This window comes from Ascochyta rabiei, chromosome 1 (assembly GCF_004011695.2).
Source record: "Ascochyta rabiei chromosome 1, complete sequence".
NCBI lineage: Eukaryota > Fungi > Ascomycota > Dothideomycetes > Pleosporales > Didymellaceae > Ascochyta > Ascochyta rabiei.
The window spans coordinates 2648319-2703357 of record NC_082405.1 but is presented as its reverse complement, the minus strand read 5'-3'; the positions used below and the strand labels follow the sequence as shown (position 1 = coordinate 2703357).

The window sequence follows — 55039 nt, the reverse complement described above, 5'->3', positions numbered from 1 at the left end:
GATGTGGATGTGGATGTGGATGTGGATGTGGATGTGGATGTGGATATGGGTGTGGATGTGGATGTGGCCGTGGGCGTGGGCGTGGGCGTGGGCGTGGACGAGGGCGTGAATGCGAACGTGGACGTGGCCGTGGACGGGCGGGCGGGCGGTGCAGTGTCGTTGGGTGGTTGCTATCGTAGGGTGCAGCGGTGCAGCGGTGCAGGTCGCGCTGGGAAGGAAGGCGGCCTAGTGCGGGAAGGCGCGCCTTGCTCGTCAACCGGAATCAGGAAGATCAAGCGCGCAGGGCCGCGGGTCTGGACGTGGTCGCGCCGAAGGACAGAAGCGACGGCGGTGTAGAGAGCTGGGCGCTGGAGACTGCGGAGATGGGCTCCACTGCGCGGGTCGAGCAGGCGAGCAGGCGAGCAGGCGAGCAGGCGTGCGGTGCGGTGCGGTGCGCGGTGCCGTCGTCGAGGGGATGAGCAGAACGATGCAGCGCGGCTACAAGCTCCGTCAAGCTAAGCCCCAGGTCAATGGCTACTATTAGATTGCCAGCCAGTCTGGCAGCCGTGCATCGACAGGCAATCGGCGGGAGAGCGGCACGAGCCAGCAAGAACGGCAGCAGCAGCAGCAGCAGCAGCAGCAGCAGTGGCAGCAATAGCAGTAATAGCAGTAATAGCAGCAGCAGCAGCAGCAGTAGCAGTAGTAAGCAGGAGCAGCAGTAGCAACAACACAAATCGAGGCAAAGCGTCTTTCTTGGGTGGACAGACAGGGCCAACGGAGAGCTGATGATGCGCCCCCCAAGCGTCGCTGTGCAGTCAATCAACGCCCGCCCGCCCCAGTGGCTTGCTTGCTTACTCTCGGGCTCGACGCGCGATTGGCAGACTGCGCTGAGCGCAAAAGACGACTCCGGCTTGTCTGCCCGCTGCAGAGCCACGCTCTCACGTTTCGTGCTCGTTGCTTGCAGAGACCAGAGGCCATGCCATGCACCCTGGTCCTCTGCGATAGGCGCGACGACTGTCAACATCCCACATGGCCCTCGACCGTCACCGTCACCGTCACCGCAGACCCTGCTGCACGCTGTCTGGCTGTCACGCCGGTTGTGTTGCAGAAACAGCCGGCTACGAGCTGACAGTGCGCGGTCAAACAGGACGAGGTATTCCATGCCAGTCTGCACATCACCTGCAGCCTAAAAAGGTGCGATCCATGTGACTTTGGCCGTCTTTGCAACGACCCGCCGCTGAAGCTTGTCTGCCAGGGACGGAGCCACGTGAGCCTCTGGCACGTCCCTGGCCCTGACCCCGGCTAGTGCCCGCCAGCATCTCAGATCGTCTTCTCGACGCTGCCAGCTGCCAGGGCGAGACGCTGCAAAGCTTCGACGCCCTCGCCCTCGTCTGTAGCGCTGCAGCGCTGCAGAGCAGCCACTCGTCCACTCGTCCACCTCCGTGCATGGCCTGCCGAGCTTAGCCCACGGTCTGGGCTGCATCTCCGCTTAGTCTATATGTCTAATTAAAGGGCCGCTACACCTTCGCCCAACGGGCCTCTCAAACACCATGCCTCCAATCGTGTTCCAAGCCTGCCTTTGCGCGAGAACACCGTCTTCCCACCTATCGGAGTGTGCGGCGCTCGACATCTGCGCGCCATTCAAACGTACCTACACTCCATGTCTCCGTGCTACCCACGCTGACGCGATACACCGCATGCACAGAGCACCCGTAAAACCTTCCAAGCCTGCAGATCTGTCATCCGTCTTGACCACCTCGTGCCTCCCCAGGCGACGCAGCCCCGCCACGCTGCACGCTTGTCCGTTGCAACCTTGCGCGACACAAGCCTCGCGACCGCAATGCCCCTGCAACACGTGACATGATGGACGGAGCTGGGTCTACAGGGAAACGCTGCACCCAGCCGCCTGGTTTGGGTGGTTGCGTGACGCTTGACGGTTCCCCTGACTTGCTGGTAGAGACCCGTGGTGGATGCGTGATTCTTGATGCTTCCCCTGACTTGCTGGTAGAGCCCCGTGGTGGATGCGCATGCTGCCTACCTCTGTGAACTCGGCTACGTGCAAGGCGAGTGGTTTGCAAACATGAGCAGTCGGAGAATAAGCTCTCGACACTCGTTGAGAGCCCATCGTAGCGTAGAGCTTGGCAGGTCCGGCTGCCCATTTCCAATCCTCTGTTCGTTTCGAGAAACAGTGCACCTTGGACTCGGTGTGGTAGCTCCTTTCTCTGTGATCTGCACATTACAGCCTACCTTGGACGAGCAAGACGCGTCAACAACAAGAAGTGGTTGTCCACATAAGGACCGTTGATGAGCATGAAAACCTCCCTCTGATTACGTAGCGAACCGAAGGCACAGGCGAGAGCCAGAACCAGCCCACCAGGAAGGTGGGGCGTGGGAGAACAAAGAGGAGCCTCGTGGCTTGTCAGTGGTGGAAGGAGAGATACATGATCAACAATACCAGTTGTGAGTTGGCAATGCAGTCCAAGAGGCATCAGCTGTGCGATTGCGCTGTCGCAGATTTGGGGGAGGGGAGGGGGATTCGGCTTTCATGGAATTTTCTCAAATTGCATGATGACGTCGCCGCCGATACCTGTCGGTGCACTGCTGCCAGGGCACAAGAGGCGATCAGAGGCCATGCACACCGCAGCCGCAGCCGCTCGATCCTCTGTCCTCCGCAAGTGTTTACTTCAAGTACGTCTTCGCCCCTGACCCGGCAGTGATCAGCATCCCCTAGGTACTTTCACTCGTCGAGCCTCGATCCCGGCCTGCACCGTCTCTGACAGTCTGTATCGCCCCCCTCCCCCCCCCCATCCCGGCCGCGCTATTCCTCCCTACCGAGCGTGTTTCTTGCTACGTCCAGCTTTGCGCCGCCGTGGGCAGTGCGAAAAACACATCTTCCATCTCTGCACCTGTCCTCTTCGCATTGCGCAGACGCTCGTAGTTGTGTAGAAGCGCAGTCGTAGTTCCGCGGAACCCTTGCCGATCCAGTAGACGAACGCAGCCCTGTCTTGGGTCTCGTCCGCGCTGCAAACCTGCTAAACGCTACACGCCAACCACACCACACAACCACCCGTCACCTCTCTACGAAATCACTCCTACGCGCGCCTGCCGCAGAACACACACGTCCGCAATTCACCATGGCTGAATTCGTGCGCGCCCAGATCTTCGGCACGACGTTCGAGATCACAAGCAGGTGCGGCGACTACCCCACATTACGTCTTTGCGCACAACTGACCGCGTGAAGATACACTGATCTGCAGCCTGTCGGCATGGGAGCCTTTGGTCTCGTCTGGTACGTCTGACGGTTGCCGGAAACTTCGATAATGGACTCATGGGACATGCAGCTCGGCCAAGGATCAGCTCACCAGCCAGGCCGTGGCGATCAAGAAGATCATGAAGCCCTTCAGCACTCCGGTCCTGTCGAAGCGCACTTACCGCGAGCTCAAGCTGCTCAAGCACCTGAGGCACGAGAATGTATACAAACCCCACAACAAGCGCACAGCAGCCGGATTCTGACGGCAGACCAGATTATCAGCTTGAGTGACATCTTCATCTCCCCGCTGGAGGACATGTACGTTCCACACCCAGCCCCTACGCCGGCACTCACTGACCCGTGCAGTTACTTTGTGACCGAGTTGCTCGGAACCGATCTTCACCGTTTGCTTACCTCCAGGCCACTGGAGAAGCAGTTCATCCAATACTTTCTCTACCAGATCTTGGTATGTGGCGGAACACATGGCACTGGAGAGGCGCAACTGATTTCACACAGCGTGGCCTGAAATATGTTCACTCCGCCGGTGTCGTCCACCGTGACTTGAAGCCCAGCAACATCCTCGTAAACGAGAACTGCGATTTGAAGATCTGCGACTTCGGCTTGGCCCGTATACAAGATCCTCAGATGACCGGATACGTCTCTACCCGCTACTACCGTGCACCGGAGATCATGCTTACATGGCAAAAATACGACGTCGAGGTCGATATCTGGAGTGCAGGCTGCATCTTCGCTGAAATGCTCGAGGGCAAGCCCCTGTTCCCCGGAAAGGACCACGTGAACCAGTTCTCCATCATCACAGAGCTTCTCGGAACGCCTCCGGATGATGTTATCCAAACCATCTGCAGTGAGAACGTATGACGAACCGCACGCACCCCCACAAAAACACATGCTAATGGTCATCAGACACTGCGATTCGTTCAGTCCCTGCCCAAGCGCGAACGCCAGCCCTTGGCCAACAAGTTCAGAAATGCCGAAGCAGAGGGTACGTCTCTCTCCACAACTTGCGACGAGTGTTTGCTAACAGGATGCAGCCATCGACCTGCTCGAGAACATGCTCGTGTTTGACCCAAGAAAACGTGTACGAGCGGAAGAGGCCCTCGCTCACCCATACCTTGCCCCCTACCACGACCCTACCGACGAGCCCAAGGCGGAGGAGAAGTTTGATTGGTCATTCAACGATGCTGACCTCCCGGTGGACACCTGGAAGATCATGATGTGAGTCTTGGTTGTGGCACCCTTGTTACCCAATCACTAACAGGAACAGGTACTCGGAGATTCTCGATTACCACAATGTTGATGCCACTGCACAGGAGGAGCAGAATGTCAGCTAAGATACCCAAGAGACATGATCACAGAACCAACGCCGTGCTTGTGCGGGCATGCCCCACTGCTTCACTCGGATCTGGTGTCGCGCCCTGCCTAGCACCGGCAGGCCTATAGTCTTTTCTCTATAATATTCTTCGTTTCATGGGCCACTGCAATTACAAGCGCGGTTGAAGAGGAAGTGACGTGTTGTTTCTTGGATGTTTGTTTGGTACTCTAGGCATGTTGATGAAAAGGGAGCTGATTGGTCATGGTGAAGTGGCGGGTAGCAGTAGACAGGCATTGTCTCTGGCTCCATGCTCATCCTCCTCTTATGTTCGATCCTAAAGAATAGAAGCACAATTTACGACTCAAAGCCCTTGTTCACACCCGGCGTGGCTGCACCACGACAAAAGTCCAAAGATCTGACCAGCTCGAGTCTGACCACGCCCCCAGTCCCAGCCTCCCATCACACCTCCGAAAGCGACTGCTTGCACGGATAAAATCCCTCGTGTTGCGGATGCGAACCACCGATGTGCGCTGAATGACATGATCTACGGCCCGTCACACCTCAAGCAGTTAGCTCCACAAGGCTGATGATCCATCGTCACCGCCAACACCACCGCCTCCCGCATCTTTCAAGGACGCGAGCCTGGCACATGGCTTTCCTGTTACGGTCCTATCGAACGTCGTAATACCTCAAGCGACAGCGATATGGCGACAACAGCTCCCTCGGTTGCGCTTACCCCGCTTGTCTGCATTATCGACTTCCATCACGCGAGGGGTCCAGAGGTTGAGGCTTGGATCGGCCTCGAGGATGGCGAGGATCCAGCTGTGGAGCATGACTGGCCACTGCTGCCTTTCATGGCTTTGAGTGACGGTGCGCATGCGTGAGTACCTATAGCACACCCTCCCGCATGAAATCTGCAATCCAAACCCTCTCGACTTCATCTTCACATGCTCCCCTTGGTCACCCAGACAGCGAGCTAACAGCAACAAGCTCTACAGAAGATTATTCCTATTTTACCCTCCGCCGTTCGGCGACGCCCTCCTATCCCGCGACGAGTCTGTTCGGTATATCATGCACGCGACAGCTACCAGCGAGCGAACTGATCGATCGACCCGCCGACGTCACAAGAAGCACAGTACAAAAGGCTGTGGTGGTGGTAACAGACAGCCCACAGCACTTTGGGGCGATCAAGGCTCAGCTTGGTGTTGTCACAGCAGCATGGTTTGCGCAGAGGTACATGATTGCAAGATCCAGAGAGCTTGTGCAAAAGGCACGCTTGACATCCACCGGCTGACGTCTACTTAGAGACTTCACAGACATCGATATACTACAAAGGTTCCACGAAAGTCTGCCACGACTGCTGGAAAACCAGGAGGGCCAGGCCGAACACTACTTCGGCATATCACTCCGCGAGTTCATACACGAGTTCAAATGGCAAACTCTTGTTCTGTTCAAGTGCGCTTTGCTTCAACCCAAGGTTCGTATAAGCCAATGTGTCATAGAAGAAGCGATTCTGGGGAGGACTCCAGCGAACACAGGGCTGACGGCCAACAGGTTCTCTTCTTTGGTTCTCATTGTGAACGACTGTGTATGATGCAATTTGCCCTGATTTCTTTGATACCCGGCCTCATGCGCCACCTCCAGGACTCCGCAGACCCCAAATTTAACTCGAGTGAAGGGAAGATTGTTATGCCCACAAGTCTCAAAACGTCTGAGCGTTCATCCTGTAAGCCTTTTCACACCTCCTATCACGCAGAGACTGACTGCAGACAGTACTTGCATATATGGGCCTTCCTCTTCAATTGTTCGGAACAGGCTCACTCTTCGGCCCCTACACACCGCTGCAACAGCTTGACATGCTCGCCGATGCAAACACAAAGTCGTACATTGTTGGCTCGACAAACTCGTTGTTGCTGCAACAGAAAGATCGCTACAGCGATATACTAATCAATCTCGACGACCATACTGTGAATATCACCTCGACCTCACTACGCCAAGCCTCCATTCTCTCAACACCGGACAGGAGATGGATAGACTTCTTGACTCAAACGGTCAACGACTCCTGGGATGAGTCAGATCCTGCTCGACCCAAGGATCATGGGTACACCGGCAGTGAAGAGTTCATCCGGATGCAGTTTGAAGAGTACCTACTCGCCATGCTCAGCTCGGTCAAATACAAGCTCTACGTGGAAAAGCATCCTAGCCATGAACCTCTCATGCCTGAGGTGCATGGTGATCCAGCTAGTGAATTCTCAAACGATTGGGTTCACGCATGGATGCAAACCGAGAACTTTCGGATATGGAGCAAATTCACAGATTCACATCTTTTCGACATCGTCGACCCCAAGCATCCTTGTTCAGGAGGCCTATCCATCGAGGACGTTCAAAGAAGACTAGCAGCGTACGTCACAACTTTCCCTTCTCCTCTCTCGCAACTAAGCGTCCCAGTCTCTTCAACGACACCACGCTTCAGGTCGTCACTATGGGTATCTGCGTGCTGATTCTAGCGTGGCGCATAGGCAAGTAGCAGAGCTACATCTCGACGAACGACTGGAGAAGTCGAGAGAAGTCATCGGGAAGAATGTTGCCGCAGGGCAAGCGAAGGTCTCGACAGCATACAACAAGCTGTGGGCTGACATGGAGGCCATGCGCAAAGCTCAGAAGGAGCGGCAAGAAGAACAAAGGGCTGCGGCTGAGCAGTTGCGGCTTGAACAAGAGAAGGAAGGCAAGCTTCCCCCAGAGGCAGGGAAATGTAAGCTGCTACACAGAGTTTATATACCCAACTTTGCATCTCTAACGTACCGTCAGGGAAATCCCAAGCACCAGACCTCACCAACGCCCGTGCTAGTGCTGGAGCCTACTTCTCTTCCTGGGGCTCATGGGCAAGCGAAAAGCGTAAAGGTTGGGGCAACAGAAGCACGTCCGCAACGCAAACACCCGTCGCTTCGCCGCCCCCCAGCGCTAGCCCGCTGCCTGGCGATCTAAAGAGAGCTGAGGAATTCAAAAGGGATAAGGGCGCAAGTCTGGACGGCTCCACCCTACACAGCTCAGGTGCGAGCTCAGGCCACAAGAGAATAGCAAGCTATGATGAGACCACGGATGGCGAGAAAAGAAACAGCAGTGGAGTATTCTTTGACGCCGAGATAGCGGAGAAGGAGAGGAATGCCTGGCGGACAGATTAAGTCCTGCGCATTGCCGACAGCGATCTATATGCATATATGGCACAACATGGACAGAGGAACAAGGGCACATACATTTCCTCACGTTACATGGCGCTCGAACTTGCTTTCATGGCTCATACATCTGGCCATCGATGAAATAGATCACGATACCAAATCCTCCATCACCACCACCACCACCACCACCACCACCACCACCACCACATCCTCGTGAACATTCGCCTTGTATACCACGACCAACAGCCCCAGCGACAGCAAAGCCAGCCATTCCCAATCCACCATAGTCAACCATCCGATGCCGCGATCTGATGCCGACTACACAAATCACCGAGATACAATACACATACAAGTTCTTGCTACTCCGTCCACCCATGGCACAACACCAACCAACACCACACCACACCACACCCCACCCCACCCTCGCTCGCTCTCTTCCTCTCTTCCTCTCTCTCCACCGCTCCGCCCCGCTCCGCTCAGCACGGTCCAACTCCACACGACCCCAAACCAGCCTTTCGGGCGCTTCTCGGGCATCTCCCGGGCGCGCGATTCGCCGCTCCACCGATACGACTGCGGATGCGGATACGACTGCAGAAGCGGAAGCGGAAGCGGAAGCGGATCCGCGGTGTGGGTGGGCGCGAGATGGGTTGTGAGATGCGGCGGGTGAGCGGGGGACGCTGTGTTCGGCAATGAAGGGGTGTGGGGGTGTGAGGATATCGTGGCATCACGCTATGGCGGTGTTGTGGGGCTGTGGGGTTGATTGTGGTGTGCTGTGGGTTGCAGCAGGGATGCATGTGTGTGTGTGTGTGTGTGTGTGTGTGTGTGTGTGTGTGGAGCGAGCAGGGCAGCAAGACGAGTGCGGTTTGGGAAGATGATGGCGCATTGTAGTCAGAGGGCTTGTATGTATGTTATGTTATGTGTTCTACTGCGAGCCCAGAAAGTCAACCGCCAACGCCGCCCCCATCGACCGTGATAGAGAGGGTTTTGTGCCACGTGTGGCTTTGAGAAAAAGGAAAGGTATCGTCAAGTCGTAACGCCCGTGTCCACTTGTCTGTTCCGCCAGAGGCTCCTCCGTGCGCTTGGCGGCAGTCAGTCAAATGGATGCTTGCTCCCTCCTCGTTCCTGCGGTTCGGTAGGCGTGTACCTCGTGCTGCGCACTTTGAGGCTCATATTGTGTGTGCGCGCCGTCTAGTGCCTGTTGGTCAAGAACCAGCTCTTCACGCCCCTCTCGCCCACCTCCCGGTAGCTGCTCGGAGGGAGCGGCGTATGCTTGGTGTTAAGCGCCAGAGGAGTGAAAAGCGCCTCGCTAACGCTTGGTGAGCGGGCATCCTTTGCGGGTAGAGAAGGTGGCGAGCCACCAACAGATTCTGTCGCGGTACTGCTGCCGACCGAGGAGACAGAGTGGTGTCGAGGCATGCTGTCGCTTCGGTTGGAAAGAAACCCGTGAGCAGGCTGCTCGGGCAGTTGAGCGACGGCAGTGCTGGAAAGGTCACCGTTGCCGAGGGTGCTGGAAGAGACATCGCTAGAACGCTTGATGGGCGTGTTGAGGGAGAGAAAGTTCTGGGGGAACGGGATGTGGTATGAGCCAGAAGTAGACATTGCGCCAGGTTGGTGGTGGTGATTGTTATGTGGTGGAGTATTGGAAGTTGAGGTGAGGCAAGTTGGTTTGCTTGAGTGGAAAAGCAAGGCGACCGGCGCTTTATGTATGGTGGGGGTTGTGGATTGTGAGTGCTAAGAGTTCCGCTGATCCCGTGGGTGTGCAGGGGGAAATGTGGGCTAGTGCGTGTAGTGCTGGGCTGTTGTGACTGGATGATCTTGCTGTAGTGATCTTGCAGGAGCAAATCTCCGGAGTCTTTATACTGCCTTGTGCACCTGGTTTGGATTGTGTAGCGAGACGGCAGTGGAGCAGCTAAGCCTGCATGAAAGGTCCAAGTCTCCTCAAACAATGTACAGGCTGGGGTTGCAGCGCGGAACGTCGCAGTTGCTTCCGCACTTGGGTTCTTGGCTGTGGTGCTCTCGAGTACTGTCGGTCCTAGTGGTCCGGGCCGCTGGAGGTCGTCCGGTGTAGATGGAGGGTTATGTGCAGAAGGTGGAGCGCGACAAGGCTTGGCAGAAATGTACTTGGTCGAATGCGCAAGCAGCTAGACGGGCTTGTGTATCGACTAGTGTATGAACAGGTACTTTGGAGCTCTTAGCTGTGGGTTCTTGTACAGTCTGAGGCACTGCTTGATTCGGTCCTTCTTGGCAGAGGTGTACGAGAGGCACGAATTGCGATGTTCGTGTTTTAGAGTGGCAGAGGCCCAAAGGTGGCGGCTGGTTCCAGAAGGGTTTGGGATGGCTGCTTGTGCTTCCAATGTTTGGAATCTCTTTGTGGAAGATCAGCCGCTTGGCGGGGGGTTTGACGCGGCAGAGTGGAGACTTTGTGATACACGATGGGGAATTGACAGGAACCTAGAGCTGGAGCAGAAACGGGAGTGGCGCGTTTTTGACAATGATTCAGGTTCGGCCTAAGGAAGTGGTGAAGATGCACAACAAGGTTTGGGGGGGGGAGTGCCGAGGCAGCCAATCACTCAAGCGAGATACTCGTCCGGCTTACATGTCCTATGTAGAAGATTGAGATGAAATGGATAACGAATCTTATGGTCCCCACCTTGTTGGCAGCTTTGTGATCACGCAGCCAGTTGGCACGCACTAGAAGCGTCGAAAGCGGGCCAAGGTTAGTACACTACCACGTTCGTCCAGCAAGGCATCTCGGTGGTCGTGGGATGTTTCGACGCAGGCGTCGCAATCAGGGAACGAGATAAAGCGCCGCAAGTCGCGCGACCTCTGCTGCGATAGGCTCCAACACGGTGCTAATCATGATGATCGTGGAGGCAGCACAAGCCTCCTTGCTTGTGAACCCCACGCAACTTGTTATGGCCGCACTCTCTAGCGAGCTATGCATAGCCCGCAGTGAAGGTGCGTGCGTCGTTGCGTGGGTGTATTGTTGCCCGTAGGCGCGGATCCGCTTGCGATTCGGTACAAACGAGGGCGTGTGAAAGAGTAAGCCGAAGATAGCCTCGTGCATAAGATGATGAAATTCACCATCGTGCCATGGCGTGATGGAACAGGAATGGACGGGCGGAGAGCTGAGGTTGCGCGAGGGCTCGGCGAAAAAGCGAGCCTCGGTCCCAGCTGCTCGCATCGAGCAGACGACTGTTTCATTGTAACAACGCTCCAATGTATGATAGACGACAGGCGACGACGGTCACATTTCGACTGACAAGCCATGGGGTGCGCACGTTGCTCCAGCAAGGCTCAAGTCACACCATTTTGGTTGCTTTCTCGCCCTGGGTTTTACGCCAAGTTTCATACACATGAACCTCCAGATTGGCGACAACACCACGAATGCTTGGCTACAAAATCAGCCTCGCCTTGTCTCAACCTCAGCCTGCATTCGTTTGAGTCGCCGCCCGTAGCGGCATTCGATTGACGATCACAGTGCGCTTACGAGGTTGATGCGTCTCAGAGGCAATGCTGAACTGGGATGGGGCTCTGGTCGACTACAAAAGTACCGAAAACACACACGAGGGAGGATGACTTGGTAATTGGTGATTCGTGTAATCGCCGTGTTCAGCCCCGCATGCTCTTCAGAGAGCTATTAGCCCTGGTACCGCTAGTTAATACGACTATCAGTGTCAAGATTCAAGCCGGTGCATGGCATTCACCAGAACTGCCCATGGGCAAGAAGCATGCCACCGAAGAGGCCTGGTGTGCGCTGATCAGAAGCCATTGTGCATTTCCATCTCACAGTGGGACTTCCGGAAGGCTAGTCTTCCACGAAACTATAGCCTAGAAGTGCACGGCAAGCACGGGCAAGGTGCATGTATGCAGTTGCTCTGTTGCTGGGGGCTTTGGCAGTGGTGTTCAGCTGCAAGAGAAGGAAGCCATGTGGGTCGGCCGGTTTTAGTTCAATTCGCGTCCGGTGAGCAGCTGTGGAACGAACATGTCCATGTTCGGCCATGCATCCCCGCACCACCTACAGTCAAGTCGGCCGACTTACAGTTCGTTCCTATCTGCTACTCAATCGTATCTGAAAGCACAGGGGTGACTCTATCGAGCCTTCCCCATGCTCGCCCACGTGCCGCCTTAGCGTCGTAGCCAACGCACGCTTGTCTAGACATCAGTGATCATCCTCGCCCATGACCCTTTCTTGGAACTTCAGGACGACTACTTCCGCGCCTCCTTCAAGTACTTCGCGCACTCAAGGTCAACAACGTGTTTGCTGTGGCAGGATTGATTGCGGCACGTGGTACAAGTTCTCTTCCATGAGAAGGTACCATGCATCAACACGCCGAAGCAGTATTGACCAGATCAACAATCCATACGTTTGTGACATTCTTGGCTGCCTACGAGAACAGCAGAAGGCCCTGCTGCAGCCATCGGTGATGCTGATGTACAGTTGTTCGCGCCTGTCGTGGTGCAGTGCCACACACAGAAGTCACTTTCAATCATTACGCCGTTTCGTAGCTTCAAGAATACAGTCACGGCCAGTGCTCCGACACTTCTCAATTGCGGTCATTCCCACGACTATGCCACGTTCTTGAAACCTCGTCTTGCTCTACACAGCCTCTCCTCGCTTTCCTACACCTTCTTCAACCCAGGTGAAGGCCACAGCGACCGACGACTTCCAGCGCAATGTCTGCTTCATCTCGGCATGTGTGCACCGACTTTCATTTCATCTTCACTTCATCGGATCCGCGCCTAACTGGCTTTTCGATGCCTGCGCGCCAAGCTCGCACACTCTTTTACACTGGATCGCAAACCGTCATCACCTCTTGTCTACACCACTACCACCCTCTTTTTTTTTTGACGAGGCTCGAGTTGGAACCGCATCGATACACCTACGACCAGATAACCGGCAATTCAAAACCGTTCCCGGCTTCGTTTGCGCATAAAAAGAAGATCCAAGATGCTGGACATCATAGCAGACGAGACATGGGTAAGACGTTCCTTAATTTCTTCTGCGCCTAAGACCTCGCCAGTCTGCGCCCTCGATTTCTCGTCGGTGGTCTGTCTGCTTGTTCACTCCCAAGGGTAATAGTTCACTGACACCACGGCACACAGCTGCTGCCGATTCTCCCAGATGAGATCGTGACCGAAATCGCAGCCGTCATCGACGAACCAGAAGACTTGGGCCACTTTCGTCGCGTCAACAAGCGCTTTAATGCAGCCACGAAGTATGTCCTGGGCAAGCGGATCGCCAACGACTTCACGGTCTACCCAAGGCATGCCAGCATGAAGGCTCTGCTCACGGCAGTCCGAGACGATGGAGTGGCGAAGTACATACGCAACATCACGCTACTGGCAGAGGGTCTGAAACAACATGAGTACGGCTACATCTGGGCTTGGGAGGACCTGCAGATCTGGGCCGAACTCACAATCACCGAGAACGACATCAAGACAATCCACGAAATCAACGCCGCTCACGCCAACGACGTCATTGAGAATTGCGACTTCATCATCACAGGCCATTATCGATCGATGCTCACCACGCTACTACGGCTTCTTCCAAACCTTGCGACTATCACTATTCGTAAGCTTCAGCCCGGCGAGCAAATTCCTGGCTGGTCTGGTACAAAGCTTTTCAAGGACCTTTCCTTCCACCACGATCGTCTTGATACGCGCAAGATCCTCTACGGCGATTGGCAGTATGATGTTACCCACCGCCGCATCACTCATTATAGAGACGAGTTCGGTGACCTCATCTGCGAGCCGGACGCTGGTCCTCAGGCCTCCTTCGTCGACGACTTGAAGGCTGCTATGAGTACCAGTGGTACTAAGGCGAGGCCAGTTTGGCATCCTGTGGTCTGATATGAGACTCTAGGGCTCACAGGTGCGTGCCTACGATCTCAGGTAGATCCGTTGTTGTGGAAGAGAAACCCAGACGTACCTCAGACACAATTTGAGGCGCAGTGTCGATTGCGAAGCATCCATGGAGTTGCATCGACTTGGAAATCAGCCTGGATCTTCATCAGAGGCATTTCTAACCATTTCTTCAACTTGACCATCCACTGACTTCTCAAAGTTGACATCTCCCCGTTGCCTTTGATTGTTTAGCGGGTTGAGGGAAGTTGCCCGTACATGGGTTGTATCTACAGACGATTGCAGGCACCTGCCTTCTTGACGGTCGTTACCTTGGACCGTAGTAATACATGAGAAAACCCCCAGCTTCCTTGTTTGTTTGAGCAGTCTTGATGTGGTGAAATGCGATGCTCCTCCACTCTTACAATAGGACCGATGCTCACAACATCAATGCTGCAAATATGTAGCTCATCGGCCAATGCTACCTTCTGGTCACTACTATTCCGAAGAAAAGTGATTTGAACCAGCGGAGCATAGACAATTCACACACACACGACAAAGCAAAATTTCGACATAGGGCCCTGCACACCGGAAAAACATCAGAATCTATCTTAACCCAGCGAGGATATACTATCCTAAGCTTCCTAGAGCCTTTAGGCGTCTGGTTGCTGCACGCTACCTAGTTATCTAACCTAATCTATTACAAAAAAATTTGGATTTTGCAGAGTATAGACCTCCCCTACAATAATAATCTTATCTTATCTTATCTTCTAAGATCTTACCTTAATAAACACAACAACTAACAAATCCTACCCCTACTAGATAGCAACAAGCCTTTCCTTAGCTTTCTGCTTTTAACCCCTTCTTTCTACTCCTAGAGGTCTACTAGTTAGGCTAGTAAGAATAGAAAAAAGGCAAAAATAGTAAAGCTAAGACTGCCTTTTCCTTGTTTTTCAGCTCTAAAAAGCAGATAGAGACTAGGTACCTCTTTCTGTGCAAAAACAAGCTCTCTTCTAGTTATTTCTTAGTTATTTTATCTTAAAAAAGAGAAGGAAAACCCTACCTAGGACTAGGACCTAGGACCTAGGACTATAGAACTAGAACTACTACCTAATAGAGACTAATCTCTAAACACAGGGACAATAGAAATAAGCCCCTCTAGCTCTCTAACCCCTCTAGGAGAGATATACTAGCCTATACTAATCCTAAGACCTATATCTATACCCTTATTATCTATACTATACCTATAATCTACTCTAGAAATACACTAACCTAGTATATTTAACAGGACTATAACGTTACCTCTACCCTCTACTCCCTCTAAACAACTAGCTAGTAGACCTGCTACTCTAACAGCACCTAAGCTCCCCTCTTTCTAATTTAATATAGCTACTAGGCCTATAAACTAAGCTCCTATTACTAAAACAGTAAAAGAAGCTCTATCTATTACTAGGATAATAGTTATTTAGGCTTCTTCCCTAGCTACCTTAAACAAGGAACAATTAAACCTCTTAGACCTTCTAGAAATCTTTTAAAACTATATAGAAAACAACAGAATAAATAAATAAGGCCTCTCTATCCTAGCCTTCTAAGTATCTAACCTTAAAACAGTGTCTAAATTAATTAAAACAAGAGCAAAACTCCTTTAGAAACCTACCTTAGCTACTAAGACTTCTACTATTTAACCTTCTACTTAGCCTACCTTATACGCATCTGCAGCTTTAGCTAACCTCCCTAAGAATATAGACTAGTAAACAGTTATAAAGAAAAAACAACCTACTATTATAAAGAACTCTCTAAGCGCACGCTAACTAGTTCTTACACTAGAGCAAGAACTACCCTCTTTTACCCCCCTAGAGATGTGTAATACTTTTAATAAGGCCTTTATAGATAAAGGAGTAAGCCTTCCTATAATTACTTCTACTAGCCTAAGTAGAAGGAATAATATTGTTCTTACTATAACGCCCTCCTTTACTGTAAAATACCTACTTAAAAACTAGGTAATCTAGCAATTAGTTACTACCTATAAGGAAGCCCTTCTAATAGAACTATAGCATAAAGTAATCCTACACAACATCCCTACGTCTCTAGAAACAAACTAGGACCTAGAGGTGCATAAGTTAGAGATAACTACCTTTAACAAAGGCCTAACAATAGTAGGAAACCTATTCTAGCTAACAAGCTACAAAAGAAGACAGAAGTAATAACTAGAATCTGTTTGTGTAGCGTTTGTAATAGAAAAAGAGGTACAATAAGCTATACGTAATAGACTATACCTGTAAGGGCACTGTAGGCATGTCACGGGTGTTCTCCCTACAACAGGGGATACCTCGGACAGACCCCGGGCCAAGCCCGGAGACCCACCGACCAGTATATAATATCCACACACCTGAAGACTCATCTATCAAGGATTCGTCTTATCTCTCAATATCACCTATTATTTCATCCCATATCGCTCTGCTCTATTGCCTGCCTACAGTGCCCTTACAATTCGAATCCTTCATACTTCCTCTCAGAACAGGCAGCCAATTGGCAGCAGAGAGACGGGAAAAAACTCAGCCATCAGCAATGGCTGGAGGACGACGCAACCTCCGCTCAACCACTAGCGACGTGGAGGAGTTGCCCCCTCGCGACGACCTCGGTCAGGAGCCGGATGCGCAACGCCGCGACGACGCGCCCAGGGTATCGCCGGCACCCATGGAGCCACCGCTCAACCCTCACATCAGGGGCGGGTCAGCCACCACGGCGGCAGGCATCGCGACGCCAGACGTCCCAACGCCACGCGTCACACAAATGGAGTTGCTACAGGCTTCCATCCCGTTGTTGCTGGAGGCACTCAACGAGGCAGAATTGTCCGGCGCCCCCGAACGAGAAATCGAAATCCGGCAGCGGCAATTCAACCGGGCAGTGGAGACCCTGCAGCGGACGCACGTCGGACCCACGCCGGGTAGCCACCGCCCAGCGTTCGACGAGGCAGGCAAGATAATGCGAGTCCTCAACAACGTCCAACCTAAGCCAAAACTTGGGACGGATAACAAGCCTCCATCGACCCAGCAGGTGGACCAGTGGATTAAGGACATAGACACGGCGTTCCAGTACGCTCAAGTAGTCGAAGACTCCGTGACCCGCACCTATTGGATCATGGGCACTATCCACTATAGTGTCCATTGAGAATTGATCCAACAACGTATCAACGAGGGATCAATCCGAACCTGGGCCGACCTCCGCGCAGAGGAGGAGCAGCTTGTACAAGACCCAGTCTTCACTCAGTACAAGAACTACGATAAGTACTTTAACTATAAGTGGAAGGCCGACAATTCCGTCAACACCTTCCTAATGAAGTTGAACAAGCGGGAGTCTCTACTGCCCCGCAACTTCGCTAAGTTTGACGACGGCACAGATGACCATAAGTTCAAGATAGCGTTTGTATGGAGCCTTACTCCCCACGAACTCCAACGTGAGATCCAGCGCAATGGCAGCCTGGAACACATTACTGAGTGGATAGAGTTTGAACGGGCCCTCCGTAACGCAGAGACCGCAACAGTCCCCTTAAACTTAAGCCTCCGGGCTGAAGGCAGCGGTCGAAACAAAAGACCTTACTCTTCTCCTAATAGGGGAGGATTTAAAAGGCACCACAGCCGGGCCTCGACCCCCTCCGGGAGCGACGCCGGAAAGCAGCCGGGAGACTCCCGGCCAGCAACCAATAACGCTAATTCGTCAGGCGGCAAGGGGTCCCATAGGGGCAATTACCACCAACAATCCAATAGGGGTGGTTATCATCAGCAACGGGGCCATTAGAGAGGCCGCGGAGGTGGCAACCAACAGTCCAGTGGAAGCAACCAGGGAAATGGGAAGCCCTAGTCGCCAACCTTTCCCACCTACGACTGGGGCCGGAAACCAAAGGGAAGCAGACCCGCATAGCGGTCACTGTCCAGCTGATTGACTCCGAGGGCAACCCTAAAACTCTCCGGGCCCTGTACGACTCAGGCTCGGAACTGAACCTCATCGCCGCACAGGTAGCCATAGACCTAGGACTCAACCCGGCGGGGACTGACCAGCGACCGAACGCGGTGGTCCTAGACGATACAAAGCTGTCGTTGATTGAGCAGTACCAGTTGACGATGGTCTGCCACGACAGCAAGGGAACACCCAAAACGGTTGGGCCAACCAAATTCTGGTCCACACCATTCGTCGGGTACGACCTAGTATTGGGGTATCCATGGCTGGCCGAGGCAGACCCATGTATCCGTTTCTCCACAGGAACCTACGAGTGGTTCACTGACGACGTCGAGAGAGTCCAGCTGGTGACCGCCGAACAATTGTTCAGTGATCTGGAGCCAGGCGAGCAGCCATACCTGCTACAGCCCGAGAGTCTGGGCATGGGTGGTCCAGCGGACGTCCATCGGACGGACGCCGGACAGACGCCGGACGCGCCCCTCGCCGAATGGTCAAGGATCATGGCAGTGGGAATCGACGGCGGCCCCATCCCAGAAGATGACGCCCCAGATATGGAGGAGCTCAAGTATGTGCCAGAGCACCTCCATCACAAGTGGTTTGCCTTCAGCAAACGGCAGACGAGTGTGTTGGCACCACACCGGGAGTATGATCACTCCATAGATATCGAGGCTGGTGCCAAGGTTCCCAACCTCCCGATCTATAACCTGTCCCGCCGAGAGCTGGATATACTCCGGGAATACCTCGAGGCGGCACAGGAGAAGGGCTGGATCCGCCCAAGCAAGTCGCCGGCGGGAGCCCCCATCCTGTTCGTCCCCAAACCTGATGGTACTATGAGACTGTGCGTCGATTACCGGGGATTGAACAAGATAACCATCAAGAACCGGTATCCTATCCCACTGGTGAGCGAAATGATGGATCGACTGTCGAAAGCGAAGGTCTTCACTAAGCTGGATCTACGTGACGCCTATCACAGGCTCCGGATCAAGGAGGGCGATGAGTGGAAGACCGCGTTCAAGACGCGATACGGTCATTTCGAATACCTGGTCATGCCGTTCGGGCTGGCTAACGCACCAGCCACGTTCCAATCCTATATCCACCGAGCCCTGGGAGGCTTACTGGATAGGATCTGCGTGGTGTACCTGGACAACATCCTTATCTATTCCCAGAACGAGGAGGACCACGACAAGCACGTCGAGGAGGTCCTAGATCGTCTGGTTGAGTGGGGGATGTTCGCGAAGGCAAGCAAATGCGTCTTCTCCAGTAAATCAGTGGAGTTTCTGGGATTCGTCATCACCCCAGACGGTGTGGTAATGGACCCTGAGAGGGTCCGTACCATCACCGAATGGCCCGAACCATCCAGTTATAAGGATATTCAAGTGTTCTTGGGCTTCGCCAACTTTTATCGGCGATTTATATTCAACTATTCAGGAATTGTCCGGCCGCTCATCGACCATATGACGGCCGCCCAGCGCCCGGAGGAGGACCGGGGGGTCCCCGGTCAAGAAGAGGGGGGGGCGAAACCGAAGAAGAGTTGGAAGGGACCAACAAAATGGTATAAACCATGGCACTGGCCAGAGGAAGCTCGCACGGCGTTCCTCACGATCAGGGAGAAGTTCACAGGGGCCCCAGTGCTTCAGCACTTTGACCCGAACAAGCCTATCATCGTCCTTACCGACGCGTCAGATTTCGCCATGGCAGCCATCCTGTTGCAACCCCAAACGTCCGACCTGGCCACAGAGCTTCACTGGAAGCCTGTGGCGTATTGGAGCCGGAAGTTCACGGGCCCATCCATCAGATGGCACACCCACGATAAAGAACTGTCCGCGATCGTCGAAGCCTTTAGGCAATGGAGACACTATCTCGAACACGCCCCGGCGACGATCAGAGTACTCTCAGATCACAACAACCTGAGGTACTTTATGACAACGAAGGAGCTCTCTCCTAAACAAGCCCAATGGGCGGAGGAGCTGGCAAGATTCGACTTTGAAGTCGAATACAAGCCGGGACCTGAAAACGCGGCGGACGGCCCATCGAGGCGTCCAGATTACGCACAAGGTCTCAAGGTTGGAGAACAGCAGGCCCTGCGGGACGCCATGCTACCCACCTTACAACAGAAGCTTCGGATCTGGACAATTCGCGAGTCCAGGGCTCAACACGATGCACAGGCAACATCTGGGCTTGACGTGCCCGTGGCAGACCCAGCAGGGGTCCGGCAACCACCCGAAGTCGTCCCTGAGGAATTCCACCGGCATCAGGTCGGCCATAGAGATTCGTCTCCCACGGATCCCGATCCTCCATCCATTGACCAAAGTCAGGATCGGCCCGTTACCGAAGCCAGGGGACCGAACTTTGACGTCGCAGAAGCTCTCCTTCGTAGCCTAGACGGCAGAGTCGGTGCCCCTACAAACCTTGCGAACGAAGCCGCGCAAGGAGATTCCGCTTTTGCCCTGGATACACCAGCAATCCTAGCGGATTTCGTCAAGCAGGTCCAGCAACGGGACGTACTATACCCCGGAAAGCTGTCGCTGACGACCGGGACGGATGGCGGAGCGAAGAAGGCACAACACCACTGGGAGGTTGACCCCAGTGGGACCTTACGCAGGAGTGGGAAAGTTTGGATTCCCGATGATATTACTCTGCGCCACACTATCCTATCAAGGAATCACGATGACCCTATGGGAGGTCACTACGGCGTAGATAAGACCGCCGAAGTACTTAAGAAGAAGTACCATTGGCCAGGGCTGATGAAGGACGTACATCACTACATCCGAAGGTGTCCCGCGTGCCAACTCCACAAAATCAGGAGGCACAAGCCGTGGGGCTTACTCACACCACTTCCAGTCCCTGATACTGCCTGGCGGCACTTCTCCCTTGACTTTGTGACAGACCTACCGAAGTCAATGGACGCTAAGGGGAACGAGTACGACGCTATACTGGTCCTTGTGGACCGGTTTAGTAAGTACGTCCGGTACCTACCCTGTACCAAGACGATCACTGCCCAGCGCCTGGCCGAACTGTTGATGGAACAGAGCTTCTCGAAGCAAGGACCACCAGATACGCTGCTGTCAGATCGAGGTTCAGTGTTCACCAGCCAATTTTGGTCTGATATTTGCTACCACCTGACGATTGACCACCGGCTCAGTACGGCGTTCCATCCCCAGACGGACGGGCAAACGGAGCGTCAGAATCAGGAGTTGGAGACGTACTTACGCATATACATGAACTACCAACAGGATAACTAGGTAGACCTCCTGCCATATGCCGAGTACGCCTACAACTCCAAAGCTCACTCCGCACATGGAGAATCTCCCATCAAGGTCGCCTTTGGCACTGACCCTAAGGGATTTGACGGGATGCCCGATGAGCACTGGCTCCGAAAGCCCCCAGCTGTCTGGGACAAAGACGGAACCACGCCGGAGCTGCGTAGGCAGGTCGCCGGACGCTTAGAGCGCTGGCACGACATGTGGAGAACAGCAAAAGAGGCCTTAGAGTACACACAAAAGGGCAACGCCCGGTGGTACAATACGAAGAGGTCAGAACAACACTTCGCCGAGGGGGACTCAGTCCTCCTGCGGGCCAAGAACCTGATGACGAGCCGTCCTTCAAAGAAGTTTGACGCTCGCTACCTTGGACCATTCGTGGTACTCAGGAAGATAGGAAAGCTGGCGTACAGGCTGAAGCTCCCCCCATCGATGGACAGAGTGCACCCGGTGTTCAATGTATCATTACTTGAGCGCTGGAGGGAACCCCTGGAGAACAGCGGGTTTCAGCCAGGTCCTATCAGTATACCGGAAGACATTCTGCCTGGCGACAGGTATGAGGTCGAAGGTATACTGTCACACCGAGACACTGTAGCCCAAGGAAGGGAGTACAGAGTCAAGTGGCTGGGTTGGCCCAACGAAGAGGCAACCTGGGAACCACTTGACCATCTCGACCACTGCGATGAGATCCTTCAGGATTATCACCAAAGCGTTCGCGCGGGTGATCCATCGGCGGGTGACCGGGCAGTGCCCGGGGAACCAACGCTACCAAAGCGTAAGAGAGGACGTCCTAAGAAGTCCGCCTCCTAAAAAGGATATCCTTCCAACCCAGCCGAGAAGTGAGGATGGACGCTCCCAGAATAAGTGCAGCTGGTGGCCGAAGGAGGCCCGGCGTCTATCCGATACATCACTGGCAAGAATGGCACGTTCAAGTTAGAAGAGAAGATCAATTGCAAGGTTCATCAAAAGTCACTATAGAAGTGGAGAGTCTTCACGACTACTACCACACTAGGCAGCAGGCACCCGGCAACGACCCGACCTCTGACCGCTCTCTCACCTGGGCGCAATTCACGCGCAAACAAACAATAGTTTGCCTGCACCTAGGCAACACTTCCACCGACAATTGGATATTGTCCAATAATCTCACCCGAGATTCACGTTGCAAACACAAACACGCTGGAGCCGGACCACGCTGCGCGAGAGTTCAGGCAAGGCGTCAGGCATGGCAAGGCTGACAGCTCACTGTCACAGGCCGGCATGCGGAGGAGATCCCCCGTGAATGAGCGAATCCCGCAGACCAGTTCGCGCAGGAACAGGCTGCAGGAGCCGCTGGCGATCCTCTCGCGGACGTCACCGGTTGGGGACTCACTCACTCACTCACTCACCACTCAGGCCCCAGGGATTTCGATCCCTGGCACAAGGCACCCGACCACCTAGGGGGTCGCGGAGAGTATAAACAAAAACGTCCACACGCAGGGCAGACCCCGGCCCAGTGCCGGTCGCCACTCGCGAGACGCAGGGAGCGGATAGCCCCTACACGTCTGACGAACGACAGTCACGCTCCCCACGGGTTTCAGAGCTAAGGGACGCTTCGGCGTTGACCTTTGTGACGTCCAACAGTCACGCTCCCCACGGGTTTCAGAGCCAAGGAACGCTTCGGCGTTGACCTTTGTGACGTCGGGTTCGAGCCACTGCTCACCCATCAAGCCATGGAGCTGACAATTGCGGACTTGACCTGGGTTGAGACTCCGGCAAACAAGGAAGCGTCGCGACGACGGCGTAGCTGGCGTCTATAGGATTGCTCTTAACAGCTACCCGGCCTCACTTAATGCAGGAAAACCCGGTCGCCCGGCAACACAGCGGTGCCGCCCCGGTAGGGCACCGAGGAAGCGTCGTGACGACGGTGTAGCTGGCATCTGTGGGATTGCTCTTGAAACAGCTACCCGGCCTCACTTGATGCTGGATAGTCACCCCAGGCCACACCACATTTCTCCTGCCTAAGTTTTTCCCTCCACAGGAGGTTTTTCTGGAGCTCAATGATGGCGCTGGGGATTCCCCAAAACGGTTCGGGACGAACCTTCAGAAGGGGGGGCTATTGTCACGGGTGTTCTCCCTACAACAGGGGATACCTCGGACAGACCCCGGGCTTGGCCCGGGGTCTGTCCGAGGTATCCCCTGTTGTAGGGAGAACACCCGTGACAATACCTTCTAGAAGCTAGTATAAGAGTAAAGAAGTTTATTACTATACCTCCTACTACACAATGCTAAAAGTGTTAGTAATTTAGACATATAAAGAATAGGTGCCTTAATAGCACTATATATAAGATATGCGCAGACAAACACCCTATAATACTAAACAAATATAACATATATAGCACTACTAGTAAAGCCTGCGTATATACTATACCTAAGTGTATAAACTATAAAGAAGTATATATAGCAGATAGTATTTAATATACAGTCTATAAGGCTATAATAAACGCATAAACACATCTAGAATACTAGACAACCTAAGGATTCTATAAGTAAATCTAAATAAGAGTGTATAAGCTATAGAGAGCGCTTTATAACTTACAGTAGAACTTACTATAGACCTTATCTTAGTATAAGAACTATAGCTTACCCCTACTTAATAATAACCTTTAGACTACTTAGACACATGCTCTATAAACCACCCCTCCTTTACATAAATCCTACCTCTACTACAGGACTATAGCATAAGGCTACGCGTTCTAGCCTATGTCCTACGTTTAACACTAGTACAAATTACCCTAACAGCAGATTTAAACCCTAACCTAGACTTTCTAGCTATTACAGCCTAGGAGTCTAGGTTAAACTTTACAATCTATAATATCTACAACTAAACAAACGCATAAGAAACAACAACAGTAGAAAGAAAGCTTCTAAATAGCTAAACTCTGCCTAACTTAATCCTGCTAGGGGACTTTAACACCTACTACCTTTAGTAGGACTCTACTATAACTACTATAACACTAAAGGCTAGTAGCTTTATTACCTAGATAAGAAGTAAAACCTAGAGCTACTAAACACTTCTAGTATAGGCACCTTCTACAGGCTAAACATAAGCAGGGAAAGTGTTCTAGACCTTACCTTTGCCACACACAGGCTTACAAACTAGATAGAAGACTAGCAAACCCTAGCAGGTATAGGCTTAGACTACCTAGGTATCCTGTTTATAATTACTATACCTAGAATACAGCTCCTAAACAACCCTACCCCCTAGTTTCACACTAAGAAGGCAGACTAGGACCTATTTTAGAAGGAGCTAGCAAAGGAATTAGGAAAAAGCGCTGCCCTAAATACTTTAAGCCCTAAACACTCTACTAGCACCTCTCTACTCCTTATCTAAGGAGAGGACAGAGAGCTAGAAAAGTAGCTTAAAGCAATAGGAAAGGAGCTTACTACAGTAATAATAAACGCAGCTAAGACTGTAATCCTATAAAGCTCTACTAGTGCAAGAAGTAAACCTTAGTAGAACCTAAACCTAAAACTACTAAGGATAAACATGCTTAGTAAACAACGCCTCCTATAGAGAGAACTAGCTACTAGCTCTACAACCACACATATATAGAAAAGGGACTACCTAATTACTAGAAATAACTACCTATAAACAATAAAAGTAGTAAAACACAACTACTAAAATTAATTCCTAGAAAAGGAGGATATAAAATTAATCTTTAAGGCATTATCTTATACTAGAACTGTAGGTAACTAAAGCATACCTGCTATATAAGGCCCTAGGGGAATAGAGAACTCCTTTTAAGGCAAGTGCTTAGCACTAAGAGACACTCTCTTCCCTAGACTACCTTCCTCTCAGCCTATAGAGTAGAGGACCTACTAAGAAGGTAGCTAGAAATAGCTACCCCTTACTAAAGAAGAGCTAGAACACGCCTGCTCCTTACAAATCTAAAGTAGCTCCCTAGAACTAGATATAATAAACTAGGAGATTATTACTACAGTATATAAAGTAGAAACAGACATATTTTTCTATATATTCTCTACACTATTTAACTATAGATACTACCCCTAAATCTAGAAAAGAGTAACAGGAGTTATTCTAAAAAAGCTAAACAAACTAGACTATGCAGCCCCTAAAGCCTATAGGGTAATTACTCTCCTTACCTACCTAGGCAAAGTTATAGAAAGACTAGTTGCTAAACAGCTTAGCATACTAGCTAAAACAACTACCCTACTACACCCTTTATAACTAGGTAGAAGAGTACAAAAATTAGCTATAGACGCCTCTATACTACTACTAAACTAAGTGTAAGAATAAAGGAAACTAAAGCATACAACAACTACAGTGTTCCTAGACATTAAAGGAGCCTTTAACTATGTCTTACTAGGCTAACTACTTACTATCCTACAACAACTAAAGCTACCCTGCAGCCTAATAGCCTAGATCTAATCCTTTCTCTCTAAACGCTAACTATAACTGTCCTTTAATAGAGAAATAGAAGAATTTAGCAATATAAACGCTAGAATCCTATAAGGAAGCCCTATCTTACCTATCCTGTTCCTAATATATATTAGACCCCTATTCTAGTTAATTATAAACTACTTACTGTCCTACCTAGACAACCTAGCTATTACAGTATTATCTACCAGCCTAAAGAAAAACATCTGCCTACTAGAAAGAGATATAGCTAGCCTATTTATAAAAGGATCTAGCTATACAATACAGTTTAATACACTAAAAACTAAACTTATCTACTTTACTTTAAGCTAAAAAGCAGAAAACTACACTCTTACCCTGCTAGACAGGTCTACTATAACACTAAAAAAGACTGTTAAATAGCTAGGAATCTACTTTAACAACAGGCTCTCCTTTAAGGAGCATGCTGCTATAAGGATTAGCTAAGTAAGAAACACCTTCTACAGAATATGTAGACTAGCAAACAGCAGTAAAGGCCTTATACCTACTGCTCTCTGCTAAATATACCTAGCCTATGTTACTAGCATAGCAGACTATAGATGCTAAGTCTTCTAGAAGTAACAAGCTAGGATAGCAAAACAACTACAAGGACTACAGAACCTAGCACTTAGGAAAATCTTAGGCACCTTCTAAACCTTACCTATAATTCCCTAAGAGGTAGAGGCAGCACTAGCCCCCCCTACAATAAGGCTAAACACTGCAATAAGAGAGTACGCCTTTAGAGCTAGGAAGCTCCTAAAGAACTACCCTATCTACACTACTACAACATAGCTAAAATCCACCCTACAAAACACAGACCTAGACTCTAGCACAGAGTAAAGAGAGGTTAACTATACTAGGCTAAGAATAGGACCTCCTATACAGCTTATGCAAATTATACAGTCTATAGAAAAAGCTATACCTAGTATAAGAGAAGAGAAACTAAAAGACTTCTACTTCTGCCTCTAGAATAAGACTATTGCATACTAAACAGAAATCTTAAAACTACTAAAAGAAGAAGAAGCAAAAGCATATAAAACACAGATGCTATAAAAAGTAGGAAGTAATTTACTAGCTATCTACACAGACGCTTCCTCTATAGAGGGAGGCCTAGAGATAGAAGTAGGAATTACAGTCCTAGACTACAACTAAGAGCTAAAGGAAATCTACACTATAAACTATAATATTAGTAAAGACTAAATTGTATATAATAGAGAACTAGAAAGAATAATAAGAGGCTTTAAAATTGCAGCTACTATAGCTACTACAGGACAGAACGTCTAAGTCTTTACAGATAACCAGGTAGCTATCCTAAGACTAAAAACTCCTTTAAATAAGCCTAGATAAGCCTAGCAAATACGCTGTATAAAGGCAGCTAAAACTATTAAAGATAAAGGAGCTATAATAAGCCTTAAATGAACCCCTAGCTACTAAGACATTACAGGAAACAAAAAAGCAGACCTTCTAGCAAAAGAAGCAATAAAAAAGAGGCCTACCTCTAACGCTACAAGCATTGCTATAACTAGAATTTAAGTAAAAGCTATTATAAAAGACAAATAGGTTTATAAACTAGTTACCTATAAAGCTAAAGTAATCCTAAGGAAAACAGACACCTACACAGTAAAATACTAGCTAGGACTAATAAACAGGATAAAACTACCTAAAAATACTAAATAAGAGATAGTAAGTGCCTACTACTAACTAAAACTAGGATATAGATATAATTGTCAGGCGCTAGGCCTAGGGGTACCTCTACTAGTCTTGGCGAGCTACTATAGGGCTAGCCAGCCCAGACTATATAAAGGTGTTAGAGGTTATTGCTAATACTCTAGTAATTAGTCTTATTACTACACACTACGTACCTTAATACACCTACTATCCTCTTTAACTCTATCCTCCCTTATAATTGCTTTATACACTCTTTATATTCTAATTACTCTTATATTATAATTAAAGATAGACCTAAGCTACTATAAGTCTTAAACTAAATTATCTAGGCTTACTGTCTTTAGAGAGGGACTAAGACAACCTACCTGTAGGAAAGCTAGTAGAGCGTAAGGTAACACCTCCCTCTGCAGATAAGGAGATACCTTAACAGACACTAAGTGTCTATAGTGCCTTAAGAGGATCTGTAGGTCCTCTAGGTAGTACACCTTACTCTAGAATTTGTATCTATAGGGCAGCTTTAGCTAGAAAAGGCCAGAATAGCCTAGAAGTAGGTAATTAATAATAGGAGTTAGAAAACTTGCGTAAATGGTTATAAGAGACAAAAGACTGTAAGGAACTTTCTTCTTTCTGTAAACTTAGACGTAAATACAATAAAGGAGATCTAGTAATAATCCTATCCTTCTAAAAAGTACTAGAAGGGGTAGAGAAACTATAATCTTCTCTATCTGTAAACCTTCTATAACCTAAACCCCTATAGAAGTATATAAAGCACAACTACGCTAAATATAACTATTAGAAGAGAGATTATAAGAAATACTTCCTCTAATCCTTAGTTAATTTCCTTATAGAGGAATAAAAGATTAACTTTAGCATAGGGTATCTCTTAGAGAATCTAAAGATGTTGTAGTAGGCTTACTGCACAACTAACTGCTGTAATTAGCTAACCTAAGAACTAACGTAGTAAGAGCTAAAAAGAATTATACTAGATACTCTAGGAATACTAGCTAAATATAAGTAAGTAGCGTATAAATCCTTAAAGCAATATAAGCAGCAGAAATCTTAGTCTCCTATAGATCTGTTAGACTTTATACATCTACTATAGAAGGAACTAGGTAACTTATATATACTAGAGCTTTTAGTCCTAGAATATATTACTGTACTACTCCCTAGTATATAAAAAGACTTATTTCTTATCCTCTATAATTAAAGGGACATAATCCTAAAGGTAGAGGAATAAGCTAACATTATTAACTAGAGACTAGGTTAATATAGCTAACAGCTACCTAAGAAGACTCTAGCTAAGGGCAAGACAACTAATAAAGGACTACAGAAGCGCTAATTTAGTAACTCTAGATTAGAGGGGAACATAAAAACCCTAAAAAAGTTATTTAAGTCTAAGATGTTCTGTAAGGAGCTAGTAAAGGGCAAAAAGGGCTAAGATAGGCTACATAAGACCTAAAACGCGTGCCTTAAGTACAGAGAAACTAGTTACTACTACCCTAACTACCTAAAGCTAAAGTTAAACTAGAAAGACCCTGCTCTAGATAAGTTAGGAAAAGATAAGGGACCTAAGAGCTAATCTCCTCTTTTATAGCCTATATTAAATTATCTAAAGAGAAGAAGAAGAATATCTCTCTTTATAAGGTAGTATACCTAGAATATATACGCCTACCTATAGTTAAAGCATCTATAGGTAACGTAGAAAACGTAGAAGCCTTAATAGATAAAGGGTTATAACTAAACTTAATTTTAGTTCTCCTAGCAAAGGAGCAGGATCTAGAGGTTACACTATTAACTAAAATAGTAGCTAAAGGTGTAGGCAGAGCAGAATTACCTATCTACAGAGTAACTATAGCAGAAGTATCTATTGTTAACTCCTGTAGAAGATAGGAGGTCTAATAGATACCTTTTGTAGTTATAGACCTATAAAGGTATAAGATATACCTTAGATTACCCTAGATTAACTAGATAAACCCTAAGCTAAGCTATTTAAGCTAGCGTATACTCTTCTAAGGGAAGAAGTATAGAAACTCTCCTAAACTAGAGAAAATAGTGTTAGAAGATGCTAAAGAGTTTAAACGCACTATAAGAAGTCTCTTAGCAGACGTTTATATGTATATAGTAAACTTAGTAGGTACACATAACCTAATATCTACTAAAAGAAGCCTAATTCTAGAAGTGTATTGCAAATATGCGTACTTAGGATTAGAGGACAATGCTTAGGTCCTACTAGAGTATAGAGAGCACAACCTAGCAATTAATATTGTAGAAGGAGCTACTTCCCTCTACTAACTATTATACAGTCTATCTACAACAGAATTAGAGATACTTAGGAAGTATCTAGCAGAATATCTATAATGTGGCTAGATATAACACTTAAGGTTACTAGCAGGGGCACCTATTCTCTTTTTAAAGAAGAAAGATAGTAACCTATAACTATATCTACACTATAGAGGTCTAAACAAGATAATAGTTAAAAACTACTATCTATTACTACTAATTACAGAGTTACTAGAACAACTAGCGTAAGCTAAGTTCTATACTAAACTAGATGTACGCAAGGCATATTACTGTATCTAAATTAAGAAAGGGGATAAGTAGAAGACTGCGTTTTAAACTAGGTATAGACATTTTAAGTACACAGTAATGCTGTTTAGACTTATAAATGCTTCTACCTAATTTTAGGCCTATATAAATAAGGCACTAATAGGATTAGTTAACGTAACTTATATTATATATCTAGACAACATATTAGTATACTCTAAGACAGAGGAAGACCACGTTAGACATGTTAAGGAGGTCTTAGAAAGGCTTTGCAAAGTAAACCTCTATATGCGCTTAGATAAGTGTAAATAGCACTATTAACGCACAGAGTACCTTAGGTACATAGTCTTACCTAAAGAGGTAAGCATTAACCTAGACAGGGTTAAAATAATCTAAGAATAGCTAATCCTGCGCAAAGTATTTATAGGCTTTATAAACTACTATTAGAGATTTATTACAGGGTTTTCTAAATTAGCCTTGCTATTAACCTAATTAACCTAGAAAGGGCTAAATTTGGCTAAATCTGGTTAAGTAATAAGGAAGAAGGAGAGTTAGCCTCTTAAGCTAAGCAAAGAATCCCTATAAGCTTTCTAGAATATAAAGGATTTATTTATTAACATACCTATCTTAGTTTATTTTATACCTAGGAGACAGACGAGGATAGAAGTAGATGCCTCTAGAGGCGCTATCTTAGAAATCCTTAGTTAACTAGTCTCTAGGGAGGGGAAGCTGGCCTAATAGAGGCCTGTAGACTTCTATTTAAAGAAGTTAATCTAAGTAGAGTATAACTATAATACTTATAACTAGGAACTTCTTATAATTTTCTAGAGCCTACAGCATTAGCAAAGATACTTAGATAGTACCTTCTTTAAGATCTTAACAGATTACTAAAACCTAAAATAGTTTATAGAGACAAAGGTTCTTAGCTATTAGTAAGTAAGGGCATACTTAGTGCTATCTAAGTTTAACTTTATAATTACTTATTACTTAGGGTCTATAAACCCTGCAGATAGACCCTTATAGTGTCCTAATTACATAAGGAAGGTATAAGACCCCTTATAAAAGTATAATAAGGCTTTTATATAACTGCTTTAGGAGATCCTAACTAGGAAGAACCCTAATACTCCCCTAGTAGCAGCTATAACCCTTTGTTTGTCTATAAAAGGAAGAAAGAATATAAGGGATCTTAAAAGAGAAGAATTAAGAGAGAACAGTTAGATAGAGCTAATAACGGACTTAGACAACACAGACAAACTCTCTAGCACTAAAAAAGAGTTAAGCAACGTTAAAATAGGACAAAATAACCTAGAAAAAGATAATACAGCTAAGGAGAGGCGTATCTTACTTATAAGGCTAAAAGATAAAGTGTAAGTTATTAAAGAACGTTACAATAACCTAATGTTAGGACACTTTAGAGCACAAAGGACCTTAGAGAAGATTTAGCACAGATATATCTAGAAGGGCATTAATAAGGATATATCTAACTACTACTATAACTACTTAGTATGTAGGAGATTAACTGCTGCTTAACACAAACTGTACAGGTTATTATAACCTTTACTAGTGCTAAGCTAAGTATAGAAGGACGTAATAATAGATTTTATTACAGAATTACCCTCTAGTAAGGTAGCTAGGCTAGTGTATAACTCTATACTAGTAGTAGTGTATAAATTAACTAAAATGTTACACTATATACTAGCTAGGGCTAATTAGGATAGAAAAGATCTAGCACATACCTAGATTAGAGAAATTATCTACTTACATAGCGCGCTAGCACAAATTATCTTAGATTAGGGGCTGCTAATAAACTTAAAGACGTAGGAAACCTTTAACTACTATTTAAACTTAAGACAAGTCTTAACGTTAGCCTATTATCCCTAGATAGATAGCTAAACAGAAAGGCAAAATTAGACTCTTAAACAGTACTTATATTACTATTATACTCTAGAATAAGACAATTAGGCCCTATAGATTTTAATTGCAGAATTTGCGTATAATAATAGCATTTACATATCTATAAATATAACACCTTTCTAAGCCTGTTATAGTATAGATCTAAGGAGCACAGATTAGCCTACTTTAGTATTAAAAGGCAGAGAATCTCCCCTTACAAAGGAATTAGCTGCTAGAGTTATTACCTTATAGGCTACCTACAAAGTAAATATAGAAAAGTTAAATAAGTATTAAAAGAAGCACTTAGATAAGAAACAACTACTAGCACCCTTTAAAGTAGGCGATAAAGTACTAGTCTCTAGTAAGAACATTAGAATAGTACACCTAAAAAAGAAGCTAGACTAGAAATACCTAGGACCTAGGACTATTACAGCCTAGATTAGCCCTAGTGCATACAGAGTAGACCTGCTAGAAACAAAAGAGATCTATCTAGTATTCTATGCGTTACTGCTAGACCTATATATACTAAGAAGTTAACTCCTAATTATATAGGAATAAATACAAGAACCTATAGTTAAAGGGGAGGAGAAGGTGTAGGATATAGAGAAAGTCCTTAATAGAAGGTAACTAGACAATAGACAGTAGGAATACCTTATTAAGTAGGACAGATTCCCTAACTTAGAAAATTCCTAGGAAATTAGCATAAATCTTTCTAAAGAAGTGCTAAAATAATACTAGATAACTATAAAGTAACTGCTTAGACTGCATAATAACATGTTAAGGTTAAAGTCTAAAAAAGAGGGGGACTAAAAAGGCTAAATACCTTTACTTAATTATAATTTTTCCCTATAGGGGTTTTTTAATTAATAAGTATTTAATAGTTTACGCTAAGGGAAAATATAACCCTACCTTACCCTAAGAAATACAGACTAGCTAAAGCAGATATCTTCTAGCCTATTATAGCTATTTCTAATATAAAAAGATAAAGAAAGTTATATGCTACATTATATAGTTATAATTATAAGCAAATATAGAAGAATTAGTATAGAAGAACACCTTTCTAGTATTATTTAGACTATCTAAGAGTGTAATGCACCTAATTGCTATATTATCCTAAAACTGTCTACTAACTACAAACTTAGGTATTATTAATCTAAACCTTCTATTATAAGGAATATCTATTAACTATAACTACTACTATAGGTATAAGTAGCAGCCTTATAACTACTATAAGGCTTCTTAGCAGCAGCAGCAGCAGCAGCAGCAGCAGTATTAGCGGCAGCCTGTTTAGCAGCTTCCTACTCCTCCTGCTCCTCCTAGAGCTAACCTAGGGTCTTACTAGTACCTGTAATCTAGTACTTTAACTAAAAGAAGTTAGATATTGTTAAAATAGGTTAAAATGTGCTATAATACCTTCTTACAGGAAGTAATAGGCGCATCTAGATTAGACTTACTACTACTCTCCTCTAACATCTTCTTTTGCTTTATCTCAGCCTTAACAGCGCTAGCCTTAGATTAATCTTACTTCTTAATATAGATGCTAGACAAGGTTAACTTATATACGTAAGTGTTGCTATTATAGAGTATAAGCAGCTCTTTCTATAGTAAATAGTTCCTATAAAGGTTAGATTATACTATAATAAGCTAAAACATGTTAGAACATACTCTTAAATTATACCTAGCAATAAGCTAGCCTAGTTAATAATAGACTTACCTATTATAGTCTTCTTATTAATAGACATAGGCGTAGTAGTAGCAGATATTATAGGGGTAGTCTTAACGCTAGCTGTATTAACAATAGCAGTATAAGTAGTAGTAACTAGGTAACAACTAGAGTAAAGGCGTGCTATTTTGCTAGAAAGCCTTAAATAGCTGTTAGCGTACTTATTAGGGCCCTAAAGATATTAAAGGATACTAAAATAAGCTAAAAAGAGACAAAATATATACTAATAGGCAATTCTTATTACTATTATAACACTCTCTGTAGCAGTAGGCCTAGGTGTCCCTATAACGTAGGCTGCCCTACAAAGCTAGGTTAGTAGAGAAACAACAGTCCCTATACACATTACTATTAGCAATATAGTAGAGGTAGAGTATACAGCACTACTTAGCAGTCCTACTATTCTTAGTAATATTAATCTTATAGTAAGCAGGTATTAATATAACAGCTATAGCAAATAGTAGTTAGTAACAGTTAGTAACAGTTAGTAGTAGGCAGTAGTAGTTAGAAACAGTCTAAAAAGGTTACTAAGGCGTCTTATGCAGTGCTATCTGCTAAAACGTATTAGAACGTGCTAGAAAGACCTAGAAAATCCCTTAGCTATCCTTATAAAAGTGCTAGACAGAATAGGTTAGTACTTACTAAAATAAAGTAGAATATAGTAGTAACTAATAAAACTAGGGGTATAGACAGCTTATATGCTGCTAGCTATCTAGTTAGAGCTTTAGCCTGCGCAGGTAGCTGCCTAGACCCTAGAGGTAAAGTAAGAGGTAAGAGAGGATTTCTGTTTAACTTTTACTAGGTAAAGGTAGAATTAGGATTAAGCCCTATCTAGCCTTATAAGGTGTCTAAAATGCCTAAACCTAGTTAAAATTAGCTATAACAGGACAGACAGAGTAAACACGTCTAAAGCTAGGCTAAAATAATACAGTATTACTAATTATACTATTATTTAAGCTAAACAATCTAGAGAAGGGAAGTATTGTTAGGCGCTGGGCCTAGGGGTACCTCTGCTAGTCTTAGCAAGCTACTATAGGGCTAGCCAGCCCAGACTATATAAAGGTGTTAGAGGTTATTACTAATACTCTAGTAATTAGTCTTGTTACTACACACTACGTACCTTAATACACCTGCTATCCTCTTTAACCCTATCCTCCCTCGTGATTGCTTTGTACACTCTTTACAATAATAAAGCATACCTCTACAACCTATAAAAGGTAGATAGTAATAGATATATCTGCAGCCACACATAAATAACTTAATACCTCCTACTTAGCTATAAAGAATATAAATAAGTAAGAAAAATAATGCAGGACAACCTATAAGGACAGCAACTCTTAATAAACCTACTACTCCACACAACCTAGGGAATTCTAGCTACTCTAGCTTTTATTTTAGACACTAGAATAGGCACCTGCAAGTAGTACCTATAACAAACAACAGACACCTAAAAAATGCTGTTAACCCCCTAGAGCATAGGCTCTTACTACAGGACTCTAAACCTATATTTACTACCTTTTACAACCACGCTCCTTAAATTACTAGAGTAGCTTAACTGCTCTCGTCTTATATAGTCTTAGACTCACACAGGACGTTAAACCAATCAATCAATCAATCAATCAATCAATCAATCAATCAAGCATAGACAATTCAAGTCCAAACCGGAAGTGGGGCGGACTAACCAAGAAGATCCGGACCACGTCATATCTCGAGCATCATCGTGAGCAAAAGTCACAGAGCCCGACACTCACATTATCATACGCCTTCCTTAAAGCCATGGCTGTAGAGGATACCAGCAGCGATGTCTCCTTCCCGTGGCACCTTGGTGTTTACGATGCCCATTGTCACCCAACGGACATCATGTCCAATGTCCCCAAGATTCAAAACATGAAAGCGCGCTGCCTCACTGTAATGGCAACCCGGGCAGAAGACCAGGACCTTGTGGTCTCAACAGCATCCAAACACGGCGTTAGATCTGCGAACCAAGCGGATTGGTCTAAGGAAGAGTGCATTGTCCCTTGTTTCGGATGGCATCCGTGGTTCGCGCATCAGATGTACATCACAGACGACGTAAACGAAGAGGGAAATGAGACGAATCTAACGGAAGATGCGAAGATTGCGCACTACCAGAAAGTCCTCCAACCCTCCCGGCAAGATCCAAGCGAAGAGGACATACGCATCTTCAGCGCCCTGCCAGATCCTACGCCTTTCTCTGTCTTCCTATCTCAGACTCGTAGACATCTTGAAGCGCACCCCTACGCACTCGTCGGCGAAGTCGGTCTAGACCGCAGTTTTCGAATCCCAGAAGCATGGGCGCCCGATCTCTGGGCGACACGCAACTCGAGCCTGACAGCTGGGGGGCGAGAAGGCCGACGTCTGACCCCGTTTCGATGCCAGCCCGCGCACCAGAAGGAGATTCTCAAAAGGCAGTTACGGCTAGCAGCCGAGCTGAAGAGGGCGGTCAGTGTGCATGGTGTGCAGGCGCACGGCCTGGTCTATCAGGCGCTCCACGAATTGTGGAAGGGCCACGAGAGGGAAGTGCTCAGCAGACGGGAGAAGAAGAAGCGCGGCAACGACGATCCAAGCGTTGAGATGGAGAACAGCAAAGCCGCACGGGAAGAGAGTAGTGCTCCCAAACCGTATCCGCCGAGGATATGTCTGCATTCGTATTCGGGGAGTGCGAGCAACTTCAAGCAGTATCTCAACCCCGCGATTCCAATTCGCATCTTTGCTAGCTTCAGCACGGCGATCAACCTGGGCGATGCGCTGGATGAGGAGACGCCGGCGGAGTTTGCAGAGATGATCAAGACGGTGCCAGATGAGATGATGCTTGTCGAGAGTGATTTGCATACGGCAGGCGAGGAGATGGATCGGAGGCTCGAGGACATCGTCAGGAGGATATGCAAGATCAAAGGGTGGGGCTTGGAGGAAGGCGTTGAGAGATTAGGGAGGAACTGGCGGGCCTTTGTGTTTGGAGATGAGTGAGATTTTTCGGTCACAGTACGAAACCTCTACGAGTTCAGATACCCCTTCAACGGAGCAAGAATCCACTGATCCCTAGCAGCAACCAGATCATCCGCGTATGTGTACAGCGCCGTTCCCATGATGAATACCGCACCCGGCAGCACAACCATCAGCACCAGGTATCTCGCCATGGAGAACCACGTCTGTTCCAGCCCAGCACGCATCGCCGTCTCCTCCTTGAACCTCGGGTACTCGACCTCGGGCCGTTCCTCGCCCAAAAACCCACACAGCTCATCCCACCCACTTTCATCCTCGGCGTCAATCTCCAACAGCTGCTCCCTCGACACAAGCTCCCTCACCCTCTCATTGTGCCTCTCGTACGCCCTCCTCGTCTCATACCCACCATACACATTTCCGTTATGCACGCCAAACAGCGCGTGCAGAAGCCTGATCAGCGGCGCCATCCTACTCAATCCAGTGAGTCTGCAGAGCTCAAACAGCCGCCAGGTAAACAGCACCCAGATACTCTCGCGCATGCTCTTCTCCCACTCGCGGTACGCGCGCGTCGTCAAGACGACTCTGGCGCGCGGGTACGCCGTGATGAGTTGCTCGGCAAACATGCACCCCGGCAGGTCGGCAATGGCGTCGTAGTCGGAGAGGATGTCGTTGATGGGTAGGGGGAGACCGGAGGCGTGCTGTGTCGAGTGTACCGCTTCTTGCCAGACGGCGATGTGCGTTGGGTCTGTGACGAGCGAGCGCATCGTGTAGGGGTGGTAGCCTAGGGTCCGGAGTGCGGAGATCAGGGAGGATGTGTTGGTGCGTGGCAGCCCGAGGACGAGGACGCGCATTGGTAGTTTGCGCGATGGTGCATCTTTGGAAATGAGGGCTTCGTCGGTCATTTTCTTGTTCGTGGGTTGCGCGCTCAAAGCTTTGATTCAGAGTCGGAGTAGATGAAGAGAGAGAGAGAGAGTCCGGGGTTGAAACAGAAGTGGGTCAAGTATCCAACTTGATGCTTATAGGGACCCTGGATTAGGCTAATGTGTCGGGTGTCAAGAATCGAGAGGAGAGATGGTGAAGGAATACTGATGGCTATGTTGGTGGCGAAGCTTTTGGAACAACTGCTGTGGATGGTGTTCGATTTGTTGAGTAGAAGAATATCAAGCATGACATATACTGCAGACGTGGGTGTAGAGACCACCTAGCCTCGACCGGGTAAATACATGCTGATCATCCAGAAGCGTTAGCTGGGCTCGTCAAGCAGGCACATGCAAGAATACCAATCCGTGTTGAGCATCATAGCGTGTTCGAACTTCGTACTATTGATGATGTCGGCAGTGTATCAAAAAGAGGGTTGAGGTTTTGGTTGTCTACTTGGACACTTTCTCCGAGGACTGATTCTTCAGCTCGCTCTCCCAACTTTGTATGAAGCTACTGGTGAGCGAGTACATCTCCGCCGTGTACGGGGACTCAGGGTCCTCCATGTGTTTTAGCTTGTACCCCTTGTTGGCGAATATCGCAGCTGGTTGCCACTCTTCGATCCTGGCGTGACTGATGGCCGCAACCCGGTAGGCTTTGGCGTAGTAGTCAGCAAGACCTTCTTCTTCGACAAGTCCGGCAAGCTGCGAGCTTGCTTGGGCGTTCATCCGCGCCTGACGTCTAGCTGACTTTGACTTGGGCACATCGAGAGTCAGCTGCGGCTCGAAGTCCATGAACGCTTTGCTGATCTCGACTCGTCGTTGGTCGCTGACTTGCTTGAGGGCTTTCTCTGCTGCGCATGCTTCGCAAGTGCACTTGAAGCCGTAGCGGTCGAGGCGTTTCTGTCGCTCCTCGTGGGTCGAGAGAAGGCCAATGTACGACACGAAGAACTCTTCGCCTTTCTTGATCTTCCTACTGGCATACACCACCCTTTTGTTCAGCTTTTTGCTCCAGTAGTAGCTGGTGTTTGGTCGGCACGAGTGATTGATTCTTGCGATTTTGGGAAAGAGACCAATCTGGTCGTCTGTGTTGTATGCGTTCGTCCTGAAGATAATGCCGAGCTTGTCCCTCGTCGCTTCTTCTACTGCAGTTGCATGGTACGTTAGGGACATGACTTCCGCCTGTTCATCAGGCGACAGACGTTCGAATTCTCTCCGAACGAGCTCCGATACTAGAGCCATGGGGTAGCCGGTTCCTTTGGCGTAGTTTGGCGGGTCGATTTTGAGAATGGGCGTTTCCCGCATAACAATATCGCCAACGTCGAGATCGTGGAGCGCAAAGACACCCAGGCCTTTGCCATTGCTGGGCTCGACAACGTAGATGTCAGGAGGTCCTTGACAGGTGTATTCGGTGGCTTGCCACGATGGAACGCCAGATGTGTATGGTACCGACGGTATAGGAAGCTTACAGGTAGTCTGGGCAAGGGCGCCCACCAGGAACGACGAAAGTATGGAGGACCGGCACAAGAACATGATGGCGAGGATAGACAGTTGAAATGAAAAATGAAATTTGGGTTCGACCTACGATGCGACCTTTTGTACGTTCTCTCCAGCTCATACCTGACGTTGCGTGAAACGCGTTTCAAGCCGTTCGTGTCGCAACATCTCCCACCGCGCAGCACGGTGCCGCAGATGCGAGGCCAGAGGAAGCTGAGCGTCTGGCATTTCCAGCTAGCCATTCACGCATTGGTGATGGCAAGGATGCGCAGTCGATATCTACGTACGACCTTGACGGCGGTTGAAACAAGTGCGGAAGGCGTGATCAGACAGCCGAAGCCGTTCCTATTCCCGAAGCCGCGTCCCGTACCAACCACGCGCCCACCGCAGCCTTCCCCGCGTTGAGTGGGGCAAGCTCGTGGATGTGTACGACTATGAGGAGCTTCAACGCCCATCCCAGACCGTTCACTCGGTGTAGATACGTACTGGCGAAGCCTTCCTAAGTCGCTACAAGCAAACCCTCACGAAGAGCTCAAAGTCTAGGGGCCGCGAAGATGGTGTAAGTTTGCAGAGAAATGGAAGCTTTCGGCCATGGGTTGACGACTCGGCAGATACACAGCGTCATTTGCCTTCTTCGAGGCGTTGTGGGAGGCTGGCGTACGAAATGTCTTTGTCAATCTGGGATCGGACCATCCATCCATCATCGAGGCCATTGTCAAGGGCCAGAATGAGAAGAAGGGCCAGTTCCCCAAGGTAGTGACATGTCCGAACGAGGTACGCAATCGTGTTGCCGTCGTGGGCAATCTGTGCCTAACCCATCCAGATGGTTGCCCTGTCCATGGCAGACGGCTACGCTCGATTCTCCGGCCAACCGCAATGCGTGATTGTGCACGTCGACGTTGGAACCCAGGGTCTCGGAGCGGCCGTCCACAACGCCTCGTGCGGACGAGCGCCAGTGCTCATCTTCGCTGGCCTGTCGCCGTACACGATCGAGGGCGAGATGCGTGGAAGCAGGACAGAGTACATCCACTGGATCCAGGACGTGCCCGACCAGAAGCAGATTGTAGCCCAGTACTGTCGATACACGGGCGAGATCAAGACGGGCAAGAACGTCAAGCAGATGGTCAACCGAGCGCTGTCTTTCGCCATGAGCGACCCCAAGGGCCCTGTCTACCTGTACGGAGCTCGCGAGCCCATGGAGGAGGACCTGACCCCCTACCAGCTCCAGCTCGACTACTGGCGTCCTGTCGAACCCTCGGCGCTCCCCCCTAGTGGAGTGAAGAAGATTGCAGAAGCACTGGTCAATGCACAGGAACCGCTCGTCATCGCGGGCTACACAGGTCGCAACCACGCTGCCGTGCAAGAGCTGGTCAACCTGGCAGACAACATCAAGGGCCTGAGGGTCCTCGACACAGGCGGCAGCGACATGTGCTTCCCCGCGAACCACCCAGCCTGGCTCGGAACGCGGTACGGCAACGACCCCAGCATCGAGACGGCGGACGTGATTCTCGTCATGGACTGCGACGTACCCTGGATCAACACGCAGTGCCACCCCAACGCCACAGCCAAGATCTTCCACGTCGACGTCGACCCGCTGAAGCAGCAGATGCCCGTCTTCTACCTCAACGCCATCCACCGCTACCGCGCAGACTCGTACACGTCGCTGTCGCAGCTAAACAGCCACCTGGAAGCCACGTTCAAGGACAAGCTCTCCAGCGAGCTCTTCGCGTCGCGCTGGTCCGGCTTGCAAGCCTCGCACAAGGCGAAACTCGAAACCATCGCCAGCGAAGCCAAGGCAGACTCTCGGAACCACTTCGGCACTTCCTACCTCTGCGCGCAACTGAAAGCCCTCTGCCCAAACGACACCGTCTGGGCCATCGAAGCCGTGACGCAAACGGGCCTAGTAGCCGACCAAATCCAGGCCACCCTGCCCGGCACCTGGCTGAACTGCGGCGGCGGCGGGCTCGGGTGGTCTGGCGGCGGGGCCCTGGGCATAAAACTCGCAGCCGACACGGTGGGCAGCAAGCAGTTCGTGTGCCAGATCGTCGGGGACGGAACCTACCTCTTCTCCGTGCCCGGGTCCGTGTACTGGATCGCGCAGCGCTACCGCATCCCGATCCTGACCATTGTGCTGAACAACAAAGGATGGAACGCGCCGCGGCGCAGCCTGCTCCTCGTGCACCCCGACGGCGCGGGGAGTCGGGCTACGAACGAGGAGCTGAACATCAGCTTCGCGCCGACGCCGGACTACTCTGGCATTGCGAAGGCGGCGTCCGGCGGCGAGATTTGGGCGGCCCACGCGAGTACGGCCGAGGAGCTGGCGAGGCTGCTGCCACAGGCGATCGAGAGCGTGCTTGCGGGGACGTCGGCGGTGCTGGATGCGCATCTCGAGGGACCAGAGGGCAAGTACGGCGGCGCGAAGGGGAGGTTGGGCTAGCTTTCGTCACGGCTGGAGATGGACCTATGCAACCTCGCAAAGGAAAGCGAGTCAATGTGCGTACCAACACTCCCTTTTTGGCTGTGGTGGGGGTTTCCATTGCAGAGTATCGTAGAGCCCAGCAACCAGCCATAGCCATGCATGTGCACATGCACAGCAGATATGTGCTTTTACCTATACTTGAAAGCACAAAATCTAGAAAGGTAGGCAGATGGATATAATACAATACCTAGACCTTTTCCTAATTACTATGTTAGTACTTATATAGTAAGTAGAGAGGTTAGTAGTAGATATTAAGTAGATGACACCTAGATTACATTTACCTATATTTTACTTGGAAGTATGATAGTGAGTAGAGAGGTTGGTAATGGGTACCAAGTAAATGTGAATGAAATCTAGAATGTATTTGCTCGCCGTCTATTCATGGAACCTCTCATCTAAGGGTGTGAAATAACAAAAACAAAAACGTAGGATCCAACACATGATGCAATCGATCCGTCACCCCCTACCCTTCCCCCTTGTATCCTCCATCTCCGCCAGCATGACGTTGTTGAATTGCTCCCAGCCATCGAGATAGACATGGTGTCCTGCCTTGTCGATGATGACCACTTTGGCGCTGGCGCGGTCCTGCTCGCGTTCCTCGCGACTCTTGCCGGCGAGGACTCGGTCGCGTTCTTGGTGGATTCGCTGCACGGCGGCGTGGCCCCCGGCTACGTCCATCCAGTCGTTTTCGCCGTACATGAAGATGATGGGGAAGCCGGATTCCCGCTGTGGGGGCTGAGAGGGGGAAGACGGGGATGACGATGACGATGACGATGAGGATGAGGGCTTGGGTGCCTCGTCGCCGTCTACAGAGGGTGTGGCGTGCGGGCCAATCCACTGCCGTCCGACGCCGTGGATGCGGCGGATGAGGGGCGAGCGGGCAAAGGCGCCGGGTGCCAGGAGGTAGCCCAGCGCGTACTCGGAGCTGCCGCGCTGCCGGAACAGGGCGTAGCTGTAGTCGTGCAGGGCCTGCGCTTCCTCCTCGGGTAGCTGGGAGAAGCGCCGGCTTGTCCAGCCTGAGACCAGGCGGGGGCCGAGCGGGCCGCTCCAGCGGACAAAGGAAAAGGGAGATAGGACGTTGGCCTCCCACAGGTAGGTCAGCCAGCCGGGCATGCGTCTGCGGGGCGGCTGGTTGGGCATCTCCTGCTTCTTCTTCGCCTGGTTGAGCAAGTTGTTGTTGTCTGCGGTCGAGGGCTGGACGCCGTTGCGTGTGGCCGAGGCGTCCTGGGTGAATTCATTGACCATGGTGGAGTGGCTTGGGTCGGGCGTGTCCTCGCGGGCGGCGTAGGGGTCCTCGGGAATGCCGACTGGGCTCGCGAGGATCAGCTTGTTCAGGTGGCCCGGGTACTTGAGGGCGTAGGCGACGGCGAGGTAGCCGCCCAGGCTGTGGCCGAGCAGGGTGAAGCGGTCGAGCCCGCGCTTGATGCGCCACTCCTCGAGGGCGTCGACGAAGAAGGACTCGGCCTCTGCGATCTTGGCGTGCTTGTCGGTTGCGTGGATCTTGAAGGGCGAGCGGCTGCTGCGGCCCATGCCGAGCAGGTCGAGGGCGTAGACCTTCCAGCCCTCGGCGCGCGACAGGGCCTCGAAGTTGCGGTAGAAGAAGCCCAGGCCGGCGCCGTAGCCGTGCAGCATGACCAGGTTCTCGTCGACGTGCTCGCCGAGGCGCTCGACGCTGAACTCGTTGAGGGCGCGCCCCTTGCCGCTCAGCTCGACCATCTGCGAGTTCCATCGGCGCGGGCCGTACGGGTCGGTGCGGGCGTCGGTGGTGGTGTGGTCCTCGGCGAGCGGGGGCGGGGCTGCGCTGGGGTCGGTCGAGGCGGGCGCGGCGCCCGTCTGCGTATGTGTGGGGGGGCTCTGCAGGTGGGGGATGAAGGAGAGGACGCGGTGCTCCGTGGCCATGGGGGAGAGGCCGGCCCACTGTCGCACGTTAGCCACGGCCTGCTACCGCTCTTCACCGAGACCACGCACCCATTGCGAGAAGCCGTCGGACGCACTCAGCGGAAACCACTTGGCGGCCTGTCGCTGCGACGCCAGCGGGCTCTGCTGCGTCTTGGCCCGCAGCTCGCCGTCGGCGCTGTCCTCGTGGGCGGCCATGGTGGTGGTGGTGGTGGTGGTGGTGGTGTTGGTGGTGGTGGTGGTGCTGCTGGTGGTGGTGGTGCTGCTGCTGCTGCTGCTCTTGTCGCCGTCGCCGATCTTGATGGGCGTCGACAGGCTCAGGCTGATGTAGCTGGCGCCTCCAAAGCCAGCCGTCGTGTGCAGGGCGCCGCGGACAGCGGGGCGAGAGCGTAGATAGAGCCGCAGCATGCGTAGCTGGGCGAAGAGCGAGCTTGCGTGGGAAATAATGGTGGCGGCTCCGGCACGGGCACGGCAAACACCCCAGGACGCGTCCCCGAGGCGCTGCTGTTGCGACGGTCGATTGGTTTGCCTACGTGCTGACGTAGCCGTTCTGGCGGACGAGCACGCGGCGATTCGCTCTCCCGACGACAACCACGTCCGGCCTTAGGCTTTAAGATACAGATCCGGAGGCCAAACGTCGGACCAGTCTTCTCGCCGCCCCGGTGCTGAGCTGGCTGCCTACTTGTAGATGAGTCAAGGATGAGTCGAGGGTGCGTCGAAGATGCGTCGGAGATGTGTCAGAGATGCGTCGACGAGGTCTCTCTTGTTGGTTGGCCGTCAATCGATGAGCAGAGTAGATGGAGAGGGCATACACGCCGTGTTGAAGTCTGTCCTCACCACGCCGTCGAGGGCACACGTCGTGTTGAAGTCTGTCCTCACCACGTCGTGTTGAAGACTGTCCTCACCACCGCTCTGCACTCTGCGCGCACTCGAGACCCCGCTTGTTCGCCGACGCGCAGCTGCCGTCCAGATCAGCGTGGCGCCTCACAGGCCCGCCATCTTGGTGTGCTCCCGCCAGCGCCGCTGATTGGTCAGGCGGCTCGACATGCAGACTGCCACACCTGCCCGCTGGCTGGGGGACAACCACGAGAGACGCAACGGCTGCCATGGCAATCACCAAGCAATGTGTTTGTGTGTCGAGGACGAATGTGACGTGACAGCACTCAAGTCCTTGTGGGTTGCTTCATTACAGCTACGTCATCGCCCATGTGAGGACCACGCTGAGCCTCACATCCTGCCAAGAGCATCTGCGCCCCTCCTCGAAACCCCAACCGCCTCACCCCTCCGCCTGCGTCGCACATGCGCACGTCAAACTTGCCCGACCCTTGGATGCCCAAGGCCTGCTTTGACCGAACCAAGACATTTCCTAAAATGCCCCAGGCCTGCTCTGGCCGAACGAGCACGACGCTTCTTCAGACTTGCGAGGAAAAAAGCAGTGCATCGTGGCCTCTCCATCGCCGCAACCGGCATGCCAGCATGTGGTTTCCCATGCCCGAAGCGTGCTCCAAGCGAGACTGGGGCCGGGGTCCATCATCCTAGCGTCCCAAAGTAACGGACACGACATCTTCGGGACCGCCTTCAGGAACGCATTCCTCAGTAGGGCCATGTTCCTGGACGCCCTCGCCACCGCCGACTTCCACACCAACCCTACCATCTTGAACAAAGGACCTATCAACATGCGCTCCAGAATGTTTTGATTGTGAACGTCTGGATTGTGAACGTCTGGATTGTGAAGAGGCGTGTAAGAGTCACTCCATCTTCATGGAAAAGGTCCTCTGCGCATGCGCTGTCCTACTCCATTCGACAACGTAGAGTCGACAACGTAGAGTCGCCATCGAGCTGCAACGTCCGCCCAGTGGAGCCGAAACGTGCCGCGGCGTTCAAACGAATGGCTTCGGCTCCTGCACAACAGGTATCGTGCTGTGGCTGCTCCACTGGCTCTGCAGGCTCTCCCTGGGCTGCTGCTTCTTCAGCGTTCCTCTGCTGTCTCTGGCTCGCTCGGTCGAGGACCCGCTCTCGGCCCTGTACGTCGTCGTCGGCCTCTGTGGAAGCGTGTAGTTTGTCTTTTCGTTCAACGCCTCAGGGCTAGAGACGGTGCTCTCGACCACCCCCGGCTCCGTAGCAGCCCTCTTGCGCCGCACGCAGCAGCAGTTGCGTCCCTTGCCGTAGAAGAAGAGAAGCCAGATGCACACCCAGATGAGTGCAATCACGGGGACGATGCCCACGCAGATGAGCACAGCAATGGCGGTGCCAGATATGCCTCCGGAGGTAGCTCCCGCAAGGAGGCGAGGAGCAAGATGGGCAATGGCAGGCATGGCGGTAATAGACGTTAGATTGGGTGGTGAGAAAGACAATAGCGACAGCGATATAATAATGAATCTTCGGCGGCTGCAACCTTCTGCAAGTGGGTATAACAACGACAGCTGAAACACAAGCGACGGAAGGATTGGCTTGAAAGCGGGTCTTGGAACAGCGAATCTGTGAACAGAGGCCGTCTGTGAATTCACAAGAGCATGGATGCGGGCCACCACCGAAGCGCGCAGTGGGCTTTGTATCCGCTGCGTCCGCTTTGGGACGTCATGAGGGTCGAAAGCAGGTGACGCACAAAGGCCACCGAGACATCTGGGAAGCCGCCAGCGCTTGCAAGTAGCGGGCGTCGCAAGACCCTTGGGCCCACATCTGTCGCATTCATCATGCATGCTTCTGCAGACCTTGCCTCGTCATTGTTGCTGCACGTCGTGAGCCTGAGGCTGTACGCGTTTGACGCATCGGCATACCTCTCAGTAGAGCCTCTTGGTAGGGGCGCAGTCAGTTGAGCTTGCCGTGCGTCACACGGCGCTGCTTCTGACGAGCGCGGAAGACTCGGTCTGATGAGGGCTGGATTACGCAAGTACACCTAGATCCAAGACTCTACAAGCGCGTGGTCGAAGCCGTCAATCCGAAGGTCTGGAGAATCGCAAGGGCGATTGGACTCCATGTCATCATCTGGTTGTGGTCTAGAAGAATGTAGTTAGCCCAGAGCGGTTAGTTGCCGAGCCGGATACCGCTGGTATGAAGTCATTCTCGAGCCCTTTTTCAGGCGGTGTCGATGCTTTTCAAGCACACCAGACGCTCTTTGTGCCTGTGTGAAAAAGGCGCGACTTCAGCACAGGCCGAGCATCGTGAAAGGAGACAATGGACAGAGCTTAGGCTGTCGGGCAAGTTTCTTCGGTAGCCCGGGCATGATCGCCAGGGCATCGACGATCCCAAATCCCATCTCCAGATGCCATCTCGAAGAGCAAGCGCGCCACGAGCACGCCGGCGCCTTGGATCTCTTGGTAACGGGTGGGGGCTGCTTACCTCCGTGCTTGGCTACAAGCTTCTCGATGCGCGCATTACCCTTTTCCCAGATTTCCTGTCTGCCAGCCTCGCCCAGATCGACCGTGTCGTGTTTCGGCGCACTCCAGGCATCGCCATCCACATTGGCTCCAGTTGCGGCTTTGAGTGTGGACTTGAACAGTTCTTCAGTCTGATTCCATGGCATCGTGCCATCGTCCTCCGCATGTACCAAGACGAGTCGAAGCTTCGAATACTTGCCTGTGATCGCATCGTTAGTCTCAATTCGAACGTAGTACACCATGGGAACAGCGTAATGTTCTGTGTTCGTAGCGCAACTTACGAGCAAGCGCAGCTAAACGCACGTCAGTCCGCCAAGTGTCCCGCATCCTGCGACTGAACCAGGCTTGGACAGCGGGGATCATCTTGACGGGCGCAAGCACGGGTACGACGCCGGCGATTGAGTAGGAGGCGAACGCGTTGCCTGCGTTTGTGAATGCAGCACACAGTATGATACCGGCAAACTCGACGCCCATATCAGCATACTGTACTGCCACAGCTGTAGAAACAGCTGTCCCTAGCGAATGACCCAGAAGCACGATGCGGCTTGGAGGTATTCTTGCGACATGCAAAGCCCAGTCGACGACAGCTTCTGCATCCTTTCTGAGGCCGGTCTCCGAGGGCACACCACCAGACTTTCCAAACCCACGATAGTCAAATGCCAGCACAAAGACTTTCTCACACGCGCCAGAAGAGTAGGATCTGTATTCCTCTGTCCGTCTCTGCTGTCCCAGCGTTGCCGCATTGCCGTGAAAGTAGATGAGCAGGCGTGCCTCCGGATCGTCTCGCAACAATCGGAATGCTAGCTTCTCGGTGACGTCTTCAACACCAGACTGCTCATGAACGAAGTCATGTAGATGTCTGGCATACACGCCCAGCGGTGCGACAAGCCACGTGAAGAGTCTGTGACCGTCCTTGGTCGCGATACGGAAGGGCGTGACCTGATTTTCTGCGGCGCATGAGTATTCTCGCCCGGTTGGAATGTGTTGATGCTCTTGCACGCACTCGAAAAACCAGCTCTTTCGGGCTCTTCAAGCCATTTGCCGGGAAACATGGTGACCCAATGTAAATACAGCATCTCTGCGCGTGTTTTAGCTCCTGCACGTGATCGACCCTCGGCCGCTCAACTCACGCCTCTGGACCCACGGCAGGCAACACAGGAGTGTTGCAGGTAGCCATATGCAGCTTATGAAGGAAAGTGAAACGGCGATGCCGCTGCCGATACCCATGTCGATGGTCGTGCTGGTGCAGCGAAAGAGAGCAAAGAGAGCAAAGCTCGATAACGTCTTATTAGACGCGATTGCTGCTTTGAGCGAGGCTGCCGGTTGCTTGGCTTCCGACCAGCTTCTTCCGTTTCTCCATCATCCACGCATTTCATGCATAACGTCACAGCGTGTGCTTAGTTGGGTGAAAGACTAGCAAACGGGAAAGTCGCTCGCCAGATGAGAGGTGACAGGCAGAAATCCGACAACGTTGGGAGGGCAGGTGGAATGCAAAGACAAAGTACGGTTCCAGTGCTCAAGATTTGTCAATCTCATCTACTCATCGTCAGATTGTCCCTGTCTGTCAGCCTGCATGATTCTCACTGCTGATAAATCGCCACGTAAGCCAGTACGGATGCATCGCGAGCAAGCGGGGATGATGGGACTGCGGGCTTGAGCGACACCAATGTAGTTTGAAGTAAGCGCGGCTGCTGCCTACTGGTAGGTATTCTTCGCTTTCACGTCCCGCGTGGTACAATACTGTGTAGGTTGTCATGAGCAGTCCTGCATAAAAAGACAACAGCCCGCACCGCAAGACAGCTACGACACGACAACATGGCTCTCGCGAAAGAATACCCCGGATCGTGCCATTGCGGCTTCGTCCGATACAAGATCCGCCTGCAATTCCCCCCCGTGCTCGATCCACAAGCAAAGTCCATCCGCCTGTACAAATGCAATTGCTCGACGTGCCAGAGGATGGGCTTCTTCCACTGCCGGCCCATCTCGCCCGCGGACGACTTCACCCTCATCTCGCCTGCCAACATCGAAGAGCTGGGCGACTACCGGGTGAACACCAAGACCAACGGGTGGTACTTCTGCAAGCAATGCGGCGTGCGCGTCTTTGGGGTCGGTGGGGTGTGGGAGCAGGTGTCTCCCGACGGTGAAGGAGAGGCGGGTGTAGACTGTGAGGAGCTGCCACCGGTGTTCAAGACCAAGCCCACGACCAAAACAAGGACGGTGGATGGGCAAGAGGTGACGGAGCCGTACCACTACGTCAGCGTCAATGCAGTAACGCTGGAGCCGAGCGAGGAAATCGATCTGAGGAAGTGGCATGAGAATGGGTGGGTTTTTTACGTCGATACGAGGAACCACACCGGAGGTCCGCGGCCAGCGAAGCCGTATGAGGGCGGGATGTATTGAGTTGGGGTACGACTGCCTCTTCTACTCATCTTGGGTATGCTGACGGCGTAGTAGATTGTATTTGGTGTTCATCACAGATGTGCACTGATAGATTGTCACAGAACAGAACGATACCAACTACACCGCTCTCTCTCTCTCTCTCTCTCTCTCTCTCTCTCTCTCTCTACAGATCACAATTCGTTGCCAGGCTAAAACGCTCTATGAACCGCGACTGGTTGCCCTGCCGAGGCGGCGGCATCTGATAGACCCCGGATCTCAGTATCTGCTCTTTCTGCCCCTCTAGCTCCTTTCCCCCGCGCGCTACAGTCGTCTCTTCGAGTTCGTCCGGGCGTGCAGAATCGTCGCCAACGACGACCCGCGTCTTCTCCGAGTCGTCACCATGTCTCCGAGCGGCGAAGTGGCACCCCGAATCCCTCCGCCGCACAGCACGCAGATGCGCAAGCCGGGGCTGCTGCAATTTAGCATCGCCATGACAGTCCTCCCCCTCTTTCCGCATCCCCCCCTCATCCTCAACTTCTTGGTCTTCTTTGGACCAGCTGTCCCCAACCATCCTCACGCCCTGCCCTTCTAACCCCCCCTTCTCCAGATCCCACGCGTGCATGCGCCGCTGCACCATATCCGGCGTGATGCGCACCAGCTCTCCGCGCCGCCACTTGTCCACCTCGGATGCGCAGCGGCGGCAGTTTGGACACGCACCGCGTGCGCAGCGGAGGAGGATAAAGTAGGCGAGTGCGCAGAGCAGGATCAAGGCGCAGACTATCGCGGCGACGAGGGTGAGGATTGCGAGGGGTGGGGTGTCGGCGGTGGGGGGTCCTAAGAGGGTTGAGGCGGTGGCTGCTGGTAGTGTTGATGGTGGAGATGAATATGGGATGCTGATGGTGGAGTGTGAAGCTCGAGGGTCCGTTGCTGTTGCTGTTGCTGTTGCTGTTGCTGTTGCTGTTGCTGTTAGCACACTCTCAGTCATACTCAAAGTCGCCATCGACACAAGCCCATCCGCGACTCGAGAAGCGCGTGTATAAAACTCGGTACGCACAGGGACGATAGCGACGCGCGACGGTTCAATCAGGGTGTAGATGAGGCGAGAAACCATCTTCTCCAACCCTCTCTTTCTTTTGCCTTGATTCTGAATTTACCGCGAGGCTTGGAGAAGCTCGAGCTTTTGTTTTCGGTGCTTGGTTTCGACCCCTCTTGGGTTGGCGGTTGGATGGACTGGACTGGGAGACGGGATGGAAGGGGTGGTGGTTAGCAAATCGATCAGATCGTATACTCGTGAGGTAGAACAGTGAAAACGGTGTCTGCGGATGCACAGTTCGGTACATCGTGATTATACAATGCAATGTAGAACGGGAGAGGTTTTTTTTTTCTTTAAACAGGATTCGGTACTGCTCGAAGTCGAGGTTGCTGCACAATGCGGATACTTCGTGAACGTGTTCGTGGTTTGCTTGGAGGATGTTCTCGAGCTTGCTGTCTTCACATTCACCCTCGCAGAGAGACATTCAGGAGCGAGAGGAACGCTGCATCTGTGAAGAGGACAGGGGATGGGATCGATATCGGTGTTGGTCTCCGTGTTGCTGAGAGGGCTCGTGGTATTGAGTGGATTGAGTGGATTGAGTGAGCTTGGCGAGGCTTTTTAGTTATCAATAGGTAAGAGAGACGGTGGGTGTCTGTCAAACCAACTTCAAGCGTGACACTGCAGTTTTGACTCGATTTAGAGTTGGAATCAGTTCAATCGCAACGAAATTGTGGAATGACCATGCATATACAAGCGTAAATCGTTTCTGTTCGTCAATGGGCTACTGGTATCAATCGTCAAACGTTCAACGTCGTCCTCGAACCACGACAGACACACAGCATGTCGTCTACGCGCTCGCGGCTTCCTTCCCACTCCCGCTCCCGCTCTCTCGACTCCCTTTCCGCCTGATCTGCGGCCGTGGCTTGCTTTCATTGGTAGCCTCGTAGCCGCCGTCGTCTAGCTCGCTCAGGCTCGAGGCGTTGCTGAGCATGCTCGTTCGCGTGCCCGGCCTACCACCGCTACCGCCGTTGGCTGGCAGCCCCGGCCGCACCTGGGGCTGCCGCGCCGATGCCGCGTTGCCTTGTGTGATGGTTTTGCTGCGTGCGTTGGAGGCTGAGCGCGTGCTGCCCGCTGTGCTGGTGCTCCACCGTCTCTCGCGGGTTTCGAGCGGGCGGAAACGGTCATCGTCTGGTCCCGGGGTGGTGCTGCGCGAGGAACTGCGCGAGTGGCTTCCGTCTCTTCCATGCTGCAACGTGCTGGGTCGGCGGCGGCGCGAGTTGCTCGCGCTGAGACTGTGTGAATGCGTGTGTGCGTGTCCGCTCTTCTCCACGTCTGAAGACCGGCTGGGGAAGCCTCTCGCGCGCTTCCAGCCCCGCCAGCCCGTCCACCACAGGAGTCCGCCTTCCTCGCGCGCAATCTCGCGTTGGCGGGCGCGCACGCGCTTCCGGAGCTCCTGGCGGCGCTCGTTCTCGCGCTCCCAGTACTCTGTGCGGTACATTTCCCAGTTCTGGCGGAAGTCGGGGGTGAAGGGCTTCGGGAGGAGGAGCAGCTTGATGTGGTCGCCGCCCGGGGCAATGTCTTCCTCGGCGTACTCTTTGCCGTCCTCGACGATGCGTTGTCGAGGACGGCCGGTATCGAGGGCGTGGCTCTTCTCCTGCACGACGTTGATGAAGTGGTACGAGCTCCCGCCCTGCTCGCCGCCCCACAGGCCGCCGGAGAAGGGCACGATGAAGCGCGCCCATTCCACCAGCTCGTGCCACCACGGACCGCGGATGACGACGATCTTGGCGTTCATGCCGCGGAGCCCGCGGTTCGCAACGCCGATCCAGCGCCGAGGCCAGCGCACGCCGCGCTCCCACTGCCCCGTGGCCCAGAAGAGCAGGGCGGTGACGACGCCGGTGATGAAGCCGACCTTCTGCAGCATGTCGAGCAGCCAGTACTGGGAGCCGCCTATGCCCTTGCCGTCTTCGCGCGGGCGCAGCCAGAGCAGGTAGAAGAAGAAGGCGATCCACAGCGCCAGCAGGGTCAGGACGAACGTGTTCTGCCGCCGGCGGGCGCGCAGGGTGAGGTACTGGCTGCGCAGGCTGGCCTCGAGGATGAGGAGGTTGAGGTAGATCTGCGGCGGCGAGCTCGGCAGCAGGGACGTGGGGTCGCTGAGGCTGAGGGTGGGCGCGCGCGGCGTCTTGCTCTTGACGTCGATGACGTGGTGGGGGAGAGGATGGTGGAGGGTAGCCGTGTGCGGTGGGGGGTGTGCGTAGGCTGAGGCTGCTACGGCGTCGACAGACGTGTTGGACGCCGGCGCCCCCTTTACGATCTGGTCGAGCGTCGACATGGCGGTGGGTTCCGCCGAGCTTCGATGCGTGTCGCCGTGGTCGTGGTCGTGGTCGTGGTCGTCGTGGTCGTCGTCTTCTTCTTCTTCTTCTTCGTCGTCGTCTTCGTCGTCGTCGTGTTACAGCTCCCCAAGCGCTGGCATGTGAAAGTCATACAACCACCGCGCGTGCCAATGCAATGCTCCCTCTGCACTCCAGTGCCGATCGCTGCAAGAAAACTCCTCTTCTGCGCGTGCCGATGCACAACCACGGGGCGCGTGAAGGGTCGAGGGCGAGACGTGCGAGCTGCGGTGCAGGCAAGCCTCCGGGGACGGGAAGCGTGAAGCGTGACCTGAAGCGCGGTACGGCGCGGCCTCGCTTGCTTGACGAGGCGGTGAACGGCTGGCACGCCGACGACTCGACGCACCACCCCACCCCGTCTGCACGTCGGCATGCACCGCTGCGTCATGGCACCGTCGAGGCGTCGACGGCACCAGGCACTGCTCATGACGGCAAGTGTGTCACCAGTGCACCGACACCAGACACCAGCGTCAGACGCAGGTACTGCCGAGCCAGCTGTCCCTGCAGTAGCTCCATCTTGAGAACATCAGGGCTGGCAAAGGGATCGAGTGCGCCACTGTCGACACCACCACCACCGTCTTGGTGCTGAGGCACGTCTGCCAACACGACTTGTCCCATCATCAAGATACTCTGCGTTTGAGCAAGGGAACTAGCGGCATCAGGTCTCGCTTGAACGCAGACCGTGTACATATCTAAACTCGTCATGATATCGAGAGCGCTGTCCAGCTGACCCCTCAAGCCTGCACCTTGCAGCTCTTCTGCGCCTTGACCGTGGCGTCACTTTCGCTCGTCACAGTGAGCTTGACCGTCGCCTGATCAACAGCACCGTACCCGCTCCTCACAGCAACCTTGACCTCCGTGCTCTCCCCAAACTTGGCGTGCGCAAGAGCGTTCGGCACCCCAGCTTCCCAACCCTTGCCCTCGACCTTGGCCTCCAGCCTGAAGATGTCGGATCCGAGGTACGCGGTCAAATCTTGTGCGTGGACGCTGGTCGTGTTCGTGCCAGCCTTGCCCGTGTTGTCCAGCTGGAACGTGCAGTACAGCCCTTTGGACGACGAGTTGCCGGATACAGTGCCCTGGCGCAGCTTGACGTCGTGCTTGGCCGTCGAGGTGCCGTTCGTGGAACGCACGCCGACGGTGTAGCGCAAAATGCCAGAAGCATCGCGCTTCATGTCCAGAACGTAAAAGTGCAGACCGTTCGCCTCATCCACGTGCTCGTACTCACTGCCAGAGTCGGTGCCGGCGTGGAACAGCGCGTCCACCAACTGGCGGTAGTCGCCGATGCTCCAGTACCTGGCAGTGCCGTTGGGCAGGTAGAAATCTACCACACGCGCATCCTGAGGATTGGCGTCGATGACCCACTGGAAGGGCTGCTCGCTGTCGCTGTTCTTGGTCTTGCTGATCATGACGCCCGAGTCGGGGCAGAAGGAGTCGGCGCCCATCCGGTCCACCACTTCGAGGTTGTAGTTGTTGTAGCCGCGGCCGTCGCAGAGAGCGTCGGTGGAAATATTGCAGGCCGGTGCCAGGTCGCCTTGACTACCAAAGGTGATGTTGATGCCCATAAGACCGGAGCCGGGGTCGACGGAGCGCGCCGTGATCTCAGCGATGACAGGGCCCGAGGTAGCCAGACCAGAGCGAGACACTTGCAGGATCGGGGTCTCGTCGATCAGGCCAATCTGGTGCTTGTCACGCATAGTGTGCAGAGAACCCATCGAGGCTCCCTGAACAGGAGGAATCTGCCAGCGTGTGTGGGGGCCACCGGGACCGTTGAAGGAGCCGCGGTCAAGCATGCTGAACGGTCCAGTGTATGCACGGCGGGGAGGGACGCTGTAGGGGTTGTTGTAGTTGTCCCCAATACCGAGAAGATGGGACAGCTCGTGGGCAAACGTGGCCATACCACTCGACTCGCCCTGTGTGGACGAGCCGCCTCCAGCGTTGGGCCAGATGGTGGAGGCTGCAGCCCAGGAAGTCCACTCGACGTAGCGGGTGTTGGCGTAGTTGGGAAGCGAGCTGTTCGCTGGTGGGCCAAACTCCTCAGGAATATCCTCTTTGGTCAGAAACTTCATCTCTCCGAATTCTTGCCACGTCGAAGATTCATCCTGGCCAGCGGACAAGATAAACGCCAGCTCGAAGGCATCCGCTGTAGCGTTACCGACATCTCTGCGCCACGCGCCAAGAGCGTCTGTTCGAAGGTCGACCGAGCATGGCGGGCCTTCTGGGCAAGCATCCTCGTTGAAGCCGCCCTCCTCGTCGTCTACACCGTACTGATAGCTCTTCGCCGGCATACGGTAAGGCCCGAAGACTGTCAAATCGACACCGTACTTTCCAAACGAGTCACCCATCCAATACTCGTGCAGAGTGTGACCCTCGTTGAGGTCGTTGGGCGTGTTCAGCAAGTCATGGTAGAATTTAGGAACGTCCTCTCGGGCCAAGCCAGCAGCGAGCGGTTGAGGGTTGCCAAAAATATCAGAGTTGGGTGCCAGTGTAACGACGAATGGGGAGTCTGATACAAAGTGTCAGTTGGTGCAATCTGAGATCCTGCTTGAGCCATCACTGACCCGGGTAGTCGACGGTGACCATAGCGATGTTGAAGTTCCGGTCCCTTCCCTTGCGCGCAGGGTCGCTCCAAGATGTGCTTGGTGGTGCAACAAAGTCGTCCCAAGTCATGTTGTCAGGATTCACCCAATTCTGAGGATCAATCGGCGCGAATGGAGTCGATGGGGCCCTCGTCTTCAGGACCTGCGCTGGGAACGCCGTCGCTGCGTCGAGCATTGCTGCTGCGAGCACGACCATGTAGGTCGGCGAACGGCCTTTGGGTGCCATTCTTGCGAATATCCAAGGTCTGGAAACTCTATGGACAGTGGAACTGTTCTCCCACCAAATCAAGGGGTGATCAAGTTAACCAGATAAGAGGCTGTCGCGACGGCAGCAACACGGATTAAATGGGAGAAGAACTACCTTGTGCCTGCATAGCCTGTTTGCCGGGCTACAACCTTCTCGTTTTCCCATCATACGTAACGACGGCAAGCATATTGTCCAAGACATGGGGAA

General features: G+C 51.4%; 16 protein-coding genes across 16 annotated transcripts, besides 62 other annotated features; 7 read left to right on the top strand and 9 right to left on the bottom strand.

Annotated features, from left to right (window-relative positions):
• Nucleotides 1-67: part of a tandem repeat that runs on past the window's edge.
• Nucleotides 68-167: a tandem repeat.
• A 215-nt stretch (nucleotides 168-382) lies between these two features.
• Nucleotides 383-416: a tandem repeat.
• A 147-nt stretch (nucleotides 417-563) lies between these two features.
• Nucleotides 564-673: a mobile genetic element.
• Nucleotides 572-709: a tandem repeat.
• Nucleotides 583-709: a mobile genetic element.
• A 2404-nt stretch (nucleotides 710-3113) lies between these two features.
• EKO05_0000792 (Mitogen-activated protein kinase) lies at nucleotides 3114-4581 on the top strand (the record flags this gene model as incomplete). The annotated part of the gene is made up of 9 exons (XM_038936608.1): nucleotides 3114-3169; nucleotides 3221-3268; nucleotides 3321-3450; nucleotides 3504-3547; nucleotides 3596-3695; nucleotides 3746-4102; nucleotides 4154-4232; nucleotides 4282-4465; nucleotides 4515-4581. The coding sequence occupies 9 exons, from the start codon at nucleotides 3114-3116 to the stop codon at nucleotides 4579-4581; spliced, it is 1065 nt and encodes a 354-aa protein (XP_038803336.1).
• Nucleotides 4582-5266: 685 nt separating this feature from the next.
• EKO05_0000791 (uncharacterized protein) lies at nucleotides 5267-7744 on the top strand (the record flags this gene model as incomplete). Its single annotated transcript, XM_038936808.1, has 7 exons — nucleotides 5267-5442; nucleotides 5553-5795; nucleotides 5868-6039; nucleotides 6117-6288; nucleotides 6336-6963; nucleotides 7082-7314; nucleotides 7371-7744. 7 exons carry the CDS (start codon nucleotides 5267-5269, stop codon nucleotides 7742-7744), a joined length of 1998 nt encoding a protein of 665 aa, XP_038803335.1.
• A 162-nt stretch (nucleotides 7745-7906) lies between these two features.
• Nucleotides 7907-7945: a tandem repeat.
• A 171-nt stretch (nucleotides 7946-8116) lies between these two features.
• Nucleotides 8117-8160: a tandem repeat.
• Nucleotides 8161-8331: 171 nt separating this feature from the next.
• Nucleotides 8332-8357: a tandem repeat.
• A 174-nt stretch (nucleotides 8358-8531) lies between these two features.
• Nucleotides 8532-8571: a tandem repeat.
• A 355-nt stretch (nucleotides 8572-8926) lies between these two features.
• Nucleotides 8927-9337, bottom strand: EKO05_0000790 (uncharacterized protein; the record flags this gene model as incomplete). Its single annotated transcript, XM_038944798.1, has 1 exon — nucleotides 8927-9337. One exon carries the CDS (start codon nucleotides 9335-9337, stop codon nucleotides 8927-8929), a length of 411 nt encoding a protein of 136 aa, XP_038803334.1.
• A 1804-nt stretch (nucleotides 9338-11141) lies between these two features.
• Nucleotides 11142-11170: a tandem repeat.
• Nucleotides 11171-12689: 1519 nt separating this feature from the next.
• EKO05_0000789 (uncharacterized protein) lies at nucleotides 12690-13591 on the top strand (the record flags this gene model as incomplete). The annotated part of the gene is made up of 2 exons (XM_059635501.1): nucleotides 12690-12719; nucleotides 12845-13591. 2 exons carry the CDS (start codon nucleotides 12690-12692, stop codon nucleotides 13589-13591), a joined length of 777 nt encoding a protein of 258 aa, XP_059491484.1.
• Nucleotides 13592-14131: 540 nt separating this feature from the next.
• Nucleotides 14132-14643: a mobile genetic element.
• Nucleotides 14333-14368: a tandem repeat.
• Nucleotides 14644-14672: a tandem repeat.
• Nucleotides 14673-15860: a mobile genetic element.
• Nucleotides 14768-14841: a tandem repeat.
• An 18-nt stretch (nucleotides 15861-15878) lies between the features above and the next one.
• Nucleotides 15879-21845: a mobile genetic element.
• On the top strand, nucleotides 16151-21609 carry EKO05_0000788 (uncharacterized protein; the record flags this gene model as incomplete). The annotated part of the gene is made up of 4 exons (XM_059635500.1): nucleotides 16151-16702; nucleotides 16781-17125; nucleotides 17413-20494; nucleotides 20786-21609. 4 exons carry the CDS (start codon nucleotides 16151-16153, stop codon nucleotides 21607-21609), a joined length of 4803 nt encoding a protein of 1600 aa, XP_059491483.1.
• Nucleotides 17764-20777: a mobile genetic element.
• Nucleotides 18190-19574: a mobile genetic element.
• Nucleotides 18190-20756: a mobile genetic element.
• Nucleotides 18232-19574: a mobile genetic element.
• Nucleotides 18244-19544: a mobile genetic element.
• Nucleotides 18295-19580: a mobile genetic element.
• Nucleotides 18301-19553: a mobile genetic element.
• Nucleotides 18301-19574: a mobile genetic element.
• Nucleotides 18301-20750: a mobile genetic element.
• Nucleotides 18307-19580: a mobile genetic element.
• Nucleotides 18316-19250: a mobile genetic element.
• Nucleotides 21813-22952: a mobile genetic element.
• Nucleotides 22163-22190: a tandem repeat.
• Nucleotides 22939-23016: a mobile genetic element.
• Nucleotides 23017-26959: a mobile genetic element.
• Nucleotides 24872-25014: a mobile genetic element.
• Nucleotides 26402-26465: a tandem repeat.
• Nucleotides 26842-32580: a mobile genetic element.
• Nucleotides 26955-26958: a direct repeat.
• Nucleotides 26959-27167: a long terminal repeat.
• Nucleotides 26959-34247: a mobile genetic element.
• Nucleotides 29621-29751: a mobile genetic element.
• Nucleotides 29633-29751: a mobile genetic element.
• Nucleotides 31082-31091: an inverted repeat.
• Nucleotides 31082-31146: a mobile genetic element.
• Nucleotides 31137-31146: an inverted repeat.
• Nucleotides 32296-32363: a tandem repeat.
• Nucleotides 32581-32609: a tandem repeat.
• Nucleotides 32610-34248: a mobile genetic element.
• Nucleotides 32636-32657: a tandem repeat.
• Nucleotides 33086-33157: a tandem repeat.
• Nucleotides 34041-34247: a long terminal repeat.
• Nucleotides 34245-34659: a mobile genetic element.
• Nucleotides 34248-34251: a direct repeat.
• Nucleotides 34660-34698: a tandem repeat.
• A 221-nt stretch (nucleotides 34699-34919) lies between these two features.
• On the top strand, nucleotides 34920-36044 carry EKO05_0000787 (Cut9-interacting protein scn1; the record flags this gene model as incomplete). The annotated part of the gene is made up of 1 exon (XM_038944797.2): nucleotides 34920-36044. The coding sequence occupies one exon, from the start codon at nucleotides 34920-34922 to the stop codon at nucleotides 36042-36044; it is 1125 nt and encodes a 374-aa protein (XP_038803331.2).
• Nucleotides 36045-36070: 26 nt separating this feature from the next.
• Nucleotides 36071-36922, bottom strand: EKO05_0000786 (uncharacterized protein; the record flags this gene model as incomplete). The annotated part of the gene is made up of 1 exon (XM_038944796.1): nucleotides 36071-36922. One exon carries the CDS (start codon nucleotides 36920-36922, stop codon nucleotides 36071-36073), a length of 852 nt encoding a protein of 283 aa, XP_038803330.1.
• A 45-nt stretch (nucleotides 36923-36967) lies between these two features.
• Nucleotides 36968-36993: a tandem repeat.
• Nucleotides 36994-37390: 397 nt separating this feature from the next.
• EKO05_0000785 (SET domain-containing protein 5) lies at nucleotides 37391-38470 on the bottom strand (the record flags this gene model as incomplete). Its single annotated transcript, XM_038944795.1, has 1 exon — nucleotides 37391-38470. One exon carries the CDS (start codon nucleotides 38468-38470, stop codon nucleotides 37391-37393), a length of 1080 nt encoding a protein of 359 aa, XP_038803329.1.
• Nucleotides 38471-38988: 518 nt separating this feature from the next.
• On the top strand, nucleotides 38989-40871 carry EKO05_0000784 (uncharacterized protein; the record flags this gene model as incomplete). Its single annotated transcript, XM_038936983.1, has 3 exons — nucleotides 38989-38993; nucleotides 39046-39208; nucleotides 39258-40871. 3 exons carry the CDS (start codon nucleotides 38989-38991, stop codon nucleotides 40869-40871), a joined length of 1782 nt encoding a protein of 593 aa, XP_038803328.1.
• A 498-nt stretch (nucleotides 40872-41369) lies between these two features.
• On the bottom strand, nucleotides 41370-43217 carry EKO05_0000783 (uncharacterized protein; the record flags this gene model as incomplete). The annotated part of the gene is made up of 2 exons (XM_038936956.1): nucleotides 41370-42830; nucleotides 42882-43217. The coding sequence occupies 2 exons, from the start codon at nucleotides 43215-43217 to the stop codon at nucleotides 41370-41372; spliced, it is 1797 nt and encodes a 598-aa protein (XP_038803327.1).
• Nucleotides 41653-41698: a tandem repeat.
• Nucleotides 43007-43071: a tandem repeat.
• Nucleotides 43072-43088: a tandem repeat.
• Nucleotides 43218-44689: 1472 nt separating the features above from the next.
• Nucleotides 44690-45124, bottom strand: EKO05_0000782 (uncharacterized protein; the record flags this gene model as incomplete). Its single annotated transcript, XM_038944794.1, has 1 exon — nucleotides 44690-45124. One exon carries the CDS (start codon nucleotides 45122-45124, stop codon nucleotides 44690-44692), a length of 435 nt encoding a protein of 144 aa, XP_038803326.1.
• Nucleotides 45125-45719: 595 nt separating this feature from the next.
• Nucleotides 45720-47413, bottom strand: EKO05_0000781 (Acylglycerol lipase; the record flags this gene model as incomplete). Its single annotated transcript, XM_038936975.1, has 5 exons — nucleotides 45720-45805; nucleotides 46149-46385; nucleotides 46468-47133; nucleotides 47190-47264; nucleotides 47317-47413. The coding sequence occupies 5 exons, from the start codon at nucleotides 47411-47413 to the stop codon at nucleotides 45720-45722; spliced, it is 1161 nt and encodes a 386-aa protein (XP_038803325.1).
• Nucleotides 47414-48001: 588 nt separating this feature from the next.
• Nucleotides 48002-48586, top strand: EKO05_0000780 (uncharacterized protein; the record flags this gene model as incomplete). Its single annotated transcript, XM_038944793.1, has 1 exon — nucleotides 48002-48586. The coding sequence occupies one exon, from the start codon at nucleotides 48002-48004 to the stop codon at nucleotides 48584-48586; it is 585 nt and encodes a 194-aa protein (XP_038803324.1).
• Nucleotides 48587-48711: 125 nt separating this feature from the next.
• Nucleotides 48712-48751: a tandem repeat.
• EKO05_0000779 (uncharacterized protein) lies at nucleotides 48750-49676 on the bottom strand (the record flags this gene model as incomplete). Its single annotated transcript, XM_059635499.1, has 2 exons — nucleotides 48750-49522; nucleotides 49553-49676. The coding sequence occupies 2 exons, from the start codon at nucleotides 49674-49676 to the stop codon at nucleotides 48750-48752; spliced, it is 897 nt and encodes a 298-aa protein (XP_059491482.1).
• Nucleotides 49489-49533: a tandem repeat.
• A 769-nt stretch (nucleotides 49677-50445) lies between the features above and the next one.
• Nucleotides 50446-51930, bottom strand: EKO05_0000778 (Nem1-Spo7 phosphatase regulatory subunit; the record flags this gene model as incomplete). The annotated part of the gene is made up of 1 exon (XM_038936580.2): nucleotides 50446-51930. One exon carries the CDS (start codon nucleotides 51928-51930, stop codon nucleotides 50446-50448), a length of 1485 nt encoding a protein of 494 aa, XP_038803322.2.
• Nucleotides 51804-51849: a tandem repeat.
• A 35-nt stretch (nucleotides 51931-51965) lies between the features above and the next one.
• Nucleotides 51966-51992: a tandem repeat.
• Nucleotides 51993-52046: a tandem repeat.
• A 383-nt stretch (nucleotides 52047-52429) lies between these two features.
• Nucleotides 52430-52464: a tandem repeat.
• Nucleotides 52465-52722: 258 nt separating this feature from the next.
• On the bottom strand, nucleotides 52723-54811 carry EKO05_0000777 (uncharacterized protein; the record flags this gene model as incomplete). The annotated part of the gene is made up of 2 exons (XM_038936985.1): nucleotides 52723-54491; nucleotides 54547-54811. The coding sequence occupies 2 exons, from the start codon at nucleotides 54809-54811 to the stop codon at nucleotides 52723-52725; spliced, it is 2034 nt and encodes a 677-aa protein (XP_038803321.1).
• Between the last annotated feature and the right edge of the window lie 228 nt (nucleotides 54812-55039).